Source organism: Rutidosis leptorrhynchoides, chromosome 9 (genome assembly GCF_046630445.1).
Source record: "Rutidosis leptorrhynchoides isolate AG116_Rl617_1_P2 chromosome 9, CSIRO_AGI_Rlap_v1, whole genome shotgun sequence".
NCBI classification, from domain to species: domain Eukaryota; kingdom Viridiplantae; phylum Streptophyta; class Magnoliopsida; order Asterales; family Asteraceae; genus Rutidosis; species Rutidosis leptorrhynchoides.
The window spans coordinates 117,788,002-117,860,090 of NC_092341.1; the positions used below are offsets into that span (position 1 = coordinate 117,788,002).

Below are 72,089 nucleotides of genomic sequence, written 5' to 3' on the forward strand. Positions count from 1 at the left end.
ATGTTTTCATAAAGATCCAATTTCTTTAATGGATCTAAATTTTTATAGTCATGTGGGACTGTAAACCATATCGTTACTACCATTGTTTATACCGCCGTATAGAAATCACTGATGTACAAAGTGTGAAGAATAAAGAAGTGATTCTAGTATTTCAAGACGATATTGCTTGAGGACAATCAACGCTTAAGTGTGGGAATATTTGATAATGCTAAAAACGAACATATATTTCATAGCATTATTCCTCAAGAAAGACAAGCTTTTAGTTGCAATTGTTCTATTTACAAGTGATATTTGTTTAAATAATAAAAGGTGAAGACAAAAGACAGATTCGACGAATTGAAGACGCAAACGACCAAAAAGCTCAAAAGTACAAAAGACAATCAAAGAGGTTCCAATTATTGATAAGAAACGTCTCGAAATTACAAGAGTACAAGATTCAAAACGCAAAGTACAAGATATTAAATTGTACGCAAGGACATTCGAAAATCCGGAACCGGGACCAGAGTCAACTCTCAACGCTCGACGCAACGGACTAAAAATTACAAGTTAACTATGTATATAAATATAATATAATATATAATTAATTATATAAATTATATATATATATTATATTTATATAATAAACCGTCGGTAAACAAAGAGCCAAATGGAGTGAGCTGTATTTACAAACTCGACTCGCAGAGTTTGAAGGCAAAAAGGGCCGCGAGTCGCGGAGCCCCAAATTCTGAAACTCCCTATAAAAGCAAACGAATTCTGATCGCAAAAACCAACATATATATCCATCCTCTCTATATCTATACGTAAATATTTATATTTATATTTTAATTTTAATTTTAATTTTAATTTTAATCCTAATAATAAGGATATGTTAGCGAATATTGTAAGGGTGTAAGTCGAAATTCTGTCCGTGTAACGCTACGCTATTTTTAATCATTGTAAGTTATGTTCAACCTTTTTAATTTAATGTCTCGTAGCTAAGTTATTATTATGCTTATTTAATTCGAAGTAATCATGATGTTGGGCTAATTACTAAAATTGGGTAATTGGGCTTTGTACCATAATTGAGGTTTGGACAAAAGAACGACACTTGTGGAAATTAGACTATGGGCTATTAATGGGCTTTATATTTGTTAAACTAAATGATAGTTTGTTAATGTTAATATAAAGATTTACAATTGGGCGTCCCTATAAATTACCATATACACTCAATCGGACACGATGGGCGGGGTATTTATATGTACGAATAATCGTTCATTTAACCGGATACGGGAATGGATTAATAGCCACTAGAATAATTAAAACATGGGTGAAATTATGTAAAAGGACACTTGGCATAATTGATAACAAAATATTAAAACCTTGGGTTACACTCAGTCGACATCCTGGTGTAATTATTAAACAAAGTATTAAAATCTTGTTATAGTTTAAGTCCCCAATTAGTTGGAATATTTAACTTCGGGTATAAGGATAATTTGACGAGGATACTCGCACTTTATATTTATGACTGATGGACTGTTATGGACAAAAACCAGACAGACATATTATATTTATGACATATTAAACATCATGATTACGGAAGTTTAAATAAGCATAATTCTTTTATTTCATATTTAATTTCCTTTATTTTATATTTAATTGCACTTCTAATTATAACACTTTTATTTATTGTTATTATATTTAATTGCACTTTTAATTATCGTACTTTTTAATTATCGCAAGTTTATTTTATCGCACTTTTATTATTCGCAATTTCATTATCGTTATTTACTTTACGCTTTAAATTAAGTCTTGTATTTATTTATTATTTTACATTTGGTTTTAACTGCGACTAAAGTTTTAAAATCGACAAACCGGTCATTAAACGGTAAAAACCCCCCTTTATAATAATAATATTACTTATATATATATATTTGTATTTTTATAAAAGTAAACTAATATAGCGTTAAGCTTTGTTTAAAGATTTTCCCTGTGAAACGAACCGGACTTACTAAAAACTACACTACTGTACGATTAGGTACACTGCCTATAAGTGTTGTAGCAAGGTTTAAGTATATCCATTCTATAAATAAATAAATATCTTGTGTAAAATTGTATCATATTTAATAGTATTTTCTTGTAAAATTTAATAGTATTTCGTACACCCTGCTGCACACATCAGCTTTTAAGACTGATATTCCTCAATCCTAGAGATTGACCTTAAAGATTGAGAATTCAAACTCATGGAATTCGATGATATCTAAACTCGAGCTTGAACGAGAAAATATTTTGATCAAAATTACAAACCGATTTGTTTTCTGAAAACCCTATTTTCAATGCGTTCATTACCATTGAACGTAAAATCCTAGGAATTCACCTGGAATTCATTAGGTCACCTGAACCAAATCGGGTGTCAACCGTAAGAACGGTGTATGCATAGCATGGTCGAAGACAGGACCTTGTGCCAGACCGAAAAATTATAAGGGTGAGCTTTACTATTGCTCCTACCAAGAATAGTAATTGCGTCTGATACGTTATAGACCATAATTAAAAGCATGTCATGGGACATTGCCTTAAACAGTGCTTGTTCAACGCTTCCCTTTACAACCGGACGGTAGTTTACCGAAAGGTAATATACGAAACAAGTAAACTGGATGTGTTGCTTTCCCAATACAAGGTTAGCAAGTGGGTGACACAAAACCACAAGTTTTGAGCTAAAATTTCAAATCTGAAACCCACCAAACCCACAAAAAGAATTTGCAAACACCGGTGAAGGGTTATTCCGAAAAAACTTATCTAGGGTAAAAACTAGATTTAATTTTCAAAAGATCAAATGTTTTCATAAAGATCCAATTTCCTTAAAGGATCTAAATTTTATAGTCATGTGGGACTGTAAACCACATCGTTACTACCATTGTTAATACCGCCGTAAAGAAATCACTGATGTACAAAGTGTGAAGAATAAAGAAGTGATTCTAGTATTTCAAGACTATATTGCTTGAGGACAAGCAACACTCAAGTGTGAGAATATTTGATAATGCTAAAAACGAACATATATTTCATAGCATTATTCCTCAAGAAAGACAAGCTTTTAGTTGCAATTGTCCTATTTACAAGTGATATTCGTTTAAATAATAAAAGGTGAAGACAAAAGACAGATTCGACGAATTGAAGACGCAAACGACCAAAAAGCTCAAAAGTACAAAATACAATCAAAGAGGTTCCAATTATTGATAAGAAACGTCTCGAAATTACAAGAGTACAAGATTCAAATCGCAAAGTACAAGATATTAAATTGTACTCAAGGACGTTTGAAAATTCGGGACCGGGACCAGAGTCAACTCTCAACGCTCGACGCAATGGACTAAAAATTACAAGTTAACTATGTATATAAATATAATATAATATATAATTAATTATATAAATTATATATATATTATATTTATATAAAAATCCGTCGGCAAGAAAGGAGCCAAAATGGAGTGAGCTGTAAAATCAAACTCCGCGACTCGCGGAGTTTGAAGAGGAAAAGTGTCGCGAGTCGCGGAGAATCTCTGGACTCAAATCCCTATAAAAGGCAATGCAGTTTGATCATTTTTAATATCATATATCCATCCTCTCTATATCTATACGTAATATTTATATTTATAATTTATATTTTAATTTTAATTTTAATTCTAATAATAAGGGTATGTTAGCAAATATTGTAAGGGTGTAAGTCGAAATTCTGTCCGTGTAACGCTACGCTATTTTTAATCATTGTAAGTTATGTTCAACCTTTTTAATTTAATGTCTCGTAGCTAAGTTATTATTATGCTTATTTAAAACGAAGTAATCATGATGTTGGGCTAATTACTAAAATTGGGTAATTGGGCTTTGTACCATAATTGGGGTTTGGACAAAAGAACGACACTTGTGGAAATTAGACTATGGGCTATTAATGGGCTTTATATTTGTTTAACTAAATGATAGTTTGTTAATTTTAATATAAAGATTTACAATTGGACGTCCCTATAAATAACCATATACACTCAATCGGACACGATGGGCGGGATATTTATATGTACGAATAATCGTTCATTTAACCGAACACGGGAATGGATTAATAGTCACTAGAATTATTAAAACAGGGGTGAAATTATGTACAAGGACACTTGGCATAATTGATAACAAAGTATTAAAACCTTGGGTTACACGCAGTCGATATCCTGGTGTAATTATTAAACAAAGTAATAAAACCTTGTTACAGTTTAAGTCCCCAATTAGTTGGAATATTTAACTTCGGGTATAAGGATAATTTGACGAGGACACTCGCACTTTATATTTATGACTGATGGACTGTTATGGACAAAAACCAGACGGACATATTAAATAATCCAGGACAAAGGACAATTAACCCATGGGCATAAAACTAAAATCAACACGTCAAACATCATGATTACGGAAGTTTAAATAAGCATAATTCTTTTATTTCATATTTAATTTCCTTTATTTTATATTTAATTGCACTTCTAATTATCGCACTTTTATTTATTGTTATTGTATTTAATTGCACTTTTAATTATTGTACTTTTTAATTATCGCAATTTTATTTTATCGCACTTTTATTTATTGCAATTTCATTATCGTTATTTATTTTACGCTTTAAATTAAGTCTTTTATTTATTTAATATTTTACATTAGGTTTTAACTGCGACTAAAGTTTTAAAAATCGACAAACCGGTCATTAAACGGTAAAAACCCCCCTTTATAATAATAATATTACTTATATATATATATTTGTATTTTTATAAAATAAAACTAATATAGCGTTAAGCTTTGTCTAAAAGATTCCCTGTGGAACGAACCGCACTTACTAAAAACTACACTACTGTACGATTAGGTACACTGCCTATAAGTGTTGTAGCAAGGTTTAAGTATATCCATTCTATAAATAAATAAATATCTTGTGTAAAATTGTATCGTATTTAATAGTATTTCCTTGTAAAATCTAATAGTATTTTGTACACCCCGCTGCACACATCAAAATCCTCAACCAACGGACCAAAGTTAATAATGATCAATGGTGTTTCCGCCGAGGAAGCAAAATATTGGGAGGATTACTAATTTTCCGATGAATCGAATCCCGATGAGGATTCCGATGATGTTATAGAAATTACCTCGACCCAATTCAATAAAGCGAAAGAAAATAATAAGGAAAAAGGTATAAAGATAGAGAAACCCGATTCCAACCCCGATGAACTTTATATGTATCGACAACATCCGTATTTTCTAAAATGTAACAATGACCCGGGAACCTCTAAACCACCAGGTTTTTCTAAACCATTATGGAAAACGACGGCTCGTATTAGAGGAACACCATATATTCCTAGAAAATTAGGAAAACGAACCAAGTCCGAAGAAGAAGAAACCAGTGATTCATATTAAAGGGTTGTAATCATGTTGTGTATTAAATGTATTGTAGTGAGCTTGTACTTTTATGTTCTATGTAAAAATTGCTTGTACTGTTTGTTAATTATCTTTTACGAATCTAATCCTTGTCTATTTTACAGTATAAAAACATAATGGACGTTAAGGGTAGACGACCGAATATTTTAGAAGACCTACCAGAGGATATGATTGAGGAAATCTTGTCTAGAGTCGGTCAGAATTCATCAGCACATTTAGTTATGGCAAAATTAACTTGTCAAACATTTGAAAGACTTTCCGGAAATGCCTTAGTTTATAAAAGGCTTTCCTTTGATAGGTGGGGTATATCACATTGGGGAGACCGTAAGTTACACCGTGTTTTCTTTAAAGCGTTAAATGCGGGGAATCCAAATGCAATTTTACGCTACGGGTTAAGAACCTATTTTGACTCAACATATCCCAACATAGGATTTCGTGAATTAGAAAGAGCTTCTAACATGCAAGATAAAGAAGCATGTTATGCTTACGGGTTAGTGATGTTCGCTTCTTACCAAAGTGAGAAAAAGAATATGGGATTGCAACTTTTAAATAAAACTTTCCCACAAGTGACAGATTCAGTAGTTGGGGTGAGAAACAAGGTTTTTAGATTATTACGGGGCTGTTGGACATTACGAAACCCTCGTCCTTTTAACGATATTACAACATGCTGCCTAGCCAATGGTCATAACGGTTACTTTCCACAAGACCAAGGATGGGAAGTCGTCTTAGTAAAACCTGAATGCATGACTTGTTTCTGGACTTATGAATTACGTGTCTTTATTTCCTTTGCTGAACAACTTGCGTATTAACTAGTTTTATCTTCAAAACTATTCTGTATCAAAGTGTACTATATTTCATGTTATATGTAATATAGCGAAGTTGTAAGTTTGAAGAATATTTGTATGTGATATATTATTAAAATCAGTTTTTCATATGGAATTGTAGTAGTTGAATTGTATATTAGCTACTAAGTATGAACTTAACGGGTAGGTAGTACCCGAATTTAAACTTATAAAACGCTAATATGAAGAAAAAGCTTTTATAAATGAGTTCATATTATGCTACGAAATACTATTGACTACTCTTAATATTCTGTATGATTAACTCGATTCAGTTGTCTATTTTGAAGGAAATGGCACCGACTGCTCAACACACCATGAATATGAACGAAGAGGAATTTCGTACCTTTCTTGCTGCAAATATAGCCGCAGTACAGGCTGCGCTACATACCAGCAATAACGCTGAATCTAGCAATGCAGCAAACGGCGCAAGAAATTGTGTAGGATGCACCTACAAAGAATTCACTGCCTGCAAACCTTTGGAATTTGATGGAACCGAAGGTCGAATCGGTGGACCGAGAAAGTCGAATCGGTGTTTGCCATAAGTACGTGTACTGAAGAGGACAAAGTTAATTACGCTACGCATACCTTCACAGGTACTGCGTTAACGTGGTGGAACACCTATCTTGAACAGGTAGGACAAAATGCTGCTTACGCACTACCGTGGTCGGCATTCAAGCAATTGATGAACAAGCAGTACCGTCCTAGAAACGAAGTCAATAAACTCAAGGCAGAACTTAGAGAGTTACGAACACAAGGGTTCGACGTTACCACATATGAACGACGATTCACAGAGTTGTGCCTATCGTGTTCGGGAGCATTCGAAGATGAAGAAGAGAAGATCGAAGCGTTTGTAAAAGGTTACCAGTAAGGATTCAAGAAGATGTGAGTTCACACGAGGTCGCTTCTATACAGAAGGCAAGTCGAATGGCTCATAAAATCATAAATCAGATTGAGGGAAGAATTAAAGAGCAGGTGACCGAAGAAGCCAACACGAAACAACTCAAGAGGAAGTGGGAGGAAAACGGTGACAAGGGTCACCAGTACAACAACAACAACAATTACAACCACAATCGCAACAACTATCCCAACAACCGCAACAACAATCGCAACAATAACCGTAATCTTAACAATAACTACAACAAACATCTCAACAACAACAACTACTACAACAACCATTTCAACAACAATAACAATCCCAACAACAACCTCAATAACAACAACGGCAACAAAAACCAAAAACAGCCATGTTATAGGTGTGAAGAAAATCATCAGGGTTTTTGCACGACATTTTGCAACAGGTGTAAAAGAAATGGTCATAGCGCGACAAAGTGTGAGGTCTATGGACCAAAGTTTAACAGAACTAAAGGAACAAATAATATCGGAACAAGTAATGCCGAAACGAATAGTGTCGGAGCAAGTAATACCAACGCTGTTTGTTATAAATGTGGAAAACTGGGCCACATTATTAGAAATTGCCCGAATCAGGGGAATACTAATGGGCAGGGCCGTGGAAGAGTTTTTAATATTAATGCGGCAGAAGCACAGGAAGACCCGGAGCTTGTTACGGGTACGTTTCTTATTGACGATAAATCTGCTTATATTTTATTTGATTCGGGTGCGGATAGAAGCTATATGAGTAGAGAATTTTGTGCTAAATTAAGTTGCCCATTGACGCCTTTGGATAATAAATTTTTACTCGAATTAGCAAACGGTAAATTAATTTCAGCAGATAATATATGTCGCGAGAGAGAAATTAAACTGGGGGATGAAACGTTTAAAATTGATTTAATACCAGTCGAGTTAGGGAGTTTTGATGTAATAATTGGCATGGACTGGTTGAAAAAGGTGAGAGCAGAGTTCGTTTGTTACAAAAATGCGATTCGCATTATGCGTGAAAAGGGAAAACCTTTAATGGTGTACGGAGAAAAGAACAACGCGAAGTTAAATCTTATTAGTAGTTTGAAGGCGCAAAAACTAATAAGAAAAGGTTGTTACGTCATTCTAGCACACATCGAGGAAGTTAAACCTGAAGAAAAGAACATCAGTGATGTTCCCGTCGCAAAAGAATTTCCCGATGTATTTTCGAAAGAATTATCGGGATTACCCCCACACCGATCCGTTGAATTTCAAATAGACCTTGTACCGGGAGCTGCACCAATAGCTCGTGCTCCATACAGACTCGCACCTAGCGAAATGAAGGAACTTCAAAGCCAATTACAAGAACTTTTAGAGCGTGGTTTCATTCGACCAAGCACATCACCGTGGGGAGCTCCTGTTTTGTTTGTCAAGAAGAAAGATGGTACATTCAGGTTGTGTATTGACTACCGAGAGTTGAACAAACTTACCATCAAGAACCGCTACCCACTACCGAGAATCGATGACTTATTTGATCAACTACAAGGCTCGTTTGTTTATTCGAAGATCGATTTACGTTCTGGATATCATCAAATGCGGGTGAAGGAGGATTATATTCCAAAGACTGCTTTTAGGACGCGTTACGGTCATTACGAGTTTATGGTTATGCCATTTGGATTAACTAACGCACTAGCTGTGTTCATGGACCTCATGAACCGAGTGTGTGGGCCATATATTGACAAGTTTGTCATTGTTTTCATCGATGACATACTTATTTACTCGAAGAATGATCAAGAGCACGAAGAACACTTCAGAAAAGTGCTAGAGTTGTTAAGGAAAGAAAAACTGTACGCTAAGTTTTCAAAGTGTGCATTTTGGTTGGAAGAAGTTCAATTCCTCGGTCACATAGTGAACAAAGAAGGTATTCAGGTGGATCCAGCAAAGATTGAAACCATTGAAAAGTGGGAAACCCCAAAAACTCCGAAACACATACGCCAGTTTTTAGGACTAGCTGGTTACTACAGAAGGTTCATCCAAGACTTTTCCAGAATAGCAAAACCCTTGACTGCATTAACGCATAAAGGGAAGAAATTTGAATGGAAGGATGAACAAGAGAAAGCGTTTCAGTTATTGAAGAAAAAGTTAACTACGGCACCTATATTGTCATTACCTGAAGGGAATGATGATTTTGTGATATATTGTGACGCCTCAAATCAAGGTCTCGGTTGTGTATTAATGCAACGAATGAAAGTAATTGCTTATGCGTCTAGACAATTGAAGATTCACGAACAAAATTATACGAGGCATGGTTTGGAATTAGGCGCGGTTGTTTTTGCATTAAAGACTTGGAGGCACTACTTATATGGGGTTAAAAGTATTATATATACCGATCACAAAAGTCTTCAACACATATTTAATCAGAAACAACTGAATATGAGGCAGCGTAGGTGGATTGAATTGTTGAATGATTACAACTTTGAGATTCGTTACCACCCGGGGAAGGCAAATGTGGTAGCCGACGCCTTGAGCAGGAAGGACAGAGAACCCATTCGAGTAAAATCTATGAATATAATGATTCACAATAACCTTACTACTCAAATAAAGGAGGCGCAACAAGGAGTTTTAAAAGAGGGAAATTTAAAGGATGAAATACCCAAAGGATCGGAGAAGCATCTTAATATTCGAGAAGACGGAACCCGGTATAGGGCTGAAAGGATTTGGGTACCAAAATTTGGAGATATGAGAGAAATGGTACTTAGAGAAGCTCATAAAATCAGATACTCAATACATCCTGGAACAGGGAAGATGTACAAGGATCTCAAGAAACATTTTTGGTGGCCAGGTATGAAAGTCGATGTTGCTAAATACGTAGGGGAATGTTTGACGTGTTCTAAGGTCAAAGCGGAGCATCAGAAACCATCAGGTCTACTTCAACAAACCAAAATCCTGGAATGGAAATGGGAAAACATTACCATGGATTTCATCACTAAATTGCCAAGGACTGCAAGTGGTTTTGATACTATTTGGGTAATAGTTGATCGTCTCACCAAATCAGCACACTTCCTACCAATAAGAGAAGATGACAAGATGGAGAAGTTAGCACGACTGTATTTGAAGGAAGTCGTCTCCAGACATGGAATACCAATCTCTATTATCTCTGATAGGGATGGCAGATTTATTTCAAGATTCTGGCAGACATTACAGCAAGCATTAGGAACTCGTCTAGACATGAGTACTGCCTATCATCCACAAACTGATGGGCAGAGCGAAAGGACGATACAAACGCTTGAAGACATGCTACGAGCATGTGTTATTGATTTCGGAAACAGTTGGGATCGACATCTACCGTTAGCAGAATTTTCCTACAACAACAGCTACCATACAAGCATTGAGATGGCGCCGTTTGAAGCACTTTATGGTAGAAAGTGCAGGTCTCCGATTTGTTGGAGTGAAGTGGGGGATAGACAGATTATGGGTCCGGAGATAATACAAGAAACTACCGAGAAGATCATCCAAATTCAACAACGGTTGAAAACCGCCCAAAGTCGACAAAAGAGCTACGCCGACATTAAAAGAAAAGATATAGAATTTGAAATTGGAGAGATGGTCATGCTTAAGGTTGCACCTTGGAAAGGTGTTGTTCGATTTGGTAAACGAGGGAAATTAAATCCAAGTACGGCCCGAATTTACCCATCTGTAAGTAAATGGTTGTAGTGACCCGAACTTTTCCATGTTTATATATATTAAATGAAATTGATATTTACATGATTAAGTGTTTCCAACATGTTAAGCAATCAAACTTGTTAAGACTTGATTAATTGAAATAGGTTTCATATAGACATTTGACCACCCAAGTTGACCGGTGATTCACGAACGTTAAAACTTGTAAAAACTATATGATGACATATATATGATTATATATATAGTTAACATGATATTATGATAAGTAAGTATCTCATTAGGTATTTTAACAATGAGTTATATACATAAAATTGAGTTTATTGAATTAAGAAACTCGAAACGATATATATAACGATTATCGTTATAACAACTTCTTACTAAATACATATGAATCATATTAAGATATTGATACACTATGTTTAATCATGATAAATTATAAGTAAACATGTCATTAAGTGTATTAACAATGAACTACATATGTAAAAATAAGACTACTAACTTAATGATTTCGAAACGAGACATATATGTAACGATTATAGTTGTATCGACATTTAAATGTATATATATTATATTAAGATATATTAATATATCATAATATCATGATAATATAATAATTTAACATCTCATTAGATATAATAAACATTGGGTTAACAACATTTAACAAGATCGTTAACTTAAAGGTTTCAAATCAACATTTACATGTAACGACTAACGATGACTTAACGACTCAGTTAAAATGTATATACATGTAGTGTTTTAATATGTATTTATACACTTTTGAAAGACTTTAAGACACTTATCAAAATACTTCTACTTAACAAAAATGCTTACAATTACATCCTCGTTCAGTTTCATCAACAATTCTACTCGTATGCACCCGTATTCGTACTCGTACAATACACAACTTTTAGATGTATGTACTATTGGTATATACACTCCAATGATCAGCTCTTAGCAGCCCATGTGAGTCACCTAACATATGTGGGAACCATCATTTGGCAACTAGCATAAAATATCTCATAAAATTACAAAAATATGAGTAATCATTCATGACTTATTTACATGAAAACAAAATTACATATCCTTTATATCTAATCCATATACCAAATACCAAAAACACCTACAAACACTTTCATTCTTCAATTTTCTTCATCTAATTAATCTCTCTCAAGTTCCATCTTCAAGTTCTAAGTGTTCTTCATAAATTCTACAAGTTCTAGTTTCATAAAATCAAGAATACTTCCAAGTTTGCTAGCTTACTTCCAATCTTGTAGAGTGATCATCCAACCTCAAGAAATCTTTCTTATTTACAGTAAGATATCTTTCTAATAAAAGGTAATACTCATATTCAAACTTTGATTCAATTTCTATAACTATAACAATCTTATTTCGAGTGAAAATCTTACTTGAACTTGTTTTCGTGTCATGATTCTACTTCAAGAACTTTCAAGCCATCCAAGATCCTTTGAAGCTAGATCCATTTTTCACTTTTCCAGTAGGTTTATCCACAAAACTTGAGGTAGTAATGATATTCATAACATCATTCGATTCATACATATAAAGCTATCTTATTCGAAGGTTTAAACTTGAAATCACTTAAACATAGTTTAGTTAATTCTAAACTTGTTCGCAAACAAAAGTTAATCCTTCTAAATTGACTTTTAAAATCAAATAAACACATGTTCTATATCTATATGATATGCTAACTTAATGATTTAAAACCGGAAAACACGAAAAACACCGTAAAACCGGATATACGCCGTCATAGTAACACCGCGGGCTGTTTTGGATTAGTTAATTAAAAACTATGTTAAACTTTGATTTAAAAGTTGTTCTTCTGGGAAAATGATTTTTCTTATGAACATGAAACTATATCCAAAAATCATGGTTAAACTCCAAGTGTAAGTATGTTTTCTAAAATGGTCATCTAGACGTCGTTCTTTCGACTGAAATGACTACCTTTACAAAAATGACTTGTAACTTATATTTCCGACTATAAACCTATACTCTTTCTGTTTAGATTCATAAAATAGAGTTCAATATGAAACCATAGCAATTTGATTCACTCAAAACGGATTTAAAATGAAGAAGTTATGGGTAAAACAAGATTGGATAATTTTTCTTGTTGTAGCTACGTGAAAATTGGTAACAAATCTATATTAATCTTATCCTAGCTAACTTATATTGTATTATACATGTATTCTAATATATTATGTAATCTTGAGATACCATAGACACGTATGCAAATGTTTTGACATATCATATCAACCCATGTGTATATATTATTTGGAACAACCATAGACACTCTATATGCAGTAATGTGGGAGTTAGCTATACAGGGTTGATGTTGATTTCAAAAATATATATACTTTGAGTTGTGATCTAGCCTGAGACGTGTATACACTGGGTCGTGGATTGATTCAAGATAATATATATCATTTTTTTTCTGTACATCTAACTTTGGACAACTAGTTGTAGGTTACTAACGAGGACAGCTGACGTAATAAACTTAAAACATCAAAATGTATTTAAAAGTGTTGTAAATATATTTTGAACATACCAGTGGCCAAGTCTTACTTCCCGACGAAGTAAAAATCTGTGAAAGTGAGTTATAGTCCCATTTTTAAAATCTAATATTTTGGGATGAGAATACATGCAGTTTTATAAATGTTTTACGAAATAGACACAAGTAAATGAAACTACATTATATGGGTGAATGATCGAAGCCGAATATGCCTCTTTTGCTTGGTAGCCTAAGAATTAGTAAACCGATCTACTAATTGACGCGAATCCTAAAGATAGATCTATTGGGCCTAACGAACCCCATCCAAAGTACCGGATGCTTTAGTACTTCGAATTCGTTTATATCATGTCCGAAGGATTTTCCGGAATGATAGGGGATATTCTTATATGTATTTTGTTAATGTCGGTTACCAGGTGTTCACCATATGAATGAATTTTATCTCTATGTATGGGATGTATATTGAAATATAAAATCTTGTGGTCTATTATTATGATTTGATAATATATAGGTTAAACCTATAACTCACCAACATTTTTGTTGACGTTTTAAGCATGTTTATTCTTAGGTGATTATTAAGAGCTTCCGCTGTTGCATACTAAAATAAGGACAAGATTTGGAGTCTATGCTTGTATGATATTATGTAAAAACTGCATTCAAGAAACTTATTTTTGATGTAATATATTCTTATTGTAAACCATTATGTAATGGTCGTGTGTAAACGGTATATTTTAGATTATCATTATTTGATAATCTACGTAATGTTTTTTAAACCTTTATCGATAAAATAAAGGTTATGGTTGTTTTAAAAATGAATGCAGTCTTTGAAAAACGTCTCATATAGAGGTCAAAACCTCGCGACGAAATCAATTAATATGGAACGTTTATAATCAATATGAACGGGACATTTCAATGGTTTTATTTGCCACCTCTAGGTAATACAAATGTGTGATATTTTAATATGTCTAAATATATCAGATTGGATTCATTATGAGTGTACAAGGCGCTGTTGTAAACGGCGTCCGTTGCGACGCCCGTTGCGGCGTTTTGGTGACTAAACTGTTTCGACCTCGTCCCGTTTTCTTATAAGCCGGTCAACGGTCAAAATTCAGGTCAAATGCTGGAAAAATTGTGTCAACGTCGGACAAAAGTCAGAAATTCTGTTAAAATCGGTCATAAGTCGGCCAAATCAATCAAAATTGACTTAGTTTAGTATTCTATTTTGTATTATATTAACGCTAATAGCAATTATAGGTACAAACTTTTCAACGAATGTTTTTTAGCTCTAAAATATGTGTAAATATATATTTATATATATATAAGTCAACATTAGTCAACATCCGTTTCGACCCCGTTTTTTCCGTTGCGACGTTTTGAGGTCGCTACCGTTTCGACCCCGTCTCGCGTCTTTTTCAACCTTGGTACAAGGGCATACAAAATACCTTTGAATTGCTTCCGTAAATGTAACCACTTTGATACAAAATTTAAAAGTCATTGATGTAACCACTTTGATACATAAGGTAAAAGTTACGAGTCTAACTAAATTGTGTTTACAAAAATCGTTATGGCCCGTCAAGTGTTGATCGAGTGGTTGAATTTATCCAAATTTAACTAATATCTCTTATGGGACCAGGTTTAATCGCTTGGCAGCGTTAGTCTTATAATACTGATTGCCATTTGTTTGTTGATTTACACTTGCAATAAAAAAAATCAGTTTAAGAAAAATGATTGTCAAATTTTGTTGTAGGTAGGAGTCATGATGGTGGAACAGATATCACATGGAGGAAGATATGCATTAAACTAATTCAATTACGATATGTGAAGTCTGATAATCTGAGGGTTGCTCCTTATAAACCTAACTTTGCAATTTGATTTACTGCGGCATAATGATTCCTTCCCAAGCGTGGCTAAAAACATTTTTACGATATTAGATTTTGAAAAGCTTGGTTTCTGGGATTTCTGTATAGGTTTGCAGTGACTTTCTAATGTAATTACTTTACTAAATAATTGTATAAGTTGAACTATTTTGATGTGGTTGTTTACAGATTTATGGAGTTGTATTAAAGATTATGTGTCGAAGCAATTGTCTAGCAACAATGACCCAAATCTGTCTAAAAGTCCAGGTATTACTTTTTCTCTAACAGTCAAATGGATAAAGCTTTCAGAAGTGGTTAAAGTGAAAACAGCTAGAATGACCCAAATGGGTTGGAACTTCGAAGTTGCTTGAAACATACACAAAATGACAAAATTTATCAAACTTCTTAATGAACTTAAAAAAAAAAAAAAAAAAAAAAAAAAAGGACCTAGGTTGTTATTATAATATTATTAGCTTTTTTCATCAACATATTTGAATTTTGAAAAATTAATTATGTTAAGAAGTAATTCATCTTTATAAACCGCTACTCAACCTTGTGTGTATACTCGGGGTATTTATTCATATATTTTCTTATGTTTTCTCGACCAGTTGTCACGAACAAACATGGTAATGCATTGGATGAACTGAGTGAGGCATTAAGGGAAAAGAAATTAGAGTTAATGGAGATAAATGAAGAGATGAAGAAAGATTCAGGGAGGAACAAATGGTCATATAGAGCTTTAAGAGGTAGTGTACTTAGTCCAACAATGGCTATGTTAAGATCTCTAATAACATATAATCTCGGCGCACTCTGTTTCAGATGATCTGATTCATCATACCGTTAATTGATATAACGTTATGCATTTTCAGTTTTTTTGATTAAGAGTCGCCGTGCAACGCACGGGCTCTTAAAGGCTAGTGTATATATATATATATATATATATATATATATATATATATATATATATATATATATATATATATATATATAGTGATAATAAATAATAATAAGCTAATAAGATACTAACATGTATTAACTACCAATCAAATAGAGTAAGTACGTAAAACTAAAAGAGAACGCATTATTGGGACAGTTGGTTCCAACTTTTTAGTAAAGGTAGAATACCACATTAAACCAAACACCCCTTGTTTCACCTACACGTGCCACGTACCCTTCATCTTTAACGTGTCACCATCTTTTGACGTCGGAAACCATGTCAACATCCGCCCAATATCCCCCATAAATACTCCCCCTTTCATCTTCCATTTTCTCCATTCTCTTTTATTATTTCCATCCCAACCAACAAAAGAAGAAAAAAAATGACATCAACAACAATTCAAGAAAACCCACCCCAAAAACCATCTTTCCCAATTCACTTACACTTCATTGACATATGTTACAAAATCAAGATTGCTCAAAACAACACAAAAAATGGACTCATCACAACCATGTTTAAAAGTGGTAATAAGTATTCAAATGACTCCATAATTCAAGAACGCACCATTTTAAATGGGATCACTGGCATGGTTCACCCGGGTGAACTCATGGCAGTTTTAGGTCCATCCGGAAGTGGAAAATCAACTCTTTTAAACGCACTAGCCGGAAGACTACCTTCACATTACTTCACCGGTTCAGTACTTGCAAACGGCCGAAAACTTACTAAAAATATACTAAAACACACCGGTTTTGTAACCCAAGATGATGTTTTATACCCGCACTTAACAGTGCGAGAAACATTGATTTTCTGCGCCCTGTTACGTCTCCCGAAGAGTCTAACTCGTAAGGAGAAGACACAAGTCGCAGATTTAGTTATAACTGAGTTAGGATTGTCTAAATGTGAAGATACCATAATTGGTAACACATTTATTCGCGGGGTTTCGGGTGGAGAGAGAAAGCGTGTGAGCATTGCACATGAAATGTTAATAAACCCAAGTTTACTGATTTTAGATGAGCCGACGTCAGGTTTAGACTCGACGTCTGCTCATAGGCTTGTGTCAACATTGTCAGGGTTGGCACATAATAAACAGAAGACGGTTGTGACATCAGTTCATCAACCGTCTAGTAGAGTTTTTCAAATGTTTGATACGGTTCTTGTTTTATCGGAAGGAAGGTGTATTTATTTCGGAAAAGGATGTGATGCGATGAAGTATTTCGAGATGGTTGATTTTCGACCCATGTTTCCGATGAACCCAGCGGATTTCTTGCTGGATCTTGCAAATGGTACGTTTAGTTTATTTTCTTTTGCAAAACTGTATTACTGTATTTTTTTTAGGCAGTCATAAGTTGACTTGTTGACTTGTTGAGTGTGTCCATCTGTGTTTCTGTTTATTGTGTCGTAACCTCAAACAAGTATTGGCTGCCATGAAAATGAAATGACTAGTTGGTAAGATGAAGCCAAAAACTCATAACTCATTGACATTAATATAGTAAAGACTTAAGTATATATGCATAATATTATGTAATAATTATAATTATGATTATGATTATGATTATGATTAGAAAATATGTTTAAATGAGACTAAACAAGCAACTGAAATAAATTAAGGATTTTGGATTATGTAAATGATACAATAAACGTAGTATATTATTAAATACATTTAGAATACATTCTTTATTAGTCTCACACACACACATACACACAAGTAATGTATGTATGTATGTATGTATGTATGTATGTATGTATGTATGATCCAATGAGAACTTTTTTAGTGTGAGAACTCTAGGAACTCCAAAATACACTCAAATACACTAAAATTCGAGAAAAAAGGAGAGTTCGAGAAAAAAAAAAAAAAAAAGGAAATTCGAGCAAAAATGAAAAACACGGACGAACAAAAAATTCATTGTCGAACAAATTTTTCCTTTTTTTGTTCGAATACCAAAATGTAGAACACATTTTGTTCGAATATCGCGATTTTTGTTCGAATATCGCGATTTTTGTTCGAATACAGCTGTGTTCTACTATTTTTTTTGCTCGACTACCAAAAATGTAGAACACAAAAATTGTTTGCCCGCCTTTTCTTCTTCTTCGAATATCATGTTTTTTGTTCGAATTGCTTATTTTTGTTCGGCCGTGTTTTTTTGTTCGAATTTTCTGTTTTTTGCTTGACTATCCTCTTTTTTGCTCGTCCGTGTCCCTTTTTGCTTGAACTTTAGTGTATTTGGGGGTATTTTGGAGTTCTCAGGGTTCTCACACAAGAAAAATTCTTATTTAATCCTTCTACTATATATATATATATATATATATATATATATATATATATATATATATATATATATATATATATATATATATTACTTGAAGTAATTGATCATCTCTAGCCGCCGAGGCATAGAGTACCAACTTGTATACGTGCCCCCACTAATAAAAGGTTGAGATAGATACATGCATGAATTATCAATATGGATAATAATATTACTCCGTACATGTAATAAAACATATTTACGATAAAAGATAAAGATTTATAAAATCGAGTAATATAAAGTTAATTACATTACAAATTCAGCTACCTTCTTGTTGTATCCTTGTTTATGTTTCAAGGCTCGCCACTTTTTTCTTGTATCCTTCGTTTGATGGGCGTTCTCATACTTATTTATATATATATATATATATATATATATATATATATATATATATATATATATATATATATAAAAGTATGCACTCTAATTAAATTAGTTCTTTATAGATTATCACCATGTTATATTATATTATGAAAATGAAAATTTCATGTAACTAAAATCAGTAAAAAATTAAGGATTCGTTTTTGAGAAAATATATAAGAACTTCGAGATATAGTGGTGAGATTGTGAGAAACTGAGAGGGACGGTCGTGGGAGCATTTAAATATAATATTTTAAGGATTAATATCTGGTAAAAAGCATCTTAAAAAATTAACATATCATATCATCTACATAATAAAATCATGAACCTATGATGTTCTACATTCATGGCTATTTTTCATATGTATAAATACAATATAATATTAATACCGTTTGGCAATTTGATTTGGTAAGTTAACTAGCTATCCTATCTTAGAGATGTTTCTATCAAGTTAATTAGGTATAGGTATGTATATTCAATGTAGAACGTCAACTAGTGAACTTTATAAAAAAAAACTTAACACAGTCTAATTTTTTTTTTTTTTTAAATAGTTTTTACATATTAACAATGGATGTTTAAGATTTATAAAATCTTTATAACGAACATACATAAAGGGTAGTGATATATCTACCATCATTTTTTTTTTTTTAAAGCAAGAAAAATTCATTAATATTAACAATAATACCCGTATGGGCTACACGAATGGGCTATTTGCAGTGGGCAGCCCAACCCGATTACAGAATCAGCTAAAGGGTTTGTGAGGAGAACAAACCCCATAACAGAACACACACACACACACACACACACACACACACACAATATATATATATATATATATATATATATATATATATATATATATATATATATATATATATATATATATATATATATATTACATTGTACTGAATGAATTAGATTATGAAGAAACTAAGTATGAGTTTGGATTATTTAACCATGTAAGCCAATCTAAATCCAATCCCCGTACCCGATGAGAAATCCAATCGAAAGCCTTGATTTGAATATCGTTCAATAATACCGAAACCGGCCAACTTTTTGCACGAAAAACTTTATTGTTGCGGTTTTTCCAAAGATAATAAGCACAAACCCATTCCGTCGCTTGCCAAATTTTTCCCCCCAATCTTGTCGTAACCGCACCGTTGTTACCTTGAAGAGCCTCATTAACGCTAAAGTTAGAGAAGTTTCCTAGTCCCCACCATTTGTACACTCGACTCCAAAGATCCATAGCATATTTACAAAATATAAGTGAGTGTTCAACCGTTTCTATATCATCATCGCATAGTGGACATATTACACTATGTAGGTCAATCCCCCTTTTATCAAGCTCGCATCTAACCGGAATTCGTTTTTTGATTGCTCTCCAAACGAAAATTTCCAATTTTTTTGGCACGAGCCGATTACGGAGAGTTCCAAAAGCTGACCCACACGATGTGAACATCCCATCATCAATAGCCTCTGACAGACTTTTGACCGTGAATATACCCGAGTTATCCAACGTCCAAGACCAAGAATCACGATTATTAAGATTAAAAGAGAAGTTTGCTAGGATGGTAGATAACTCCAGTAATTCAGAGCCCGTTCTTCCAGAAGGCTGACGAACCCAATCCCATGAGAAGGAAGTACCTAACTTGCTGAACACAATCCTATCTTGGATGGAGCAATTTTTCACGTTTTCAAGCCTGTATAGACGTGGAAATTTCTCACTAAGTGAAAAATTTCCAGCCCATTGTTCCTGCCAAAATGATGTTGTCGAACCGTCCCCAATGATCTTCACAAATGCACTCTTGAATGGAACATTTAAATCTTCAATTGTAGTACCTGCTAAAAAAATATTATACCAAAGACCCGCGGACGAGGAATGAAATGAATCACGCCTCGACCCCAAGCCACCATAAGGACCGTGGATACTTTTAATGACTTTGACCCAAACAGAATTGGTTTCGGTTTTAAACCTCCACCACCATTTCCCCAAAAGAGCCAAATTTTTGCTTTTAAGAGACCCAAAATTTAAACCCCCATTTTCGTATGAAGCAATGACATCCTCCCACTTAACCCTAACACATTTTAGAACCCGAACCCGTCCCGCCCCAAAAGAAGTTACGTCTCACACTCTCGAGTATTTTCAACACACAAGGCGGGACACGAAAAATAGAGAAATAGTACAACGGAAGACTATTGAGGATCGATTTGATTAGCACTACTCTTCCACCGAATGACATCGTTCGCATTTTCCAATCCGAGAGTCTAGTTTTTATTTTCTCAACAATAGGGTTCCAATCTTTTAACTTGTTCATTTTGGAACCAATAGGCAACCCAAGGTAAATGAACGGGAATTTACCTACTTGACAACCGATACGATTCGCCACATGACAAACTTCATCATAATCGACTCCTACACCATAAAGGCAACTTTTTTGAAAGTTGACTTTAAGTCCCGAAGCAAGTTCAAAGCAATTAAGGAGATTACGTAGACTATATGCATTTTCACGAGACCATTCTCCCAAAAACAACGTGTCATCCGCATATTGGAGATGCGAAATTAGGATTTTATCGTTACCGATCTCGACACCCTTGAAAACACCCTTCTCCGTGGCCGCTTTAGTTAAGATATTCAAACCTTCGGCCGCTATAATGAACAAAAAGGGGGATAACGGATCACCTTGTCTAACCCCACGGGATAAGGAAAATTCGTTCGTTGGTGACCCGTTAATAAGGATAGAAATTGATGCCGAACTTAGACAAGCATGGATCCATTTTCTCCATTTATCCCCGAACCCCATACTCTTCATAACTTCCAAGAGAAAATTCCAATTTAAACAATCGAAGGCTTTTTCAAAATCAACTTTGAACAATATCCCCTTTTGCTTTTTTGATTTTAAAAAGTCGATACTTTCGTTGACAATGAGTGCACCATCAAGGATGAAACGATTTTTTAAGAATGCACTTTGCTCGTGACCGATTAGGGCTGGTAATATCCTGCGAAGGCGATTCGAGAGAATTTTGGCAATTATCTTGTAATAGCTACCAATTAAGCTTATTGGTCTAAAATCGCCAAGGCCTAGAGGATCGGTTTTCTTTGGGATCAAAGTGACAAACGAAGCGTTGCATCCTTTTGAAAAGTCGCAATTATTCCAAAACCAATCAATTGCAACAATGAGATCGCCTTTGATGATATCCGAATACTTCTTAAAAAATCGCATGTTGAACCCGTCCGGACCCGGTGCTTTCGTGCTACCACAATCAAAGACAGCATCGTGTATTTCATTTTCATTGAAGGGAAATTCTAACGCATTTGCATCATCATTTGAAATTGAGGGGTAGTGAAGATCCTCAAGGCTCGGTCTATCTATCTCAGGTTCCTTAAAAATGTTGGTGAAGTGATGGAATGCCGCAAGTTTAATGTCTTTAGGATTCTCGTTCCAAACCCCGCTGATAGTTAAGCCTCTGATAGTGAAGATCCACCATCATTTTTACTTCATTGCGTTTTAACCGGTGTTGTTAAAAAATAGTAATGTTAGATGTTTAAAGTTAAACCCCGAATTCTACCCTAGATAATGGATTCATCGAATCGGTTGGCCAGTGGTGGTGTTGATCCTTTGGAATGTGTCGATGTAGGATAAGTGAGAAAGTGAAACGTGTAAAAGACGGATTTATATTGGTATTGCTCTAGTTTAACCCATTTGCATCTATTTATATCGGTATGTTGGTTTCCAACGCCGGTCAAGATACGATTCATAGTTTGGAGTCACTTTCTTTTCATGACTTGCTACCAAATTCAACACACACTTGACACCTATCTATCAATTTTTTACGTCAATATTAATATAGTAAATATATATTAGTAATTTATTATATTTCTCCTTTTGAGCTTTGACCTCTAAACAAAGTATATTATATTATGACCACGTTAAATTAAGAATTTCGATAGTACCAAATATTAGTTTACTATTTGTTATAATTCAGTAGGCTTATAACTACCTTTAGTGGTTTGATTCTTGATGTTATAATTCAGTAAGCTTATAACTACCTTTAATGGTTTGATTCTTGATTAAGAATGCTAATAATGAAGTGTAAGAACAAAGATGATAATGGAGAGAAAGAAAGAAACACTTTGTAAGTGTGAGAAAATGGTGCAAGTTTAATGCTTGCATTCATGGCTATTTATAGCAAAAATATCACAAGTTTAGGTAATACAATAATATTACTTTTGTGTATCAATAATTGACTATCCATTTATATATATATATTTATATATTATAACACTCCCCCTTGGATAGCAATTTTGTTTGTTGAAGATCAACGGTAAGTTACTGCCTCGTTAAAAACCTTGCTAAAGGAAACCCAGTGGGAAAAAAAACTTTAGCTAAGGGAAAAAGAGTGCAGCATGGAGTTTACTCCCCCTCAAGTAGACATCGCTTCAGTTGTTACATCTTTTGAACATGTCTCATACCAATGTTATGAACGTGTGTTCTGAAAATAGCAGTTGGAATTACTTTCGTGAAAAGATCAGCAGAGTTTTTTTTGCTGGATTGAACATATCTCATTTCAATCTCGTTGTCCTTAATGAGATTTTGAGTGTATGAGAAGAATCTAGGAGGTATGTGTTTGGTTCGGTCACTTTTGATATACCCTTCTTTCATCTGTGCTATGCAAGCTGCATTATCTTCATAGATAATTGTTGGACTTTTATCGCGTTCTAGTCCACAAGAATCAGTAATGATTTGTGTCATTGATCTCAACCAAAAACATTTCCGAGTAGCTTCATGTAATGCAATCACTTCGGCATGATTTGATGATGTAGCAACAAGTGTTTGTTTTTGAGAACGCCATGATATTGCAGTACCTCCATTTAGGAATACATATCTAGTTTGAGATTTAGCTTTATGTGGATCAGATAAATAACCTGCATCAGCATAACCAACCAAATCTTGTTTTGATTCGTTAGAATAAAATAATCCTAAATCAGTAGTTCCTCGAAGGTATCGAAATATGTGTTTGATCCCATTCCAGTGTCTTTTGGTAGGAGCAGAGCTGAACCTTGCCAACAAATTAACTGCAAAAGAAATATCAGGTCTTGTACAATTTGTAAGATACATAAGAGCTTCAATTGCACTAAGATATGGTACTTCTGGTCCAAGAATATCTTCATGATCTTCACATGGACGAAATGGATCAGTTTCAACATTGAGTGATCTAACAACCATAGGAGTACTTAATGGTTTTGCCTTGTCCATATTGAAACGTTTCAAAATCTTTTCAGTATATGTTGTTTGATGTACAAGTAAACCATTAGGCATATGCTCAATTTGTAAACCAAGGCAATACTTGATTTTTCCGAGATCTTTCATTTCAAATTCTTTCTTTAGAAGTTGAATGGCTTCATAGATCTCTTTATTTGTACCTATGATGTTAAGATCATCAACATAAACAGCTATGATCACATATCCGGATGTTGTTTTCTTAATGAAAACACAAGGGCAAGTAAAGTTATTTGTATACCCTTTGCTTATCAAGTAATCACTTAATCGGTTATACCACATACGTCCCGATTGTTTTAACCCATATAAAGATCTTTGTAATTTAATCGAATACATTTCTTTGGGTTTTGCATTTGATGCTTCTGGTACCTTAAATCCTTCAGGTATCTTCATATATATATCACTATCAAGTGATCCATATAGGTAAGCAGTCACAACATCCATGAGATGCATTTCTAAATTTTTAGAAACTGTCAGGCTGATTAAGTACCTAAAAGTAATTGCATCCATAACAGGGGAATAAGTTTCTTCATAATCAATTCCCGGTCTTTGAGAAAAACCTTGAGCTACAAGTCTAGCTTTATACCTTGTAACTTCATTTTTCTCATTTCTTTTTCGGACAAAAATCCATCTGTATCCTACAGGTTTCACATCTTTAGGAGTGAGAATGATGGATCTGAAAACTTTTCTTTTATTGAGTGATTCTAATTCAGCTCGTATTGCTTCTTTCCATTGAGCCCAATCATGTCTATTTTGACATTCAACCATAGATGTTGGTTCTGGATCATCATCATTATTCATGATGTCATATGCAACATTAAATGAAAATTTCTCATCAAGATTTTTCATTTCATTTCGGTTCCATAATATTTTTGAATATGCATAATTGATTGCAATTTCTGTATTGACATCATCAATCTCCTCTGCAGTAGGGGTACTGATTTGTGGTTCTTCTTGAACACTTTCTTTTACTTCATTATCAGCTGATTTTCTTTTTCGAGGATTTTTATCCTTTGAACCAATTGGTCTTCCACGTTTCTGACGTGGCAAAGATTCATGAGTCACGTTATTGCCAGCTTTTGGAATTTCAATTCGAGCTGGAGTATTTACTGCTGGTATATATGATTTTGTCACCGTTTTTGTATCTGTAAATGTATCAGGCAATTGATTTGCAAGTTCTTGTATATGAATTATCTTTTGAACTTCTGTCTCGCATTCTTTTGTGCGAGGATCAAGATACTTTAATTGAGGTTCACACCATGAAACATCATTTTCTTTATTTTTCATTTCTCCCCCTAATCTAGGGAACAATGTTTCATTAAAATGACAATCAGCAAAACGTGCTGTAAAAACGTCACATGTCATAGGTTCAATATACCTTAATATTGAAGATGTTTCATATCCAACATATATTCCCAACCTCCTTTGAGGACCCATTTTTGTACGTTGTGGTGTCGCAATTGGAACATACACTGCACAACCAAATGTTCTAAGATGGGAAATATTTGGCTCTTGACCAAAAGCAAGTTGTAGGGGGAATATTTATGACTTGCACTTGGTCTGATGCGAATCAATGCAGCAGCATGTAAAATTGCATGACCCCATATAGATACAGGGATTTTTGTTCTCATTATCAATGGTCTAGCGATTAACTGTAAACGTTTAATCAATGACTCGGCTAAACCATTTTGTGTATGCACATGAGCAACAGAATGTTCAACAACAATTCCTATAGACATGCAATAGTCATTAAATGCTTGAGATGTAAATTCACCAGCATTATCAAGTCTCACCCTTTTAATGGTGTAATCAGAAAATGAGCTCTCAATTTAATAATTTGGGCAAGAAATTTTGCAAATGCCACATTACGGCTTGATAACAGACAAACATGAGACCATCTGCTAGATGCGTCTATTAGAACCATGAAATATCTAAATGGTCCACATGGTGGATGAATTGGTCCACATATATCACCTTGAATTCTTTCAAGAAACATTGGTGATTCTTTCTCAACCTTAAGTGGTGAGGGTCTAGTTATCAATTTTTCAAGAGAGCAAGATGTACATGGAACCATTGTATCATGATGGATTTTTCTATCCTTTAGTAGATGTCCATGAGTACATTCAATAATCCTTTTCATCATTGTTGATCCTGGATGACCTAATCTGTTATGCCATAAACTGAATACACCAGGATCAATATATTTTTCGTTAACTACCATATGTATTTCTGGTACATTTATATGTGTATAATGTAATCCAGAACTAAGTCTTGGCAGTTTTTCAACCACATGACTCTTGTCAGTGATACTTAAATATTTCTCATTTTCTGTTGTCACTGACTGATAATCATACCCGTTAAGGTATATGTCGGAGAAATTCAATAAATTTCTGCTTGACTTGGGAGAAAATAAGGCATCATTTATTAAAAATTTTGTACCATTTGGTAGTATGAAATTTGCCTTTTCTATCCCTTTTATCAAGTTAGCAGGTCCTGATATTGTATGTATAGTTCCTTCCGTTGGTTTTAGATCAATAAAATATTTCTCGAATTTAAGTATAGTGTGTGTAGTTCCACTGTCTGCTATACAGAGATCTCCACCACTTGATTGATGTTGTATTCCAGCAAAATTCATATTGAACTTTATATATAAGAAATAAATAGTGAGTACATTAATATTACACAATATTTTACACGCAAATAGATAGTACTGAAACATTTAGCAAACATAATGACAAAGACAGACGATATTAAATCGTTTATTTTTTGAAAGACACACAACTTAAACATTCAAGAAATCTTCATATAAATCAGATGGTTTCTCAGTGACTGTTGGATCGACGTTATCCACAGTTTACTTCCTTTTCTTTATCTTTCAGCGAATCCTGATACATCTTAACAAGATGTTTAGATGTTCGGAAAGTATTAGCCCAGTGGCCCATTCTACCACATCTGTAGCAAGATTCTTCAGAATTTTTAGAAGAATTTTCTTCAACATCTTGTTTAGTGGGCTTGTTTTGTGGTTGATATTTATATTTTCGTGGATTATTATTTCTTTGATCACCACGGCCACGACCACGACCACGTCCTCGCCCAATACCATTACCATAAGGATGGTTTCTACCATAGTTATGGCTTTTGGCATGATGATGGTGATGGTTATTATAACCACGACCTTGCACGCGTCCTTGTCCCTGTTTATAATTATTTGCAGTATTTGCTTCTGGGATTGCAAGTGTACCAGTAGGACGGGATTGCTGATTTTTCATTAATAGTTCATCATTTTGCTCTGCAACTAAGAGATATGAATTAAGTTCAGGATATGTTTTGAACTTTAGCATTCTCAAATTTCTTTGCACTGTGATGTTTGCAGAATTCATTGTGGAGAAAGTTTTCTCCATCATGTCTGCATCACTTATTTCATGTCCACAGAATTTAAGTTGTGAACATGTATTATACAGAGCTGAGCTATATTCATTTACTTTCTTAAAGTCTTAACCTTAATGTTCTCCATTGTTCCATAGCAGCTGGAAGTAAATTTTCTCTTTGATTATTGAATCTGCTTTTGAGACCTTCCCATAAAACATGGGGATCTTCTACAGTCACATAATTATTTTGTAAGCATTCATCAATATGTTGATGAATAAAGCAACATGCCGTTGCTTGTTCTTTTTCAGAACAAGTGTTGTTTTCATTTATGGCTTCAAGAATGCCCATTGATTTAAGATGCATTTTTACTTTTATTACTCATGGCATGTAGTTGTTTTCAGTTGATTCTAAAGGAGTAAATTTAAGCTTTTCCAGATTCGACATTTTCTATTAAAACAAACAACATGATAAATTATAGTCACTTTATATTCATAAGTATATAAACATTAAACATAAATTTAATATAACATAAATGATAAGTAGGTGACAGTATCGACCATATGTAAGCAATCATTAATAAATGTTATATAACATAAATATAAATATTAATAAACATAAATGATAATTAGGCGACAGTGTCGGCCATATAAATGTTAGATAATAGAAATATAAATGTTAGTAACATAAATGATAATTAGGCGACAGTGTCGGCCATATAAATGTTAGATAATTGAAATATAAATGTTAGTAACATAAATGATAATTAGACGACAGTGTCGACCATATATTGTTCAGGTGGTATAACCGACCATATATCATTTAGGTGGCAGAGCCAACCATAATTAGTATTAAGATTATCGTGCTGATAACGTGTTATAATTCAGTAGGCTTATAACTACCTTTAGTGGTTTGATTCTTGATGTTATAATTCAGTAGGCTTATAACTACCTTTAATGGTTTGATTCTTGATTAAGAATGCTAATAATGAAGTGTAAGAACAAAGATGATAATGGAGAGAAAGAAAGAAACACTTTGTAAGTGTGAGAAAATGGTGCAAGTTTAATGCTTGCATTCATGGCTATTTATAGCAAAAATATCACAAGTTTAGGTAATACAATAATATTACTTTTGTGTATCAATAATTGACTATCCATTTATATATATATTTATATATTATAACATTGTTAGATTTTTTAGGGGTAGATATATAATCAAAATGTGATATCACTATGTCATGTATCATCAAATGTACCTTAAAATATTGAATTATACAACACTTTAAATCACAAACACATTAGATAATATACTGTTAAAATAGTGTATTGATCATTTCTAATAAGAAAAATCCAGCATGAGTAATTATAAGTTTAAAATTAAAGTTATTAATTTTAGATTTGATATCCTTCTATAAAATTAAATATATTTATTTAATAAATATTTCAAATCAGATTATATACGTTTGTCACAAAAGCCAAATCACTTGTCATTATCATGATTTCGAAAGAGCATCTTTACCTCAAAGGGAACTAGCAATAAAACATGTTACCAATTAAAAACTTTAATGTATTATTTATTGATGTAGTGGGGAATAAAGTTTCTTCCATACTTTTTCTCGTATTGAAAGTTAACAAAGTTGAACAATTTGTATGGTTTTTAATTACTATACTCAATTATGAATAGTGATACCTTTAATTTAGATCACAACATTTATATTTATACTTTTTTCTATGTACACACATTCTAGATATCTAATATATCTCTCTGTTTTCTTGATTCATATCATATGTTAGGTAATAGTTAACTATCTAAATTGATGAGTTTCATATTTTCTTGATTTATATGCTGGCGATAAATTCGCTAATTAAATTGAAAATGGAACAAAAATGCATTAATTAATTATACAATACAACTAAATTAGTTCATATAAATTTATCAAGTTCGATAACGAATTAGTTAAACATATACAAGTTGCAATATTGTAGATTACAATGAACAAATATGTATTGTATTAGGTAGTAGTATATTAGTATATCTATGATTATTAGATCTTCATTTATTTGGATTAAAATCCTTTCATCGTTTAGTAAGTGCAAGTAGGGGAAAAATAGATAATTAATTGATACGGTTAGATAATCATTTGGAATACACAACATATATTAGAATTAGATACTTATATTTATCTAATTAATCTAGTTTAAATGTTCCTTTAAGATTAATCAGATTAAATTTAAGTGATAGAGGTAAGAGGCATATGACATCATTGCTTACGTAAATTAACTTGATAGACCATTTTTTCACAAAGTTATTCTAGTTCATGAGGTATGAAACCATTGTCTCCAACATGGTGTACGCTTTTTATTACCAAAAGCATGCTACGTGCCACATTTTGCAATATATGTTTACAAATCCCGTTATAAAAAACAAAATTTGTTTGGTTATTATCATTTATCATTTGGTTTATTGCTTAGCATGCTAAATTATTGAGATATGATTATATAACTTTGATAATACATAGTTATAAAGTTGCACTTTTTTATATGGATGATATACATTTCCTTGTTTATTATTAAAGAATACATTCCCTTTAATTACTACCAATCAAATTATAATTCACACTTTATGAAAAGGCTTGTTTCAATACTTAAAGGCTGTCACATTAAATTGTCATTTTTTTCTCAACTATCATATCCTCATAAAATGTTTTTTTTTTTAACGGCAGAAGAATTTTTTAAAGCTGCTAACAAGAAGCTAGAAAAATAAATTACAGAGTGTCCATTGAATTTTAGTTGAATATTGTAACCACAATGACCAATTGATTCTAGATTTTTTATATCTAGAAAACAACCAAAAAAATAAAGAAACAATAATATTGTTCAAAACATGAGATTTTCGAAAGCTAGCATAATTGAGGGCGTAGCTATTTCTAAATGTATTCGAAACAATAATATCCTCATAAAATTAGATTTAAAGTCAGTAGTAACACTTTTTTAAGTGATCATGAAAAGAGTTCTAAACAGTTATAGAATAAACTGCCATACTCAATTGACCCATAACATTAGGGATGGCAATGGATACCTGATCCAGTGGATATCCATCCGATCCACCCGATTATTCGTGGATATGGACGAAAAAATTTCATCCATGGATGAACCCGCTTCAACCCGAAATAACTAAATATATAAATTTATCACTCAAATTAGTATCATTTATGTAGTGATATTTCATTAATTATATTCATATTCATCTTTCGTTATATTTTCTCTAAAATATAACTTTATTCTTATATTTTGTTTTGTTTAATTTAAATGTATTTATTGTACTTTGGTGGTTTAAATGTGATTTCATGTAATTAAAAGTAAGCAACTTACATGTTGATATCTTTACACATTTAATAAGCTATTTATTGAATATTTGTTATATAGATTAGTAAAAATGTGACTTTCGGTCGCATAAACTATTAAAAAATATTACTTTTGATCGTATATAATGAACCACCGCTTATAATTGTTAAAAATAAGATAAATTTAAACGGATATGGATAATTATCCATTAACTTGCTTCACCCGACGGATATGAATATGGATACTGCCTCACCCGATCCATATCCGATTCATTGCCGTCCCTAATAACATACCATATATTATATATTATCATGTTCATAGTATTATTTAATTATAGTTATATACATGATAAGTTTTACATGGAAAGGTGTAGATCTACTCTATTTTAGTGATAAAACAACTTATTCTCAAACAAAATTTTGTGAGTTAATGTAGTCACATGTGATGAGGGTCAATAATACTCTTAAAGTGACACACTTTTGTGATAATAAAGTGGTTTAGGGTGGGTGGTTGTCGTTTATTCCATTAGTAGTGATTTAGTGCACTTCTTCTTTACAACACCAATATTATATTCACCACCTTTTCTTTATTTAATTATACATTTTTTATATATACTTGTTTGTACATTTACTTTTAATATCTTTCAAACTAGGATCCTTATATCTTTAGTTAACACACCTAAATTAATTGTACATAAAATTAGTAATTTTGTGGAGTCGGCAACTTGATTGTGTAATTATTTCGTATGTGTTAACGACGGTTCTAAAGACATGACAACTCTAAATCCTTTAGTTAAGAAAAAAAATACTTATTTCTATAAGGAATTGGCATAAATGTTCAAACTACTTTAATACTCAATTACTCATATATATAATATATAATATATAATATACTATATACTATTCTAGTCATTATGCTTTATGTGCATTTACTCTTTAATTATTGAACAAGTTAACAGTATTCTGATACCGTCTAACGGGTAAACATGAACAAGTTAACAGTATTCTGATACCGTCTAACGGGTAAACAGGCAAGCAGGTAAGTGGACAAAAACTATTTTATATGGACGAGTATTTTTATACATACAGATGTGCGCGTGAAAATGGTTAATTTGTGGCCGTTTCAGGCCTATTCCAACCTTTTCTCTTATCGACCCAATATATGTTGCTAATAAGATTTAAACCTAAAACGCGTTGTGAGAATATCTACTGGTAAATGGTTTAATGTAAAATGCAAAAAACTGTTCGTCTGTTCCTAAAAAGCAAATAAATTGTTACATATGGAGTATATTACAAGTGTTAAAGTAATTAAAACAGAGTTTTGTTCCAAAAATTTTTCCTTTGTCTCATTTGTGTACTTTTTCAACTATATGTTTGTTATCCCTTTATATCTCCATCTGCTTTTCATATTTTTTATGATTAGGATGATTGGCAACATTGTGTTAGCTATGACTTGATTTAATTCTGCTAGGTGTGTCGCAACATGACTCAATTAACGACAAAGAGAGACCAAACATAAGGAAAACTTTGACATCCTCGTACAACGATTTACTAGCGTCGAAAGTAAAGGATGCATGCTTAAATACTGCGTCGAAACAACATATGCCGATAAAGAATCAAGAATCGAAAGAGTACCGAACTAAATGCACAAACGGCGTCAACACATGGTTTAACGAATTCACAATTCTAATCCAAAGAAGCCTTAAAGAAAGAAAACACGAAACATTTAACCCTCTTCGTGTTTTTCAAGTAATCACGGCCTCATTATTAGCTGGCTTCATGTGGTGGAATTCGGATTATAGAGATATTCAAGATAGACTCGGTTTACTATTCTTCTTTTCGATATTTTGGGGTGTTTTTCCATCGTTTAATGCAGTTTTTGCGTTCCCACAAGATCGAGCGGTTTTTACTAAAGAACGAGCTTCCGGTATGTACTCACTTTCATCGTATTTTATGGCTCGAATAGTTGGAGATGCACCTATGGAACTTATTCTACCAACTCTGTTTCTCACAATAACTTATTGGATGTGTGGGCTAAAACCCGAACTATGGGCCTTCATTTTAACATTGCTAATATTATTAGCGTACGTTCTCGTATCACAAGGACTTGGGTTTGCGGTTGGTGCGATTATAATGGACGCAAAACAAGCGTCGACAGTAGTAACTGTAACAATGCTTGCGTTTGTTTTAACCGGAGGTTATTATGTACATAAAGTACCCGCGTTTATGGCTTGGATGAAATATATTTCGTCGACGTTTTATAGTTACAGGTTACTTATTCATGTGCAATATGGGCAAGGAAGGGATATATGGTATTTGTTGGGGTGTTTTCAATATGGAGATAAACACGCGAGTTGTAAGTTTATTGAAGACGATATTGAGGGTCAAATGTCGATTGGTTCGTGTATAAGTATTATGGTTATTATGTTTTTTGGTTATAGATTATTGGCTTACCTTGCGCTTAGGCGAATTAAGGCTTGAGTGAAGGAAATAAAGGTTTTGTGACTGCCTGTACTGGCGTAACAGTAGGATGAAACGCACGCGCAATGTTGCGGTTAACGCATTCAAGGAAGCATACTTGAATAAATGTAAAGGATCTCATATGTTCTTCAGTTTCGTTCTTTCGTAATTATATATAGAAAAAAATAATTTTTTTTGCTATTTAGTTTCATGCTTTGTTGGGTACCAAATTGTTGGCATACTACTGGGGGCCGAATGGATCGCTTCGGGCTACTTTTTCTTATCTCTAAAGAAAGAAACAGGTAAATAAGAAAACTCCTTAGGAAATGGGTCATGGGTCAAAAGTCGCCCGATCGAAGTGTATATTCATAAGCTCTCTTAAATGGTTAATTATATAAAAAAACTAATTTCTTAATTGTTATTTTTGGTACCATTTTTATGAGTGTTTCGAATCAAACCAAACCCGTTTTAAGTCACTGCCCAACTCATGTAACCTACGACCTATCTGCTTTTACAGTTTTACCCATACTGGGGATGTAGAGTGAAGATGAACTAATCAAGAAAATTTCATTTAGGTCAAGTGTAATGTATTTCTCTTCAACTTAAGAAGATAAGTTATCAGAGTCTATTTAGAAACAGATCGAAGAGTCGCTCAAATACTTGTGAATAAGTACTACGCAGCTAAATGTAACATAGTCTGCATTATTCGGAACGAACTCTGAATGAGTGATGTACATATAAGAATACAACTCCTGCTTTTGTATGTTAAAATTGTGGTAAAACAAAGTCATTAGGCACTTATTTGGTGCTACTAAATTTAGATTCTAGATATTGGTATTGGTTTGATACAATATAAAATAAAATATAATGGACTACTAGTAAGTACTACAAGCGAAGCCACATTATATTCTATGGGGTCATATGACCCCAACGAATTTTGATGGCGTAGTATCATTCATGTATTAATACTTGTTCTTCATTTGAATTTTTCAAGCTGTCACTGACATACATCAACTTTTATCAACTCTAACCCGACCCACCTCAATCCAACATCGATAACGCACCTTCTGACCCTTTCAATCTTGAAGACCTTATTAACATCACCAAGAAAAAACCCAAAACCAAACAAAAACTCTCCTCCGGTTTTAAACCCAAACTAATCCCTAAAGAGAAAGAACGTCCATTTAAGAGAAGTGTTAAAGATGATATATTGAAAAACAACACCTCGACACGCATACCTACCGATGCCCCTCTCCCTAATCCGAAAACCAGGCCTAGATCAAACATGCTCTACATGAAACACCTAGCAAGAAGTGGCCAAAAATTACGATTCTCACAACTATCGAAGCGTAGCAAAACACCATCATTAAACGAGGATAACTCTTTTGGACACAATCGCGCTGCTGACACTTCCACAGGTCGATGTCACAATAAAATTCCATCGGGTTCCTCAACTGACAAAAGCCTGGACACTAAGGATTTTGGAAACAACATCGGTATCCAATGGAACTCCCGGTAATCTCACTCCTCTTATTTCGTTTTTTATTATCATTCATAATGTGTACGATATCTCTTAACATTCGGGGACTTGGGCAAATGGGTAAAATCTCATGGCTAAAACGAATCTGCAACAAAGAAAAACCGGTAATACTTGGTCTTCAAGAAACTAAAAGTGAACAAACGCAAGACAACATCATTGAATCATTCTGGGGAAACCCCGACTTCAAATTTGTTCAAAAAGACTCGATTGGTGCATCGGGTGGGATCATCACTATATGGGATTGTAATTCTTTCACCTTCGACCACGCTATTGAAGGTGAATTCTTTCTTGCAATTTGCGGTTTTTGGGTGTGTTATGATTCTAAGATTGCTTTCATAAATGTCTACGGCCCACACTCCTCAATCAAAAAGCTTAGACTTTGGTCTGAGCTATCCTCTCTTATAAGCTCTCTCACTATCCCTTTTATCATTTTCGGTGACTTCAATGAAGTCAGAAAAGCTTCCGAACGTATGAATTGTGAATTTAACCATCAATGGGCCACTAACTTTAATAATTTCATTAACAACTTTGGACTAATAGACATCCCACTTGGCGGAAAAAAATTCACCAGAATCTGCATTAAAAGAATGAAATTTAGTAAATTAGATAGATTCCTCGTTTCGGACGACATCCTGAAAATTTGGCCAAACATCTCATCTAAAACCCTCGATCGTGATCTCTCGGACCACTGTCCCATACTCCTTAGGAACACATTATTTAACTCCGGCCCCAAACCTATTCGTGTCTTTAACACTTGGCTCGACCTTAAAAACGCTGACTCGATCATCTCTCGTGCTTGGTCAATTCCTGTAAGAGGAACCCGCCCTGATTGTATCTTTCGTAACAAGCTTAAAAACGTCAAATCTGAACTTAAGAAACATAGCGAACAACTCGATAACCTTGATTCTCAGATCCTAGATCATTTAACAAATATTAACAAATGGGAAACCCTAGCTGAATCTAGACCGTTAACCGAATCCGAAAAAAACAAATGGCTTGAGGATAAACACTCACATCTCGAAAAAGAAAAGAAGAAAACAAACATGTTAAAACAAAAATCCAGAATTAAATGGGCCCTCGAAGGAGACGAAAACTCGAAATATTTTCACAACTTTATTAAAAAACGCAACAGCAAAAACAATCTTCATGGGCTATCGATTAACGGAACTTGGATTGAAGACCCTGACATCATAAAACACGAAACCTATCTTCATTACAAAAATCTCTTTAAATCCAATAATCTAAACAACCAATGCCCTCTTGATAATGCACCTCACCTAGATTATATCTCCTCGCAAGACAATCTACTTCTAGAATCCGAATTCCTCGAAAACGAAATCTGGGATGCTATCCACGGCTGCGATAGCTCGAAAGCTCCAGGTCCCGACGGTTTTAACATGAAATTTTTTAAAAAATATTGGGACCTCATAAAACACGACCTTATCGCAGCACTAAACTGGTTTTGGTCCAATTCCGAAATTTCCAAAGGCTGTAATGCGTCTTTCTTCACCTTAATACCCAAAAAATCTAATCCAATCGGTCTTAATGAATATCGCCCTATTTGTCTAATAGGGAGCTACTATAAAATTCTAACCAAGATTTTATCCAACCGCCTCGCCAAAGTCATTCACAAGGTCATTGGGGTGGAGCAAACCGCTTTCCTTAAAGGCCGTAACATCTTAGATAGCGTATTAATTGCTAATGAAATTATAGATGAACTTAAACGCAAAAAACGCAAAGGTTTAATCTTCAAAGTGGATTTCGAAAAAGCTTTTGACTGCATCGAATGGGATTTCCTATTTAACACCATGCATTACATGGGATTTGGTCCTAAATGGATCAGTTTCATTCGTGCATGTCTTTCCTCTTCATCTATCTCCATCTTAATCAATGGATCCCCTACGGCCGAATTCTCCCCCGAAAGAGGTATACGCCAAGGGGACCCAATCTCGCCTTTCCTATTCATTATCGTCGCTGAAGGCCTTAACATACTCACTAAACGGGCCTTATCTAGCGGTCACCTCCGTGGAATCAATGTTGGCGATGACAACATTTGCGTCACCCATCTTCAATACGCCGATGACACAATCTTCTTCGGGGAATGGAGTAAAAGAAATGCCAAACACATTTCCAAACTCCTCAAATGCTTTGAAAAAATTTCTGGACTCAAAGTCAATTTTCAAAAAAGCAAACTCTACGGTATCGGTATTCCTCCCCATGAGGTAGAAGAAATGGCCAACTATATTAATTGTTCCTCCGATACCTTCCCCTTCACATACCTTGGACTCCCCATTGGTGTTCCCTCATCCCACCCTTCCTCTTGGCAACCAATTATGGATAAGTTTGATAAAAGACTTTCCGACTGGACTGCCAAAACAATATCTTTCGGAGGACGACTTACCCTCATTAAATCTATTCTAAGCAGCATTCCTCTATATTATTTCTCCCTCTTCCATGCACCTTCCTCCATCCTTAAACTCCTTGAATCTAAAAGACGCAAATTCTTCTGGGGCGGGTCTTCAAGTGAAAATAAAATTAATTGGATAAAATGGGATCAAATTTTATTACCTTATGATAAAGGGGGATTAAATGTGGGTTCACTTTTTAGTAAAAACATCTCACTACTATGTAAATGGTGGTGGCGCTTTAAAAACGAAAAACACGCACTATGGGTAAAAATTATCACCAGTATTTACGGGGGGGGCGGGGGGTTGGATACTAACGTTTCTTGCAGGAACATTTCAGGTCGCACGGTTTGGAAGGAAATTATTAAAGCTGGAAAAATCGCTGACAACACTGGAGCTTCATTTTCTTCATCCATTACAAAAAGTCTCGGGAATGGCACATCCATCAATTTCTGGAATGACACTTGGTTCGGCTCGGAACGTTTTAGCACACTTTTTCGCAGGTTATACATGCTTGAAACCAAGAAAGATGCTACAGTCGCTGAAAGAATTATACATTACAACGGATCTTCTGTTGGTAATTGGTGCTGGACAAGACCCCCATCTGGTCGGGCCACAAATGACCTCTTAGAATTAAACAACATCATATCTTCCGTATCTTTATCAGACGTCCAAGATTCATGGAGATACGAGTTAGACCCCACAGGGATTTTCACTACCAAATCTTTGTCACGCCTGATCAACTCTCTAAAGCTCGGAAGTAACGCTTTAACTTTATCGATTCCGCGTAACAAACTTCTCCCTCAAAAAGTTTACACATTCATCTGGCGAGCCATTCAAAAAAAGATCCCAGTCCGATTCGAAATAGACAAAAGGGGCATTGATCTCGATTCCTCCTTATGCCCCCTATGTGAAGCAGATATTGAAACCACAGATCATATTCTCATTGCTTGCCCCAAAGCAACACTCATATGGAAACTTGTTCTCGATTGGTGGGCCCAAGATGTCTCTCTTATCTCCAGCCTCAACGACGCCATTATAAATGATCAACCATTTGCTTCCAACAACTTTGGTTCTTCACTTTGGCAAGCAACAAAATGGATAACTTGCTACATAATATGGAAACACAGGAACCAAAAAGTTTTCTCCAAAAAAACGTGGTCTCCGGGCTCGATTCTCTCCGAAATACAATCCCAAAGTTTTTCCTGGATATCTACAAGAACACGTAAAAAGATATTAATCGAATGGCATCAATGGCTCATAAATCCTTCCTTCTTTGTTGCAGGCTCTCCACAACGTGTCGGGATTGGCTAATCTTATAACAACACCTTCGGGTATCCCTCAGATTCCATTTCTTCTACTGAGGGTCTGATTAATCGGGCTAGTGTTGTTGCCTTTGTTGGCGCTTGATCGTCACTGGTATCCTCTCTAGTCCGGCTTGTTTCTTTCAAGTTCTTATTCCCTCTTTAGTTTTTTTGGTTTTTGTTGGGTCCCGTAAATATTCTAGCCTACTTTTTGTAGTTCCGTTCCATCATTGTATAGATATGTATAGGGCCATGTAACTACATTTTATTAATGAAATATTTTCTTGCTTTTCAAAAAAAAAAAAAAAAAAAAAAGTTAAATAAATAAAATCAATAATTAAAATTATATTTTAATAATTAGTTTATACTTCTATATGTATATAATAAAAAAATTAATACTACTTTTGCCCGAATAAAAAAACCCTTTTACTATTTAATTAATATTACTTTTGTCTATGGTTGTATACATGTTTATGTCAAGTCTAAGTGTCCATTGGTCTATTGATGTTAGTGTTGATGAGTAAAGTTGATGAAGTTTTATACGAGCAACAATTTATGGGTCTTTAAAGTGATTAACGGATAAAATATATGGATAAGATAGCTTATTATTTACCATTAAAATGTCGGAAGTTTTAACTATAAAACTATCAATTTTTCTAGCGACAACTCACATGAATGTCGTTAATTAACATATAAAACTTGTAAAATCACCATTTTAAAGTTAAAAATAACAGATATATACGAGTTTTTTATACACTTTAAGGACAACCATAAGAGTTATCGTTAGAAAATCTTAATATATTATAGAAATCAGTTGTTATTTGGTGACACTATTGACCAAAACTTCTGACTTCGCCAGTATACAAACAGGCCCTTACTATTCATGTCACAAATTTGTTTTTGTTGATTCGGGTTTACTATCTACCATAATGGCTGATGAATCACCTAATTGCTGAGTATCTGACAAATTTTCGGGTACCTAATCTTCAATTATTATCCATGCACAACGTCTAGTGGAACTTGAACTCACAACCATTTAGTTAAGTTGATGAGTTCTCGAACTACTAGACCAGAGACCCTTTGGTCTGTTTCCTTTCTTTGTGTTTTCACTTTTCCTTGGCGTCGGTTTTAGTCACCCCATAGTTTTTGAGCCTTGCGCATTCTTTCGACTCAAGTATGAGATTGTCCTTGGGGTTTTATGACTTGACTCGTTGACCATTAATTTACGAGTAGCGGTTGAAATGTCCCGTTCTTATTGACTAAAAACGTTCCATATTAATTGATTTCGTTGCGAGGTTTTGACCTCTATATGAGACGTTTTTCAAAGACTGCATTCATTTTTAAAACAAACCATAACCTTTATTTCATAGATAAAGGTTTTAAAAAGCTTTACGTAGATTATCAAATAATGATAATCTAAAATATCCTGTTTACACACGACCATTACATAATGGTTTACAATACAAATATGTTACAACAAAATAAGTTTCTTGAATGCAGTTTTTACACAATATCATACAAGCATGGACTCCAAATCTCGTCCTTATTTAAGTATGCGACAGCGGAAGCTCTTAATAATCACCTGAGAATAAACATGCTTAAAACGTCAACAAAAATGTTGGTGAGTTATAGGTTTAACCTATATATATCAAATCATAATAATAGACCACAAGATTTCATATTTCAATACACATCCCATACATAGAGATAAAAATCATTCATATGGTGAACACCTGGTAACCGACATTAACAAGATGCATATATAAGAATATCCCCATCATTCCGGGACACCCTTCGGATATGATATAAATTTCGAAGTACTAAAGCATCCAGTACTTTGGATGGGGTTTGTTAGGCCCAATAGATCTATCTTTAGGATTCGCGTCAATTAGGGTGTCTGTTTCCTAATTCATAGATTACCAGACTTAATAAAAAGGGGCATATTCGATTTCGATAATTCAACCATAGAATGTAGTTTCACGTACTTGTGTCTATTTTGTAAATCATTTATAAAACCTGCATGTATTCTCATCCCAAAAATATTAGATTTTAAAAGTGGGACTATAACTCACTTTCACAGATTTTTACTTCGTCGGGAAGTAAGACTTGGCCACTGGTTGATTCACGAACCTATAACAATATATACATATATATCAAAGTATGTTCAAAATATATTTACAACACTTTTAATATATTTTGATGTTTTAAGTTTATTAAGTCAGCTGTCCTCGTTAGTAACCTACAACTAGTTGTCCACAGTTAGATGTACAGAAATAAATCGATAAATATTATCTTGAATCAATCCACGACCCAGTGTATACGTATCTCAGTATTGATCACAACTCAAACTATATATATTTTGGAATCAACCTCAACCCTGTATAGCTAACTCCAACATTCACATATAGAGTGTCTATGGTTGTTCCGAAATATATATAGATGTGTCGACATGATAGGTCGAAACATTGTATACGTGTCTATGGTATCTCAAGATTACATAATATACAATACAAGTTGATTAAGTTATGGTTGGAATAGATTTGTTACCAATTTTCACGTAGCTAAAATGAGAAAAATTATCCAATCTTGTTTTACCCATAACTTCTTCATTTTAAATCCGTTTTGAGTGAATCAAATTGCTATGGTTTCATATTGAACTCTATTTTATGAATCTAAACAGAAAAGTATAGGTTTTTAGTCGGAAAAATAAGTTACAAGTCGTTTTTGTAAAGGTAGTCATTTCAGTCGAAAGAACGACGTCTAGATGACCATTTTAGAAAACATACTTCCACTTTGAGTTTAACCATAATTTTTGGATATAGTTTCATGTTCATAATAAAAATCATTTTCCCAGAATAACAACTTTTAAATCAAAGTTTATCATAGTTTTTAATTAACTAACCCAAAACAGCCTGCGGTGTTACTACGACGGCGTAAGTCCGGTTTTACGGTGTTTTTCGTGTTTCCAGGTTTTAAATCATTAAGTTAGCATATCATATAGATATAGAACATGTGTTTAGTTGATTTTAAAAGTCAAGTTAGAAGGATTAACTTTTATTTGCGAACAAGTTTAGAATTAACTAAACTATGTTCTAGTGATTACAAGTTTAAACCTTCGAATAAGATAGCTTTATATGTATGAATCGAATGATGTTATGAACATCATTACTACCTTAAGTTCCTTGGATAAACCTACTGGAAAATAGAAAAGTGGATCTAGCTTCAATGGATCCTTGGATGGCTCGAAGTTCTTGAAGCAGAATCATGACACGAAAACAAGTTCAAGTAAGATCATCACTTGAAATAAGATTGTTATAGTTATAGAAATTGAACCAAAGTTTGAATATGATTATTACCTTGTATTAGAATGATAACCTACTGTAAGAAACAAAGATTTCTTGAGGTTGGATGATCACCTTACAAGATTGGAAGTGAGCTAGCAAACTTGAAAGTATTCTTGATTTTATGAAACTAGAACTTTTGGAATTTATGAAGAACACTTAGAACTTGAAGATAGAACTTGAGAGAGATCAATTAGATGAAGAAAATTGAAGAATGAAAGTGTTTGTAGGTGTTTTTGGTCGTTGGTGTATGGATTAGATATAAAGGATATGTAATTTTGTTTTCATGTAAATAAGTCATGAATGATTACTCATATTTTTGTAATTTTATGAGATATTTCATGCTAGTTGCCAAATGATGGTTCCCACATGTGTTAGGTGACTCACATGGGCTGCTAAGAGCTGATCATTGGAGTGTATATACCAATAGTACATACATCTAAAAGCTGTGTATTGTACGAGTACGAATACGGGTGCATACGAGTAGAATTGTTGATGAAACTGAACGAGGATGTAATTGTAAGCATTTTTGTTAAGTAGAAGTATTTTGATAAGTGTCTTGAAGTATTTCAAAAGTGTATGAATACATATTAAAACACTACATGTATATACATTTTAACTGAGTCGTTAAGTCATCGTTAGTCGTTACATGTAAATGTTGTTTTGAAACCTTTAGGTTAACGATCTTGTTGAATGTTGTTAACCCATTGTTTATTATAACAAATGAGATATTAAATTGTTATATTATCATGATATTATGATATATAATATATCTCAGTATGATGTATATACAGTTAAATGTCGTTACAACGATAATCGTTACATATATGTCTCGTTTCGAAATCATTAAGTTAGTAGTCTTATTTTTACATATGTATTTCATTGTTAATACACTTAATAATATATTTACTTATCATTTAACATAATTAACCAAGTGTATCAATATCTTAATATGATTCATATGTACCTAGTAAGACGTTGTTATAACGATAATCGTTATATATATCGTTTTCGAGTTTCTTAAATTAATAGTCTCATTTTTATGTATATAACTCATTGTTAAAATACCTAATGAGATACATACTTATAATAAAAACATGTTAACTATATATATAACCATATATATGTCATCGTATAGTTTTTACAAGTTTTAACGTTCGTGAATCACCGGTCAACTTGGGTGGTCAATTGTCTATATGAAACATATTTCAATTAATCAAGTCTTAACAAGTTTGATTGCTTAACATGTTGGAAACATTTAATCATGTAAATATCAATCTCAATTAATATATATAAACATGGAAAAGTTCGGGTCACTACAGTACCTACCCGTTAAATAAATTTCGTCCCGAAATTTTAAGCTGTTGAAGGTGTTGACGAATCTTCTGGAAATAGATGCGGGTATTTCTTCTTCATCTGATCTTCACGCTCCCAGGTGAACTCGGGTCCTCTACGAGCATTCCATCGAACCTTAACAATTGGTATCTTGTTTTGCTTAAGTCTTTTAACCTCACGATCCATTATTTCGACGGGTTCTTCGATGAATTGAAGTTTTTCGTTGATTTGGATTTCATCTAACGGAATAGTGAGATCTTCTTTAGCAAAACATTTCTTCAAATTCGAGACGTGGAAAGTGTTATGTACAGCCGCGAGTTGTTGAGGTAACTCAAGTCTGTAAGCTACTGGTCCGACACGATCAATAATCTTGAATGGTCCAATATACCTTGGATTTAATTTCCCTCGTTTACCAAATCGAACAACGCCTTTCCAAGGTGCAACTTTAAGCATGACCATCTCTCCAATTTCAAATTCTATATCTTTTCTTTTAATGTCAGCGTAGCTCTTTTGTCGACTTTGGGCGGTTTTCAACCGTTGTTGAATTTGGATGATCTTCTCGGTAGTTTCTTGTATAATCTCCGGACCCGTAATCTGTCTATCCCCCACTTCACTCCAACAAATCGGAGACCTGCACTTTCTACCATAAAGTGCTTCAAACGGCGCCATCTCAATGCTTGAATGGTAGCTGTTGTTGTAGGAAAATTCTGCTAACGGTAGATGTCGATCCCAACTGTTTCCGAAATCAATAACACATGCTCGTAGCATGTCTTCAAGCGTTTGTATCGTCCTTTCGCTCTGCCCATCAGTTTGTGGATGATAGGCAGTACTCATGTCTAGACAAGTTCCTAATGCTTGCTGTAATGTCTGCCAGAATCTTGAAATAAATCTGCCATCCCTATCAGAGATAATAGAGATTGGTATTCCATGTCTGGAGACGACTTCCTTCAAATACAGTCGTGCTAACTTCTCCATCTTGTCATCTTCTCTTATTGGCAGGAAGTGTGCTGATTTGGTGAGACGATCAACTATTACCCAAATAGTATCAAAACCACTTGCAGTCCTTGGCAATTTAGTGATGAAATCCATGGTAATGTTTTCCCATTTCCATTCCGGGATTTCGGGTTGTTGAAGTAGACCTGATGGTTTCTGATGCTCAGCTTTGACCTTAGAACACGTCAAACATCCTCCTACGTATTTAGCAACATCGGCTTTCATACCCGGCCACCAAAAATGTTTCTTGAGATCCTTGTACATCTTCCCCGTTCCAGGATGTATTGAGTATCTGGTTTTATGAGCTTCTCTAAGTACCATTTCTCTCATATCTCCAAATTTTGGTACCCAAATCCTTTCAGCCCTATACCGGGTTCCGTCTTCCCGAATATTAAGATGCTTCTCCGACCCTTTGGGTATTTCATCCTTTAAATTTCCCTCTTTTAAAACTCCTTGTTGCGCCTCCTTTATTTGAGTAGTAAGGTTATTATGAATCATTATATTCATAGATTTTACTCGAATGGGTTCTCTGTCCTTCCTGCTCAAGGCATCGGCTACCACATTTGCCTTCCCCGGGTGGTAACGAATCTCAAAGTCGTAATCATTCAATAATTCAATCCACCTACGCTGCCTCATATTCAGTTGTTTCTGATTAAATATGTGTTGAAGACTTTTGTGGTCGGTATATATAATACTTTTGACCCCATATAAGTAGTGCCTCCAAGTCTTTAATGCAAAAACAACCGCGCCTAATTCCAAATCATGCGTCGTATAATTTTGTTCGTGAATCTTCAATTGTCTAGACGCATAAGCAATCACCTTCGTTCGTTGCATTAATACACAACCGAGACCTTGCTTTGATGCATCACAATAAATCACAAAATCATCATTCCCTTCAGGCAATGACAATATAGGTGCCGTAGTTAGCTTTTTCTTCAATAACTGAAACGCTTTCTCTTGTTCATCATTCCATTCAAATTTCTTCCCTTTATGCGTTAATGCAGTCAAGGGTTTTGCTATTCTGGAAAAGTCTTGGATGAACCTTCTGTAGTAACCAGCTAGTCCTAAAAACTGGCGTATGTGTTTCGGAGTTTTCGGGGTTTCCCACTTTTCAACAGTTTCTATCTTTGCCGGATCCACCTTAATACCTTCTTTGTTCACTATGTGACCGAGGAATTGAACTTCTTCCAACCAAAATGCACACTTTGAAAACTTAGCGTACAATTCTTCCTTCCTCAATACTTCTAACACCTTTCTCAAATGTTCACCGTGTTCTTGGTCATTCTTTGAGTAAATAAGTATGTCATCAATGAAAACAATGACAAACTTGTCAAGGTATGGTCCACACACTCGGTTCATAAGGTCCATGAACACAGCTGGTGCATTAGTTAAACCAAACGGCATGACCATAAACTCGTAATGACCGTAACGTGTTCGGAAAGCAGTCTTTGGAATATCATCTTCTTTCACCCGCATTTGATGATACCCGGAACGTAAGTCAATCTTTGAATAAACAGACGAGCCTTGTAGTTGATCAAATAAGTCATCGATTCTCGGTAGTGGGTAGCGGTTCTTGATGGTAAGTTTGTTCAACTCTCGGTAGTCGATACACAACCTGAATGTACCATCTTTCTTCTTGACAAACAAAACAGGAGCTCCCCACGGTGATGTGCTTGGTCGAATGAAACCACGCTCTAAAAGTTCTTGTAATTGGCTTTGTAGTTCTTTCATCTCGCTGGGTGCGAGTCTGTAAGGAGCACGAGCTATTGGTGCAGCTCCTGGTACAAGATCTATTTGAAATTCAACGGATCGATGTGGGGGTAATCCCGGTAATTCTTTCGGAAATACATCTGGAAATTCTTTTGCGACGGGAACATCATTGATGCTCTTTTCTTCAGTTTGTACTTTCTCGACGTGTGCTAGAACAGCATAGCAACCTTTTCTTATTAGTTTTTGTGCTTTCAAATTACTAATAAGATGTAGCTTCGTGTTGCCCTTTTCTCCGTACACCATTAAGGGTTTTTCTTTTTCTCGTATAATGAGAATTGCATTTTTGTAACAAACGATCTCCGCTTTCACTTCTTTCAACCAGTCCATACCGATTATCACATCAAAACTCCCTAACTCTACTGGTATCAAATCAATCTTAAATGTTTCGCTAACCAGTTTAATTTCTCGATTCCGACATATATTATCTGCTGAAATTAATTTACCATTTGCTAATTCGAGTAAAAATTTACTATCCAAAGGCGTCAATGGACAACTTAATTTAGCACAAAAATCTCTACTCATATAGCTTCTATCCGCACCCGAATCAAATAAAACGTAAGCAGATTTATTGTCAATAAGAAACGTACCCGTAACAAGCTCCGGGTCTTCCTGTGCCTCTACCGCATTAATATTGAAAACTCTTCCACGGCCTTGTCCATTCGTGTTCTCCTGGTTCGGGCAATTTCTAATAATGTGGCCCGGTTTTCCACATTTATAACAAACTACATTGGCATAACTTGCTCCGACACTACTTGCTCCGCCATTACTCGTTCCGACACCATTTGTTCCTTTCGTTCTATTAACCCCTGGTCCGTAGACCTCACACTTCGCCGCGCTATGACCATTTCTTTTACACTTGTTGCAAAATTTGGTGCAGAACCCCGAGTGATTCTTTTCACACCTTTGGCATAGCTGCTTCTGATTGTTGTTGTTGTTGCGGTTATTATTGTTGTTGGGATGATTGTTGTAGTTGCTGTTGTTGTTGTTGTTGTTGTTGTTGGGCCGTTTGTTGTAGTTGCGATTGATGTTGCGATTGTTGGGATAATTGTTGCGATTATTGTTGTAATTGCTGTTGTTGTTGTATTGGTGATTCTTATCACCGTTTTCCTCCCACTTTCTTTTGACTTGCTTCACATTGGCCTCTTCAGCAGTCTGTTCTTTAATTCTTTCTTCAATTTGGTTCACGAGTTTGTGAGCCATTCTACATGCCTGTTGTATGGAGGCGGGCTCGTGTGAACTTATATCTTCTTGGATTCTTTCCGGTAATCCTTTCACAAACGCGTCGATCTTCTCTTCCTCATCTTCGAATGCTCCCGGACACAATAGGCACAATTCTGTGAATCGTCTTTCGTACGTGGTAATATCAAATCCTTGGGTTCGTAACCCTCTAAGTTCTGTCTTGAGCTTATTGACCTCGGTTCTGGGACGGTACTTCTCGTTCATCAAGTGCTTGAATGCTGACCACGGTAGTGCGTACGCATCGTCTTGTCCCACTTGCTCTAGATAGGTATTCCACCATGTTAACGCAGAACCTGTGAAGGTATGCGTAGCGTACTTTACTTTGTCCTCTTCAGTACACTTACTTATGGCAAACACCGATTCGACCTTCTCGGTCCACCGTTTCAATCCGATCGGTCCTTCGGTTCCATCAAATTCCAAAGGTTTGCAGGCAGTGAATTCTTTGTAGGTGCATCCTACACGATTTCCTGTACTGCTAGATCCAAGGTTATTGTTGGTATGTAGCGCAGCCTGTACTGCGGCTATGTTTGAAGCTAGAAAAGTACGGAATTCCTCTTCATTCATATTCACGGTGTGTCGAGTAGTCGGTGCCATTTCCTTCAAAATAGTTAAATGGAACAAGTTAATCATACAGAATATTAAGAGTAGTTAATAGTATTTCGTAGCATAATATGAACTCATTTATAAAAGCTTTTTCTTCATATTAGCGTTTTATAAGTTTAAATTCGGGTAGTACCTACCCGTTAAGTTCATACTTAGTAGCTAATATACAATTCAACTACTACAATTCTATATGAAAAACTGATTATAATAATATTTCGCGTTCAAACTTTTATACAATATTTTACAAACTTACAATACCGCTTATTTTACATAAAGCATGAAATATAGCACACAATAACTTTGATACAAGATAGTTGTGAAGATAATTCTAGCTAGTACACAAGTCGTTCAGCAAAGGCAATAAAGACACGTAATTCATACGTCCAAAAACAAGTCATGCATTCTGGTTTTACTAGGACTACTTCCCATCCTTGGTCTTGTGCAACATAACCGTTATGGCCGTTGATAAGACAGCGTGTTGTAGCGTCGTCAAAGGGACGAGGGTTACGTAATGTCCAACAGTCCCGTAATAATCTAAAAACCTCATTTCTTACCCCAATTACCGACTCCGTCACTTGTGGAAACGTTTTGTTTAATAGTTGTAGCCCGATGTTCTTGTTCTCACTTTGGTGAGAAGCGAACATTACTAATCCGTAAGCATAACATGCTTCTTTATGTTGCATGTTAGCCGCTTTTTCTAAATCACGAAGTCCAATATTCGGATATATTGAGTCAAAATAATTTCTTAACCCGTTGCGTAAAATAGCATTTGGGTTCCCCGCAATATATGCGTCAAAGTAAACACATCGTAACTTATGGGTTTCCCAATGTGATATCCCCCATCTTTCAAACGAAAGTCTCTTATAAACCAAGACATTCTTGGAACGTTCTTCGAATGTCTTACAAACTGATCTCGCCTTAAATAGTTGTGCCGAGGAATTCTGGCCGACTCTAGACAAGATTTCATCAATCATGTCTCCGGGTAGGTCTCTTAAAATATTGGGTTGTCTATCCATTTTGTGTTTTTAAACTGTAAAATAGACAAGAGTTAGATTCATAAAAAAAATACTTATTAATACAAGCAATTTTTACATATATCATAAAGCATACGAACACTATATTACATATATTACACCACACGAATACAACTATCTTATTCTGACTCGCTCGTTTCTTCTTCTTCGGTTTTGGTTCGTTTTGCCAAGTTTCTAGGGATATATGATGTTCCCCTAATACGAGCCGTCGTGATCCACATTGGTTTAGAAAAACCTGGTGGTTTAGAGGTTCCCGGGTCATTGTTACAACTTAAGGACTTCGGGGGTTGACGATACATATAAAGTTCATCGGGGTTGGAATTAGATTTCTCTATTTTTATGCCCTTTCCCTTATTATTTTCTTTTGCCTTTTTAAATTCAGTTGGGGTAATTTCTATAACATCATCGGAATTCTCGTCGGAATCCGATTCATCGGAGAATTGGTAATCCTCCCAATATTTTGCTTCCTTGGCGGAAACACCATTGACCATAATTAACCTTGGTCGGTTGGTTGAGGATTTTCTTTTACTTAACCGTTTTATTATTTCCCCCACCGGTTCTATTTCTTCATCAGGTTCCGATTCTTCTTCCGGTTCCGATTCTTCTTCCAGTTCCGACTCTTCTTCCGGTTCCTCTTCGGGAACTTGTGAATCAGTCCACAAATCATTCCAATTTACATTTGACTCTTCATTATTATTAGGTGAGTCAATGGGACTTGTTCTAGAGGTAGACATCTATCACATAATATCAAACGCGTTAAGAGATTAATATATCACATAATATTCACATGTTAAAAATATATAGTTTCCAACAAAATTTGTTAAGCAATCATTTTTCAAGTAAACACGGTCGAAGTCCAGACTCACTAATGCATCCTAACAAACTCGATAAGACACACTAATGCAAAATTCTGGTTCTCTAAGACCAACGCTCGGATACCAACTGAAATGTCCCGTTCTTATTGACTAAAAACGTTCCATATTAATTGATTTCGTTGCGAGGTTTTGACCTCTATATGAGACGTTTTTCAAAGACTGCATTCATTTTTAAAACAAACCATAACCTTTATTTCATAGATAAAGGTTTTAAAAAGCTTTACGTAGATTATCAAATAATGATAATCTAAAATATCCTGTTTACACACGACCATTACATAATGGTTTACAATACAAATATGTTACAACAAAATAAGTTTCTTGAATGCAGTTTTTACACAATATCATACAAGCATGGACTCCAAATCTCGTCCTTATTTAAGTATGCGACAGCGGAAGCTCTTAATAATCACCTGAGAATAAACATGCTTAAAACGTCAACAAAAATGTTGGTGAGTTATAGGTTTAACCTATATATATCAAATCATAATAATAGACCACAAGATTTCATATTTCAATACACATCCCATACATAGAGATAAAAATCATTCATATGGTGAACACCTGGTAACCGACATTAACAAGATGCATATATAAGAATATCCCCATCATTCCGGGACACCCTTCGGATATGATATAAATTTCGAAGTACTAAAGCATCCAGTACTTTGGATGGGGTTTGTTAGGCCCAATAGATCTATCTTTAGGATTCGCGTCAATTAGGGTGTCTGTTCCCTAATTCATAGATTACCAGACTTAATAAAAAGGGGCATATTCGATTTCGATAATTCAACCATAGAATGTAGTTTCACGTACTTGTGTCTATTTTGTAAATCATTTATAAAACCTGCATGTATTCTCATCCCAAAAATATTAGATTTTAAAAGTGGGACTATAACTCACTTTCACAGATTTTTACTTCGTCGGGAAGTAAGACTTGGCCACTGGTTGATTCACGAACCTATAACAATATATACATATATATCAAAGTATGTTCAAAATATATTTACAACACTTTTAATATATTTTGATGTTTTAAGTTTATTAAGTCAGCTGTCCTCGTTAGTAACCTACAACTAGTTGTCCACAGTTAGATGTACAGAAATAAATCGATAAATATTATCTTGAATCAATCCACGACCCAGTGTATACGTATCTCAGTATTGATCACAACTCAAACTATATATATTTTGGAATCAACCTCAACCCTGTATAGCTAACTCCAACATTCACATATAGAGTGTCTATGGTTGTTCCGAAATATATATAGATGTGTCGACATGATAGGTCGAAACATTGTATACGTGTCTATGGTATCTCAAGATTACATAATATACAATACAAGTTGATTAAGTTATGGTTGGAATAGATTTGTTACCAATTTTCACGTAGCTAAAATGAGAAAAATTATCCAATCTTGTTTTACCCATAACTTCTTCATTTTAAATCCGTTTTGAGTGAATCAAATTGCTATGGTTTCATATTGAACTCTATTTTATGAATCTAAACAGAAAAGTATAGGTTTTTAGTCGGAAAAATAAGTTACAAGTCGTTTTTGTAAAGGTAGTCATTTCAGTCGAAAGAACGACGTCTAGATGACCATTTTAGAAAACATACTTCCACTTTGAGTTTAACCATAATTTTTGGATATAGTTTCATGTTCATAATAAAAATCATTTTCCCAGAATAACAACTTTTAAATCAAAGTTTATCATAGTTTTTAATTAACTAACCCAAAACAGCCCGCGGTGTTACTACGACGGCGTAAGTCCGGTTTTACGGTGTTTTTCGTGTTTCCAGGTTTTAAATCATTAAGTTAGCATATCATATAGATATAGAACATGTGTTTAGTTGATTTTAAAAGTCAAGTTAGAAGGATTAACTTTTATTTGCGAACAAGTTTAGAATTAACTAAACTATGTTCTAGTGATTACAAGTTTAAACCTTCGAATAAGATAGCTTTATATGTATGAATCGAATGATGTTATGAACATCATTACTACCTTAAGTTCCTTGGATAAACCTACTGGAAAATAGAAAAGTGGATCTAGCTTCAATGGATCCTTGGATGGCTCGAAGTTCTTGAAGCAGAATCATGACACGAAAACAAGTTCAAGTAAGATCATCACTTGAAATAAGATTGTTATAGTTATAGAAATTGAACCAAAGTTTGAATATGATTATTACCTTGTATTAGAATGATAACCTACTGTAAGAAACAAAGATTTCTTGAGGTTGGATGATCACCTTACAAGATTGGAAGTGAGCTAGCAAACTTGAAAGTATTCTTGATTTTATGAAACTAGAACTTTTGGAATTTATGAAGAACACTTAGAACTTGAAGATAGAACTTGAGAGAGATCAATTAGATGAAGAAAATTGAAGAATGAAAGTGTTTGTAGGTGTTTTTGGTCGTTGGTGTATGGATTAGATATAAAGGATATGTAATTTTGTTTTCATGTAAATAAGTCATGAATGATTACTCATATTTTTGTAATTTTATGAGATATTTCATGCTAGTTGCCAAATGATGGTTCCCACATGTGTTAGGTGACTCACATGGGCTGCTAAGAGCTGATCATTGGAGTGTATATACCAATAGTACATACATCTAAAAGCTGTGTATTGTACGAGTACGAATACGGGTGCATACGAGTAGAATTGTTGATGAAACTGAACGAGGATGTAATTGTAAGCATTTTTGTTAAGTAGAAGTATTTTGATAAGTGTCTTGAAGTCTTTCAAAAGTGTATGAATACATATTAAAACACTACATGTATATACATTTTAACTGAGTCGTTAAGTCATCGTTAGTCGTTACATGTAAATGTTGTTTTGAAACCTTTAGGTTAACGATCTTGTTGAATGTTGTTAACCCATTGTTTATTATAACAAATGAGATATTAAATTGTTATATTATCATGATATTATGATATATAATATATCTCAGTATGATGTATATACAGTTAAATGTCGTTACAACGATAATCGTTACATATATGTCTCGTTTCGAAATCATTAAGTTAGTAGTCTTATTTTTACATATGTATTTCATTGTTAATACACTTAATAATATATTTACTTATCATTTAACATAATTAACCAAGTGTATCAATATCTTAATATGATTCATATGTACCTAGTAAGACGTTGTTATAACGATAATCGTTATATATATCGTTTTCGAGTTTCTTAAATTAATAGTCTCATTTTTATGTATATAACTCATTGTTAAAATACCTAATGAGATACATACTTATAATAAAAACATGTTAACTATATATATAACCATATATATGTCATCGTATAGTTTTTACAAGTTTTAACGTTCGTGAATCACCGGTCAACTTGGGTGGTCAATTGTCTATATGAAACATATTTCAATTAATCAAGTCTTAACAAGTTTGATTGCTTAACATGTTGGAAACATTTAATCATGTAAATATCAATCTCAATTAATATATATAAACATGGAAAAGTTCGGGTCACTACAGCGGTGATAGGTTTTTTAAAATGTTGTTGATTGTTCTTGAAAAACTATGAAGATAAGTAAGTGAAGGAGTGAATTTCAAGTTATTATGGACCTACAAATATATTTTTAAACCAATAGAAAAAGGAGGGAAAAAAAGATACCTTGACATCCATGAAGAGACACCCAAGAGCAAAAGGTACCGCGGGTTGGTTCCGGTGTCGGCACCGTCGTGGTGATCGACGATCTGCCAACACCCATCGACATCGGTCCAATGTTTTCAAGCCCAAAGTCTTATGCACGACTTCAATTTCGTCCATTGAACGGGTCCTAATGACGTACGTCAAACCATGGCAAGTCACGTGTGACGCATGACGCTTGATTACCTATCAGGGTCACTGGCCTGGTGAGCTCATGAAGCATTGTCAAGTCAACGACACGTCACGTATAGTGTGGCGTACCTGGGCAGTTGAGTTAGTGTTGCTGAGCTGGAGCAAGTCCGAAATATTAGGCACGTGGATGACGTGGAGTAGGTTGTAGGCACGATCAGAAGATTCTAGAGGCAGTTATTGACAAGTGATCATCTAAATAGCGGTTATTGGAAATAACCGCCAATTACTCATCTATATATAGTAACCCAATGATCATTTAGAGGTTAATCAACACTCTCACACTCTAATCTTCTCATTGTTCTTACCTTGGAGGCTCGGCAAAAGACAAACAACACCACACCCCTCAAATCCAACCTAACCAGAGGAACCCCTTCCAAAGGTTAGATCACTTTTTATTTACTTGCACTCAAGTCGAAATTTTTTGGCTTGATCATTTGACGCCATCCGTGGGACCAGAGCATCAATTTTTGCAAGCAAGACGTCAGGAGGTTTTGATCTGCCATCAGTCAGTAGCGCTGAAGAGGAACGATATGACCCCTTGAGACCTGCTGTCAAAAGTCGTTACGTTACTCCCAGTGAGAATGTTCGCCAAAATAGGCTCAACTTTGAAGATAACACCAACACTGGGTCTAACGTCTCAGGTCCACGTAATCATAAAGTCATCATTAGCTCCATTTTGAAAACCATAAACGGGGAGGAGGCCATTCGATTTTTGGCAAAGGTTTCATCTTGCCCTCGCTCACAACAGGGGAAGGGAAGAGGCAAACTGGAACATCGAAAGAACCTCCTAGTGATTCAACGCGTGTTACGCCCGAATTTGGCAAGTAGTCAAGCAAGACAAAGGACACGGCAGGCCATGAGTTAATTCAAACCCTCATCTTGGGTGTTCCACCCTCCATGAGCGCACGGATTGAGCAGCCAAGCATGGCGGATGAAATGTTGAACAACTGGTACTCCATGATGGGCGGAGACAAGGTAAAGAAGCCATTAGAGCCTTCCGCAATGTCGAAAAAGTTCATCAGGGAAATTGCAACCCACCCACTGCCTAATGTTCTCACGACGCCCCTTACATTGGCATGTATGACGGGAGCAATGATCCGGAGAACTTTATGCAACAATTCGAGCACGCTATAAAAACTCAACATTGGGACAATGCTACAGCTTGTCACATGTTCCATGGACAACTCCAATCCGTCATGCATGAATGGTTAGCCAAGTTACTGACATTGAGCGTTTCTAGCTTCGCTAACTTGAGGACAAAGTTCATTGGGCTTTCAAAACTTTAGATGAACCGAACTGACGCACCTGGACGCGCATGGAATCAAACCGAGGCCACATGATTCGCTGTCCAATTTCACTACCAGGTTTACAACTGAATGCCAGAAAATACCCGATTTGCTCGAGTCGCAACAGATCTCTGCTTTTATAATGGGTATATGTCAAATCATACATATGTCATTAGTTAAATCTATGAGGAGGAAGTTACCCAAAACCTTCGTGGATGATGTTAGAATGGTACGGGACTACATACGTTTCGAGGAATTTGCTGATGCCGCCATCGCGGAGCACAAATCTGGCGGCAGAGATGATAAAGACGATAAGGGTAACAGCCGTAACCAGCAGTCAGGGGGACACTTCAAGGGAAACATAGGAAGTAATAGTCGGGGACGCTCCAGCAACAAATTCCATAGTCGTAACGGCTATCGACCATATGAAAGATACGGTACGAAAAGACTATCAGCGGGGGAGGAATCCTTAATCAAATCCTTGTCCAAAACACAAAAGGAGATATAGGCAACTGAAGAAGTCAGCAGAAACTATCCTCCACCTAAGCCCATACAGCCACGCTTTGCGGTGGACGAAATCCAATATAGTATCTCCATGAGGACAAGGGACATAATGCTGACAACTGCCACGAGTTAAACAAAGTCATAATCGAACGTTTGAAGTTGGGAGAATTCAATCACTTAAAGCCTTTAAACAAGGGAGGTTCCGCCACGCGAAAATTCGCTTGGCCGAAAACCAAGGAAAAGGCACCAGAGAAACACATCTACATGATACAAATGTGGCACTCAGGGCATGTTAGGAAAGCTGAAGCATCGGAAGAATGGGAATGCGCTTCAATCACGTTCTCGGCGTTCTGGAAAATCTGTCCATCTGATTCGCCTTTAACAGTTACAGCCACCATTGGACACTGCCGCATGTCCAGAATCTACGTCGATACGGGTAGCGCAGTTGATGTTCTGTATGAACATTATTTTTTTCAATTGCCACAGGACATAAGAGACAAGCTAAAGCCACCGCTACACCCTGTAGCGGGTTTCACAGGCGAGACAACTTGGCCACTGGGACATGTTAGTATTGACGTTACGCTAGGGGATGACAATTGACGTCGTAATGTATTGTTGACTTTTGTAGTGGTTCGAAGCCATACTATACAACGTTATTTTAGGACGACCAGCATTACAGGAACTGGGTGTCATACCTTCAACAGTTCATGGGATGCTAAAATTCCTCACAACGTCTGGCGTCATGACTCTGTTTTCAGACCGTACACCTATATGTACGCAAGTTAGTCAACCGGTCCTTCAAGCGGCACCGGCATTACAGGAAGGAGGTGTTATCGTCAATCACGCATGCCGAGAAAAGGTTATAAAAATTGGGAATGCTCTTTCGGACGAAACTAAAGTGCTTTATGTGAACTGTTATCTAACAACGCAGTCATTTTTGCTTGGCGAGAATCAGACATTCCGGGAGTACCAAGGGAAATAGCGGAGCACCGTCTGAATGCAAACTCCAGTCTAACAACGGTACGTGAAAATAAAAGAGGAATGGCCCCGGAACGCAGCGTCTTTCTCCGTAACGAAGTAGATAAACTCGTTGACGCCAACATCTTGAGGGAATTTAGGTACCAAACATAGGTAGCAAACTTGGTACTAGTCAATAAGGCAGATGGATCGTGGCGTATGTTCGTTGATTTCAAGGATATTAGCTAAGCGTGCCCAAAAGATAACTACCCATTACCTGAAATCGAATCGAAGGTGGAGTCGCTTACCGGGTACCGTTTTAAGTGTTTCCTCAGCGCCTATAAAGGATATCTTCAAATACAAATGGCTGAGGGCAATGAAGACAAGACGGCGCTTCATACTGACCATGGGATATTTTTCTATACCAAGATGTTGTTTGGGTTGAAAAATGTTGGGGCCACGTACCAAAGAGTCATTGATGCCGCTTTCAAAGATCAGATTGGACGGAACGTTGAGGCTTACGTCGATGACATCATCATTAAGAGTCACACTGAAATCGACCTCTTGAAATATATCCAGGAAACATTTGACTCCCTCAGGAAAATCAACATGAATCTCAACCCAGAGAAGTGCAGTTTCGGTTTCGAAGAGGGTAAGTTTTTGGGTCACGTCATAACGCCACGCGGCATCAGAGAAAACCCAAAAAAAGATTCAGGCAGTCGATGAAATGATATCACCAAGAACAAAAAATGAAGTCCAGAGTTTGAACGGAAAGCTCGCGGCGTTGTCCAGATTTCTGTCCAAAGCAGCGGAACGTTCGCTACCATTCTTTCAGGTTTTGAATGCTGGCGTTGGCAAAAGTTTTAGCTGGACACCGGAAGCAGAAAACTCCTTTCAAGAGATAAAGGGTTTGATCAGAACCTAACCTACGTTAACCGATCCGGTACCGGGTAAAGTAATCGTTCCAATTTACGTCACGAGCATAGTGAATGAAAGGATCCGTTCATACCGATTATAAACGATTCACGATAGTTGATTTCATTGCGAGGTATTTGACCTCTACATGGTACATTTTACAAACATTGCATTCGTTTTTGAAAGACAAACTTTCATTACATCAAAAGTTGATAGGCATGCATACCCTTTCATAATATCCAAACTATAAATGACTTAATAATAATCTTGATGAACTCAACGACTCGAATGCAATGTCTTTTGAAATATGTTATGAATGACTCCAAGTAATATCTCTAAAATGAGCAAATGCACAGCGGAAGAATTCTTTCATACCTGAGAAATAACATGCTTTAAAGTGTCAACCAAAAGGTTGGTGAGTTCATAAGTTTATCATAAAACAATAAAATTCTGTAATTTTGATAGACCACAAGATTTAAATATTGCATGATACAAATGGGCCCGAATCCTATACCCACCTGTAATGTACATGCGAATTCTTTTAAATACAGTACACATATCTCATGTACGAAATCATTTTTCAAAATGCTTCATAACCTTACACATATCTCCTGTACAAAATATCATACACATAACCTGTGTATAAAAATCATTCTCTCGATATATAACATTCACTTTGCTTTCTTTGCTTTCGATGCTTGGTAACCGACCTTAATATTTAATGCGCATAAGAATATCCCCAAAATAAACAGAAATTTTAGTCTGTAATAAATATATAAACCTCGAAGTACTAAACACCACGCCCACTAGCTCTTCCGTCTAGTGAACATTCTGGGTGGGGGTGTTAAACCCGGTAGCAACCTTTAGAATTCGCGTGAATTAGGGGCCATACCCGTTTCCTAATTCTTAGATTACCAAGCTATAATAATCAAGGGGAGATATTCACATCAATTAGTGGCAATTATAACGTCCAACTAATTCCATAATAATCAACAGAACTTCTGTCTGTATAATAATTCATTCAAGGAATGTTTTGCTTGTGTCTATCTTGTCAAACATTTATAAAAGCATCTCATGTATTCTCAGTCCAAAAGTATAGATTGCAAAAGCATTTAATAAAACAGTTATAAAAACAGCGCATGTATTCTCAGTCCCAAAAATGTAAAAAGTAAAAGGGAATCAAATGAACTCACCATACTGTATTTTGTAGTAAAAATACATATGACGACATTGAACAAGTGTAGGTTTGGCCTTGGATTCATGAACCTATATTATTTGTATATATATTAACACATATAATTGTAATCGAACGAATTTATATATTATTAGTGATATACTTGTTATTATGTGTTTCATTAGTAACTTAATTAAATGTATTTATTTTATATTCCTTAAATAAATAAAAATGTTAATATAGTTTAGTTAAGTATATTTATATATGACTTATTTTTATTGTAGTAATGATAATAATATTAGTAGTAATATTGATAATGATAGTAATATGATTTTTATAAAAATAATCACGATATTAGTAATAATAAAAATGATAATAATAATAATAATAATAATAATAATAATGTAAAAATAATAATAATAATAATAATATAATAATAATAATAATAATAATAATAATAATAATAATAATAATAATAATAATAATAATAATAATAATAATAATAATAATAATAATAATGAGTAATAAGTAAACTCCCTCAAAGAAGTAGTCCTTAAAAAAATGCCCAAGTCTGGGTTTGAGCCCGCGACGTCCCGCTAACCCGATAACATTCTTAATCAATCTACCATTTATGTTTATCTATTTTATCTCACAACCAATATATGTATAACCCGAACTTCTGTTTCTATTTTCTTCTACCATCATTATCTAATCATCACTATCGTCATGACACATCATCATCATCCTCGGTTATCATCAACACCGTGATCTTTTAACATCACCCTCGTCCTTCGCAAATTTTATTAATTTATCATGTATACTTCTCGTCCCAAATTCTTTCAGCCCAACAAGCAATTTAATTACAGCCCAACAAACAATATCATGCTTAATGGATCTACAAGCCCAAGTTGTATTATCTAAGCCCAACAAATTAAATACATACATGGCCCAACAAGAAAATAAATATGTTGGCCCAACAAGAAACTTTGTAACAATTGACTATTCTTCTCTGGTTATCACCTACATCACCAACATGTCATGTCCCACTATCATTTTAATTATCATTTTCTTAATTATTATAACTATCATCATATGTCACGGCCCTCATCACCATCGACATTCATATATCATCATGTAACATCATCATCTATATCTTCATCAACATCATCATCATCATTTTCTATCCTAATCAGCATTCATAACATAATCAAGTCATTAACTTAATCCTAATCATAATCATTTTTATCATCGTTTCTAAATTGATTCGAGAATGAAACCCGTTACCTATCATCATCTTATCTTTTTACCATCACCATCATCAATCCATTATCTATTCATGATTCATCATACCCGCTGCAATCTTGTCATGCATCACCATTTATCACCTTGTAATAATCGACTTCACTGGTTATCATCTACATCATTATCTCGTCATTTTTATCACTGTAACACTATTGCTAACATCATAATACATGCACCATCATTTTAACAATCATCATAATCATCATTTTGTTCCTATAATATAACCCGAAATGAGCAGCAACAGGAAAAGAGTTGGCAGACCTATTTGTTCGTACTGCTTCTGTTATGGCCCAACAACTTCTCAGCCTAACTATCAGCTTGAATCTCGACCCAACAGGAGGAGTACAGCTGACCATCAACCCAATCAAATACATGCTTCAATTTAAACAGAAAAGGGAGCCGTTTAAATAAAAATATCTTGTTAGATTTGGAATCCAATACACGTCTACGTCACATTCCATTATCAGTATTATATTAGGAACATAACAGCTGGAAAAGCAAAAGGATGTCACTTTTTTATACTTGTGTGATACCCACTTACATCCATTTTATCATTATTTAGTTCCATTATCGTAATCAGCTTTTAAATGAAAGAAAAACAGAAGAAAAAAAACACAGCTGCAATCATTGGCTTCGTATGAATGGTAGCAATTCACGATGATGGTGTTTGTGAGGGTGGTTTGGGTCGGTTTTCAATAGTCATGAAGTAATGGAAGCAGTTAACAAGATGGGTGTTGTTCGAGTTGGGTGGTTTGTTCATTATTATTGTGAATTCGAAATAAGAAAAATAGCAAAGTATATAGAGAAAGAAGAGAGGGAAGAGGGTGGCGGTTCATGGTTAAAATAGAAAGATAAGAGAGAGAGAAGAGAAAGAGAGATATTAGAAGGTGATGGTTTACGGTGGTGATCATGAAGTAAATAGAAATTTGTGGTTCGATGAAGAGCTCGAAGGTGTCCAAGATTTAGTGATGATGATGATGACTTGGTTTTTCGATGAAGATAATCGATGATGATTGAAATGGTATGAGGTGGATAGGTGATAATCAAGTGAGTTTTGGTTTCGTTAATTTATGTTTTTAATTTCAATTGCATTGTGAAGATAGAATTATATATATTTTGTAATCGAATATTTGATGCAGTACACTTGATTGTTTGTATTGTAAACTGATTTGGACGCGTAACAATAGCAGACATGAAGTACAAGTATTCTGTATCAGATGGATAAAAGAATTAAAAGTTGAATATGACTTGCAACTGAATTTTGTTTGTGTCTGTGAGTTGAAATTGCTCAGTACAAGTTTACAGAAAGGATTCTTAATTTGATGGTGATTAAATAAGATTTGATAGTCGACAGGATATTGATCCAGTACAAAAAAAAAAAAATATAAATAATTAAAAGAAGAAAGGGATTTCTAACAGAATTTGAAATCTTGTGATTATTTGGAATCAAATTGTACTGATTTCAGACAGAAAACTTTAATCAGACAAATAAATAATTAAACAGATCACCAAATTCAATCAATTCGTACGTTTGATACAGTTATGTAATGGATTTAGTGATATAAACAAAAATCAAATATAGTTTGATAGATACGTGAAACAGATTTGATTCCAAATCAATATAATATTAATAATTAATAATATTAATAATAATAATAATAATAATAATAATAATAATAATATTAATATTAATATTAATATTAATAAGAGTAATAATAATAATAATTTAATGATATTAATAATAATAATAATAATAATGATCTTAATAAATTTATTAATAATAAAATGATGATAAAAATAAAATGATAATAATAATATTATTAAGAATACTAATAATTATATTAGTTATAATATTATTAATATTATTTGTAATAATTATAATAATAATAATAATAATAATAATAATAATAATAATAATAATAATAATAATAATAATAATAATAATAATAATATAACAACTTATATATCAAATTTCATATATATATTTTATTTTAGAAATAATAATATTAACAATATAAATATTAACACTAATAGTAATAATAATGAAAGTAATGATGATAATATTAATATAACAATTATATTCAAACTTGTAATTAAATTTTGCTATATTACAGTTTATTAATTATATCATATTTATCAACTATATAATATATTGAATCTTTAATATTTTAATCATATAAATATATATTTTACAATATATATAATATTACTTATGTATAGAATTTATGTGTATATATATATATATATATATATATATATATATATATATATATATATATATATTCATTTTAATATTAATTTAATTATTATGTATATTATTTTACATTTTTAATTTCCAACTGATTAAAGTGTATTTCATTACTTCAAATCATTCTATATACATTATATATATATATATATATATATATATATATATATATATATATATATATATATATATATATATATATATATATACATATATATACAAACAATTGTTCGTGAATCGTCGGGCATAGTCAAAGGGTAATTGATTACATGAATATAGTTCAAAGTTTTTGAGACTCCAACATTACAGACTTTGCTTATCGTGTCGAAATCAAATAAAGATCAAGTTTAAATTTGGTCGGGAATTTTCGGGTCGTCACAGTGAACTTGCTTTGTAATATTTCAAAATTTTTAGGGGAAACTTTGACTGTATATCTGGCGTCGGGAACCGAAGACATAAACTCGGTCCACATCGCGGATCGTGACAGAACTCAGATGCCAGTATACTTTGTTAGCAAAGTTCTACAGCATGGTGAAGTTAATTACAACCCCATTGAAAAGCTCATTTATGCTTTGGTTTACACCGCAAGGAGGTTAAGACGATACTTTCAAGCACACCCCATTTTGGTGCTAACCGACTCGCCCATCTAGCAGGTATGGTGTCACTTGAAAGTATAGGCAAAACGGGACGTTCATAACATTTTTTGTACAGGTTTTGAGCAAGCCCGAAGCTTTTGGCCGATTGGTAAAATGGGCAATTGAGCTTGGGGAACATGAAATTAGTTACGCCCCCGGTAACGCCATTAAGATGTGACAACTCGGAAATTTCAGACCAAATTTAAACTTTATCTTTATAATATTCCGACACGACAAGCAAAGTTTGTTAAGTTGAAATTCAAAAATTTTAAACTTTGTTCACGTATTCATTCAACCTCGACCAGATTCCGACGATTCACGAACCATTATATAAATGGATATGATTATATATATGTATATATATTATAACTTGAAAATATTAACAAAGTATTGAATGTATAATACTTTACTTGAACGTATTTATTTCAGTATGTTTATCGATGGAATTAGAAGATAATATCAAATAATTGATTTATCAGATACATTATGATATGATTACGGGTCTCTATTGAGAGGTCCACTTTGATTTAGGAAACCTTTCCTTTTTAACCATATTCGGAAAATGGTAAAGTGATTTTACAAGTAAGAACAAAGTGTCAATTAACGGGAACTAGACAAGAGTTAATGAAGATTCCTATTTAATTTTCAATTCATACTTTACAATATTTTTCTCGTGATCTCTATAAGATAACTATTTTAACTTTTGTATTATTTATGAAATATGGATAACTTAGAAATTAGATATCAACGTTTCACTTTAAAATGAATTCATACGTTTATCTAATCTTTAAACCCTATCTTACGCTCCATCAACAAACTGTAATTTAAAAGCTTGAAATCTATTTTGAGTATAAATAACTTTATTTTTATGATATAACGAATTCCATTTTTACCTTTTAATAAAATGATTATTATATATATTTAGTTTTAGAAAACAAAGTTATCATATTTGATTTAAACATATAAAAAAGTTTCAGTTTAAAAAGAACTTTATTAATTAGGACGTTTTATAAGATAACTTGTATATGACTTTTGAAGAATTTAAATAAAGCTTTTATTATAAATTACAAATATATAAAGTGTTTCAAAAACGTAAACGTGATTTGATATAATATTTTTCTACTATCTAAACGATTCCAAAATTTAAATTTAAAATATAATTAGTTTAGAAAAACTAAATATTGTATTTCAATATGAACAAATTTATATTTTAAAATAAGGAAATATATATCTTTCAAGTGACAAAATATAATATTTAACGGTTGATTTAAAATAATATATTTGAATAAATAACGAGACTTTGATTTATGGAAGCAAATGACCACGACACTCAAATACAAAAGTTGTGCTTTGGGTAATATAGTCTTTAGATGATTAAGTCTAATTATTGATAAAGGTACACGTCGCGTAACGTAAAGTGCTAGTTTTCTAAGCATACAAAAATGCGTTCGATAAATCAGAACCGGGACATAAGTCGAGTGATAAAGTACAATTCATTGGAACAAAAATTACGAGTTAACTATTCATGTAAATATAATATAATATATAATTAATTATATAAATTAAATATATTATATATTAAATATTAATTAAAACCGTCGGCAGCCTTAATCATTTGAGGAATGAGCTGGATCTGGGGACTCCGCAATCGCGGAGCAGATACACTAAACAACTCTGCAATCGCGGAGCTGTGGGTTCCAGATCAGGGCTTTAAAGCCCGAGCTTTCTGTTTGCTCGATTCATTCTCAATCTCCCTATCTAATATATGTACTCTGTATATATTTATAATTATATATTATTATTATTATTATTATTATTATTATTATTATTATTATTATTATTATTATTATTATTATTAAGATTAATAATAATAATATTATTATTATTATTATTATTATTATTATTATTATTATTATTATTATTATTATTATTATTAAGATTAATAATATTATTATTATTAGTATTATACATAAAATATTACGACGAGGTCATGAGTGAGCTATTTCAAAACGGTTATATGAGCGGGATAGAGCTAAGAAAATTATGGGTTACAGCTATGGAGGTGATGGGTATGGTTCGTGGGTATGCTCGTGAGGTCAATCTAGTGTTTATCATCTCCGTTGCGTTTACGTACTTTTCCTGCAATATTGAATCTCAATATTGATACGTGAGCACTCATAACTTAACTTTTATATATTGATAGTGTATCCCTGACTAGTGCTCGAGTATATAGGATTATGCATGCTTGTATTTTTGATATTGTTGTTAGATAGGTTATGATGAATCCTGAATTAGTTACATATGCGGTTGAGATAAGGTATAAGATATGCATGTCATTGGAAAGCTGGCGAAAAACTATAAACTTTTCATTTAGATATCGTATGGTTTTGATGAACGGATTAAAAGATATCGTCAATTGAATTATCTATAATTTTAAAGTATTATTGTTAAAATGGTTAGCGTTATCGTTATCGTCGTTATTATCGTTATTATTATTTTTATTTAATAATCAATATTATTATTATTATTATTATTATCATCATTATTATTATTAATATTATTAAAATAATTAATATTTTTTTTATCAAAACTATCAATTTATTATTATTATCGTCATTATCATTATTAAAAGTATCACTAATATTAAAACCATCATTTTTATTAAAATTATCATTTTTAATAGAAATATCATTGTTATTATAAAATATCATTATTATTATCATTTTAGTATTATTATTATTATTTAAAAATTATCATTTTGAATAGAAATATTATTTTTATATAAAATATTATTATTACGGTTAATATTAAAAAGTATTTCTATTATTAAGATTGTCATGATTAGAATTATCATTCTATTATAATCATTAGTAAATATAAATATTGTTATTTTTATTAGTAGAATAATAATAATTATTATTACAAAATAATACAACTTTCACTTATTATTGTTATTATCGATAATATTTTATCAAATCAATATGTGATACAAAGATATTTTACTACATGTAATATAATTACATTAATAATACATACCACTATATTTTTATGATATTAAGTGAACTTAATAAATGTTATTACTTGAGATGTATAAAAGTATATTTTTTTATCATATATAAACTTTAATATAAATGAATGGTTTGCATTATTTACTATAATAAAATCTGATATATATATATATATATATATATATATATATATATATATATATATATATATATATATATATATATATATATATATATATATATATATATATATATATATATATATATATAAACGACTACATTTAAGTTATATAATATACATAAATAGATTTTTAAAGTCTTTTTGAGTCAAATTGATTTTTGTTGACTTTTGCATATTAGTCTCGATCATTAGGATTGTGATACACTATGACCTGATCTAAATTGTTAGACAGATATTGATCAATCTATGAATATATATATATATACTTAGTATAGGTTTGTGAATCCGAGGCCAACCTTGCACTTGTTCAAGTGTCGTCATTTGCATTATTGCTACGAAATACAGTTTTGTGAGTTTCATTTTCTCCCTTTTTAAATGCTTTTGCAATATATATTTTTGGAACTGAGAATACATGCGCTGCTTTTATAAATGTTTTACGAAATAGACACAAGTAATCGAAACTACATTCTATGGTTGGATTATCGAATCGAATATCACTCTTTTTAGTCTGGTAATCTAAGAATTAGGGAACATAAACCCTAATTTACGCGAATCCTAAAGATAGATCTATTGGGCCTAACAAACCCCATCAGGGTTACGGATGCTTTAGTACTTCGATTTTATCATGTCCGATGAGAGTCCCGGAATGATGGGGATATTCTATACGCGTTTTGTTAATGTCGATTACCAGGTGTTCACCATATGAATGATTTTTATCGCTATGCTGTTTGTGCGAAATGCCTGATATGAGATGTATATTGAAACTAAAAATGAAAATCTTGTGGTCTATTAAAATTATGGAAATGATCGATTATGATAAACTAATGAACTCACCAACCTTTTAGTTGACACTTTAAAGCATGTTTATTCTCAGGTTTGAAAGAAATCTTCCGCTGTGCATTTGCTGATTTTAAAGATATTACTTGAAGTCATTCATGGCATATTTCAAAAGATGTTGCATTCAAGTTGTTGAGTTCAATAAAGATTATTATTAGTAAATGACAGATTAGGTCATTTATAGTTGGATATATTATGAAAGGGTATGCATGCCTGTCAACTTTCGATGTAATGAAAGTTTGTCTTTAAAAACGAATGCAATGTTTGTAAAATGTATCATATAGAGTTTAGATACCTCGCAATGTATCCATATGTTATTGTATTCGTCCTTATAGATTAGGACATGTCGCTTCATATGGTATCAGAGCGGTGGTCTTAGCGAACTATGTCTGCATTAGTGTGTCTAAATGATAGTCGTTAGGATGCATTAGTGAGTCTGGACTTCGACCGTGTCTGCATGTTAAAAGATTTGCTTATCATTTTTGTCAGAAATTATCTACTTATCATTCTTAGTCTAGACACATCTTATTGCATTGATTGCATGAATAGTGTATAGACAAAATTCATATCTTAGCGTATCTGCTAATTCATATCTTAGCGTACATGTTACTGTAAACTTTACTTGACATATTTCAAAGATTCCTCCGTAAATTATGGGATTTTGGTATTATATATACATAGGTAATGTATGTATGAATACCAAATATAAGTCTTATAATATTCCTCATATCGAATAATTATTTCCCTACTTTGTATGAGATGGATCCTGCAACTAGTTCCGGTTCCTCGAATTTCGATATGGAGTTTCACTCGAGCTCCGAAAGCAGTGTGACCAGAATGGATCAACCAATTAGCCATCATCTATTTTGGATGAATTGGGGATGGGTTCGAAGTCTCCTCAATCATTGGAGACAAGAAGAAGGTGATCCCTTCCATCCACCACATTGCCCTCTTGGTGAAGAACCTGAAGTACTTACCGACGAACCTGTCCGAAACACCATTTTCTCTCTCATTTCCAGAGTATCTCGTCACAATTATATACTAAATCAAATTCTAGATTTTATTTATCCGCTTGTCCGAACCGACAATCACCCCGGTGTAATAGAAGAAGTCAACGAGCTTCGCGCTCGGGTAATGGCTTTGGAGAATATGGTGCAAAGGTTACAAACACCAGCAGCATAACTAGTACCACCATCATCAACGCCAACAGAACCATTACCACCACCAACAACATCCACATTCAATGCTTCAACAGCATAAAATGTCCCACGAGCATCAACGTCATATGCCCTGTAGATACCAAGGAATACAAACAACAATAAACGATGAAGTATTGATTCATAACTTCATTGGAGAAACATTCTACGGCGATTAGGTAATCTTCAAAGTCTTAGAGACTATCTATTCTAGCCATAACCATAAATCAGATGAGTGAACTAAAATGATAGAAGGAAGAGTAGAAACTCTGACAAGAATGGTGCGTGATTTACAAGCTAGACTTGTTTTACCAACAGCACCAACAGTACCGTTAGCATCACCAGCACAGTTACTACCGTCAGCATTGTCCGAGTTAGCAGCACCTATAACATCACAAGCTTCGCCAGTTCAAGAACCACAGTGGACATCATTACGAATCAATAACGCGTATATTGTATCAACGAGTTATGAAGTATTAACTCATTCCCTCTGAAGAAATTATATGTATATTATATATATATATATATATATATATATATATATATATATATATATATATATATATATAAACTTTGAAATCAAAATAAACCTTTCCGTACTAAGCTATTATGTGTGAATCTTAACTACTCGGTTAATTCATATTACTAATATGCTATGATGTACATCCTTCATTAGTAACTTAACCACCGTTAACTACAATCTCTGTCTCAATTCAATAAATTCCAATCCATAATATATCAAGTGTATTATTCAAATATATGTTTGATGTTACACTTTCATCATCGATGTACTCGAAACTTTTCAAATAACATCATTCGTACCCTGCGAAGTTCACAAGGATTCCACAAATACCAACATCATGCATCAACAAATAACGAAGTATTGATTCATAATTTCAATCACATTGAAGAAATACTCCGTAAAAGTTATGTAATTTCTAAAGTTAGGGATTATTCAATTCTAGTTTCAACCGTAAACTAAATGAGTTTAATATTAACTCATTAAATCTATGTTACATCTGAAGAAAATATACATATATATATATATATATATATATATATATATATATATATATATATATATATATATACATATATATATATATATATATATATATATATTCATAAAGACTGTAATAAAATTCTTTTGTACAAAATATTAATTGTGAAATTTTTTTTTAACAGGTAGGTAATACCCGAGAGATATATAAATTCACGATTAATATGTTACAATTCTTCGAATCTGATTCAGTCATCATCCCCTATATTCACTATTTTCATAACAATTTACATTCTTTCATAGAAATCAAAACAACCATACTCATTCAATTTCAATTATATATTTTGATTTTGAAATCACAAAATTCAATTCAAGATGTAACCGAAATCATCACTCTTAGATCCTTACATCTATCAAAGCCATACTTTGACTTCAAAACTGTGTTAGAACATCATATGTATATTAACGATTACAACCTGTGTTCAAACCCTCCGAAATTCCTGAAGACACTTCAAATAATGAACAATCGATATGATGATCCAACCATATGTTATCCACAGTTATGCACCCAGTAAACTCTCGAAACCTAAGTAAAAGTTTAACACATACATGTGTTAAATTCTTTGGCATTTATTAGCAAAAAAAATAACTTTGCGATTTCTTTTCAAAGTAGACAGTTTTGTCACAACTCCAGCAAGTCAACTTCGACTTTTCAGTTGAAACATCTTATTATAAACTCTATATATACATTGCCCTTTCGCCATCGTTACCGGGGAACCGTTTATATTCCACTACCTTAGCAATAAACTTAGCAACAACTCAACTGATCTTTGATTTTTCTGAAAAATCATTATATTTATCAAAACCCCATCATTTATTCATCTGCATCTTGTAACAAAAACCGATGTACCAATTACCGGGAATTAGCAATCAGCATTTTGAATTTCGTAGCGTTTCTACCCAATAGTTATAAACATACATATAACATCTACCTCCAAGACTTACACACTTCGAATGTGAAGTTTCTGAAAAACACCCCAATCTACGATTTAGTTCTCTGAAGTTTTGGAAAAGCTGAATGAAGCAGCAGAAACTGTAGACAACCGTAATAGTCAAAAGTTTGATGATAAAGAATAGTGTGTTGGAAAAGCTCAGAAAAAGAGAAGGTTTAGAACTGGAAAACTGATTGAGCAAAGTATGAAGGAGGATGTGGACAAATCACAAAGACTAAACCTGCCTTCAAAGAATCCAAATGATTCAATATCTGCTGAAGTTATTAACGAATACCTTACTCCTTACTCTAAAACCTTTGCGGACAATATTCTTCATCATCCTCTGATCTTAAATATTCTAAGATATCATCGTATCTTTCATTATAAATATCTTCGATATTTCTGAAGATATCTTCATAACTATTGTCATCCGAAATCATTTACCTCTTCGCGCTATCTATGTTATATCATAAAAGAAACTATTTTAGTTTCTAAATTCTGAAACCTTCGAGTTTAAAGTATGAATGTTTTAGAAGTAGTGTTGAGAACTGAAGCATGAGTTAGAATAATATAATGACACTTGATCAACGTGATTATATTACAGTAAGTCATGCTGAGTTTCTAATGGAACGTGATGATTCACAGACCAAAATGTCATCATGTGCCCTGTAAACAACTCTTCCATTCTACCTAACCTCTAAACATATCTAAGAAAATATTTTCTTGATGATTCGGTCTTTTCCGAGGTATTCTGGTAATTTGAAAAATCAAGATCGTACCATTACAATTTTCTTCTTAGAACATTAACTATGTTCATTCCGAAATTCATATCTGCAAATTCTGGACCATTACAAGCGGTGCTTAATCGCAAGAAGAGGAAACGAAAGAACGAAGCTCCGAAATAGAAATAGGAGTATAAATCGCAAAAAATAAGAGATAGCATTAATTGTGGATGTCAATGATTATGGAAAAACAGAATCAAAGACATCAAAATATAAGGGAAGATATAAAGCCAACAACAACCTGAAAATTACAAACCGTGTATGTCGATTTGTATAGCAATATAAAGACACGGGAGAACTAAAAACACTATAAAACCAAGAGTATAGTAGAAGTGAATAGATTCTTCCGACGGCAGATGAAAAAGGAGAATGACAGATATGAAGGTTAGGAGTATATCGAGAACCAGAACTGGATGGAGCATATTGACAAATGATTCAAAGTACGAATTAAAGGAGAAAGAATAGAAGGTGTGAGTTGTAAGGAAATGAAGGGGGTGGATTTATAGTAAAATATCCGACAAAGCAATCAAAACGGATGGTCGCATTTAAAGCGGATCCTAATTCCCTTGATTACCGAAGAATTAAATTTTATTACGAAGATTTTCTCCAAATCTCTTGAACTTGGAAATCAATCCTATCTATGTCAAAAGATATGACGAATCTACACCTATTCATTTCACTCTTTTGCGATAACTTCACTCATACTCTTCACATAAACAGATTATTTTATCCATATTACTCAATGATGATAAAACCCTATTTATCAACTCATAATTGTCATAAAAACATTCTTATTGTTAGCCATGACAACCTCGATCAAATTTCGGGGACGAAATTTCTTTAACGGGTAGGTAATGTAACAACCCGAAAATTTTTGACCAAATTTAAACTTTATATTTATAATATTCCGACACGATAAGCAAAGTATGTTAAGTTGAAATTCAAAAATTTTAAACTTTGTTCATGCATTCATTCAACCTCGACCAGATTCCGACGATTCACGAACCATTATATAAATAGATATGATTATATATATGTATATATATTATAACATGAAAATATTAACAAAGTTTTGAATGTATAATACTTTACTTGAACGTATTTGTTTCAGTATGTTTATCGATGGAATTAGAAGATAATATCAAATAATTGATTTATCAGATACATTATGATATGATTACGGGTCTCTATTGAGAGGTCCACTTTGATTTAGAAAACCTTTCCTTTTTAACCATATTCGGAAAATGGTAAAGTGATTTTACAAGTAAGAACAAAGTGTCAATTAACGGGAACTAGACAAGAGTTAGTAAAGATTCCTATTTAATTTTTAATTCATACTTTACAATATTTTCCTCGTGATCTCTATAAGATAACTATTTTAACTTTTGTATTATTTATGAAATATGGATAACTTAGAAATTAGATATCAACGTTTCACTTTAAAATGAATTCATACTTTTATCTAATCTTTAAACCTTATCTTACGCTCCACCAACAAACTGTAATTTAAAAGCTTGAAATCTATTTTGAGTATAAATAACTTTA

The 72,089-nt window shown here is 33.6% G+C and overlaps 1 protein-coding gene across 2 annotated transcripts; it reads left to right on the top strand.

The window, feature by feature from the left end:
- Positions 1-16,527: 16,527 nt before the first annotated feature.
- On the top strand, positions 16,528-33,875 carry LOC139867022 (ABC transporter G family member 25-like). 2 transcript variants are annotated; one of them, XR_011765727.1, is made up of 3 exons: positions 16,528-17,399; positions 32,239-33,529; positions 33,745-33,875. XR_011765727.1 is itself a non-coding variant. In XM_071855332.1 (2 exons), the coding sequence occupies exons 1-2, from the start codon at positions 16,628-16,630 to the stop codon at positions 33,246-33,248; spliced, it is 1,782 nt and encodes a 593-aa protein (XP_071711433.1). In that variant the 5' UTR covers positions 16,528-16,627; the 3' UTR covers positions 33,249-33,617. The 2 variants fall into 2 exon arrangements, 1 of the variants encoding a protein (XP_071711433.1); XM_071855332.1 differs by lacking the exon at positions 33,745-33,875 and having other exon boundaries at positions 32,239-33,617.
- Positions 33,876-72,089: the final 38,214 nt, after the last annotated feature.

Coding starts and splice junctions, on each gene's coding strand:
- LOC139867022 (XM_071855332.1), top strand. CDS start 16,628: ATGTTTAAAAGTGGTAATAAGTATTCAAATGACTCCATAATTCAAGAA. Junction 17,400..32,238: donor CTTGCTGGATCTTGCAAATG/GTACGTTTAGTT, acceptor TAATTCTGCTAG/GTGTGTCGCAACATGACTCA.